Genomic DNA, 72,089 nt, shown 5'->3' on the forward strand with positions numbered 1-72,089 from the left:
CTGCCAGCACCCTATGACAAAAAATGGAACACACCAGCAGTGTGAGGAGACCTGAAAGTGGCACATGGCATGAGACACTGTGGACCTGGCAACAGCATGAGGAGGCGGTACAGGGGCCCATGGCAGATTAGGGGCCTGGCAGCAGCTATGGGAGGCCCGTAATCTGCCAGCACCCTATGACAAAAAATGGAACACACCAGCAGTGTGAGGAGACCTGAAAGTGGCACATGGCAGAGTGTGGCGATGGAGACGGCAGCAATGGGAGGCCGTACAGGGACCCATGAGAGACTCTGGACCTGGCAGCAGCATGAGGAGGCGGTATAGGGGCCCATGGCAGATTAGGGGCCTGGCAGCAGCTATAGGAGGCCCGTAATCTGCCAGCACCCTATGACAAAAAATGGAACACACCAGCAGTGTGAGGAGACCTGAAAGTGGCACATGGCATGAGACACTGTGGACCTGGCAGCAGCATGAGGAGGCGGTACAGGGGCCCATGGCAGATTAGGGGCCTGGCAGCAGCTATGGGAGGCCCGTAATCTGCCAGCACCCTATGACAAAAAATGGAACACACCAGCAGTGTGAGGAGACCTGAAAGTGGCACATGGCAGAGTGTGGCGATGGAGACAGCAGCAATGGGAGGCCGTACAGGGACCCATGAGAGACTCTGGACCTGGCAGCAGCATGAGGAGGCGGTATAGGGGCCCATGGCAGATTAGGGGCCTGGCAGCAGCTATAGGAGGCCCGTAATCTGCCAGCACCCTATGACAAAAAATGGAACACACCAGCAGTGTGAGGAGACCTGAAAATGGCACATGGCATGAGACACTGTGGACCTGGCAGCAGCATGAGGAGGCGGTACAGGGGCCCATGGCAGATTAGGGGCCTGGCAGCAGCTATGGGAGGCCCGTAATCTGCCAGCACCCTATGACAAAAAATGGAACACACCAGCAGTGTGAGGAGACCTGAAAGTAGCACATGGCAGAGTGTGGCGATGGAGACAGCAGCAATGGGAGGCCGTACAGGGACCCATGAGAGACTCTGGACCTGGCAGCAGCATGAGGAGGCGGTATAGGGGCCCATGGCAGATTAGGGGCCTGGCATCAGCTATAGGAGGCCCGTAATCTGCCAGCACCCTATGACAAAAAATGGAACACACCAGCAGTGTGAGGAGACCTGAAAGTGGCACATGGCATGAGACACTGTGGACCTGGCAACAGCATGAGGAGGCGGTACAGGGGCCCATGGCAGATTAGGGGCCTGGCAGCAGCTATGGGAGGCCCGTAATCTGCCAGCACCCTATGACAAAAAATGGAACACACCAGCAGTGTGAGGAGACCTGAAAGTGGCACATGGCAGAGTGTGGCGATGGAGACGGCAGCAATGGGAGGCCGTACAGGGACCCATGAGAGACTCTGGACCTGGCAGCAGCATGAGGAGGCGGTATAGGGGCCCATGGCAGATTAGGGGCCTGGCAGCAGCTATAGGAGGCCCGTAATCTGCCAGCACCCTATGACAAAAAATGGAACACACCAGCAGTGTGAGGAGACCTGAAAGTGGCACATGGCATGAGACACTGTGGACCTGGCAGCAGCATGAGGAGGCGGTACAGGGGCCCATGGCAGATTAGGGGCCTGGCAGCAGCTATGGGAGGCCCGTAATCTGCCAGCACCCTATGACAAAAAATGGAACACACCAGCAGTGTGAGGAGACCTGAAAGTGGCACATGGCAGAGTGTGGCGATGGAGACAGCAGCAATGGGAGGCCGTACAGGGACCCATGAGAGACTCTGGACCTGGCAGCAGCATGAGGAGGCGGTATAGGGGCCCATGGCAGATTAGGGGCCTGGCAGCAGCTATAGGAGGCCCGTAATCTGCCAGCACCCTATGACAAAAAATGGAACACACCAGCAGTGTGAGGAGACCTGAAAATGGCACATGGCATGAGACACTGTGGACCTGGCAGCAGCATGAGGAGGCGGTACAGGGGCCCATGGCAGATTAGGGGCCTGGCAGCAGCTATGGGAGGCCCGTAATCTGCCAGCACCCTATGACAAAAAATGGAACACACCAGCAGTGTGAGGAGACCTGAAAGTGGCACATGGCATGAGACACTGTGGACCTGGCAGCAGCATGAGGAGGCGGTACAGGGGCCCATGGCAGATTAGGGGCCTGGCAGCAGCTATGGGAGGCCCGTAATCTGCCAGCACCCTATGTCAAAAAATCCTCACACACCAGCAGTGTGTGAGGAGACCTGAAAGTGGCACATGGCAGAGTGTGGCGATGGAGACAGCAGCAATGGAAGGCCGTACAGGGACCCATGAGACACTCTGGACCTGGCAGCAGCATGAGGAGGCGGTATAGGGGCCCATGGCAGATTAGGGGCCTGGCAGCAGCTATGGGAGGCCCGTAATCTGCCAGCACCCTATGTCAAAAAATTGAACACACCAGCAGTGTGTGAGGAGACCTGAAAGTGGCACATGGCAGAGTATGGCGATGGAGACAGCAGCAATGGGAGGCCGTACAGGGACCCATGAGAGACTCTGGACTTGGCAGCAGCATGAGGAGGCGGTATAGGGGCCCATGGCAGATTAGGGGCCTGGCAGCAGCTATGGGAGGCCCGTAATCTGCCAGCACCCTATGTCAAAAAATTGAACACACCAGCAGTGTGTGAGGAGACCTGAAAGTGGCACATGGCAGAGTGTGGCGATGGAGACAGCAGCAATGGGAGGCCGTACAGGGACCCATGAGAGACTCTGGACTTGGCAGCAGCATGAGGAGGCGGTATAGGGGCCCATGGCAGATTAGGGGCCTGGCAGCAGCTATGGGAGGCCCGTAATCTGCCAGCACCCTATGACAAAAAATGGAACACACCAGCAGTGTGAGGAGACCTGAAAGTGGCACATGGCATGAGACACTGTGGACCTGGCAGCAGCATGAGGAGGCGGTACAGGGGCCCATGGCAGATTAGGGGCCTGGCAGCAGCTATGGGAGGCCCGTAATCTGCCAGCACCCTATGACAAAAAATGGAACACACCAGCAGTGTGTGAGGAGACCTGAAAGTGGCACATGGCAGAGTGTGGCGATGGAGACAACCCACCGACTGTTTTGCTCGCTGCCAAGCTGCCACCCTCTTCTCCTGATGATGCGGAAGCAATAGCCTGATGACGACGAGGCTGCCAAGTGCGATCAGCCTCATCATCATCAATTAGGGTCTCCGCCTCACTACTAGCCCCCTCGGCTGCGTGTGGGTCAGGAGACAGACCTGTCTCTAGACCGGCTACCGAGCCACTCCCCTCGCCACTACTTCTTTGCCTGGCTGCTGAAGAGGCGGATGTCTCCCCCCGTTCCTGACCGCCCTCTGTTAGCTCTTCCTCACTGTACTGGATGACACTGGGAGCACTGGCCCCTGGCTGCGAATAGTGCTGCCTCGTCCCCTTCCTCTGCTGCCACGTCTGCTCGCTCCTAAAACATTGCCTCCTCTGCCACTCCTCTGCATGTTGTCTGACATACTCTTTAATTAAACGATTCTGTGTCCCTGAGTAACAATTCTGTGTCTGTCCCTGAGTAACAATTCTGTGTCCCTGAGTAACGTTTCTGTGGCCCTAAGTAACAGTTCTGTGGCCCTCAGTAACAATTCTGTGTCCCTCAGTAACAATTCTGTGTCCCTCAGTAACAATTCTGTCTGTCCCTGAGTAACAATTCTGTGTCCCTGAGTAACAATTCTGTGTCCCTCAGTAACAATTCTGTGTCCCTGAGTAACAATTCTGTGTCTGTCCCTGATTAACAATTCTGTGTCCCTGAGTAACGTTTCTGTGGCCCTAAGTAACAGTTCTGTGGCCCTCAGTAACAATTCTGTGTCCCTCAGTAACAATTCTGTGTCCCTCAGTAACAATTCTGTGTCCCTCAGTAACAATTCTGTGTCCCTCAGTAACAATTCTGTGTCCCTCAGTAACAATTCTGTGTCCCTCAGTAACAATTCTGTGTCTGTCCCTGAGTAACAATTCTGTGTCCCTGAGTAACGTTTCTGTGGCCCTAAGTAACAGTTCTGTGGCCCTCAGTAACAATTCTGTGTCCCTCAGTAACAATTCTGTGTCTGTCCCTGAGTAACAATTCTGTGTCTGTCCCTGAGTAACAATTCTGTGTCCCTCAGTAACAATTCTGTGTCCCTGAGTAACAATTCTGTGTCCCTCAGTAACAATTCTGTGTCCCTGAGTAACAATTCTGTGTCTGTCCCTGAGTAAGAATTCTATGTCTGTCCCTGAGTAACAATTCTGTGTCCCTAAGTAACGTTTCTGTGGCCCTAAGTAACGTTTCTGTGGCCCTAAGTAACGATTCTGTGGCCCTAAGTAACGATTCTGTGGCCCTAAGTAACGTTTCTGTGGCCCTAAGTAACGTTTCTGTGGCCCTAAGTAACGGTTCTGTGTCCCTCAGTAACAATTCTGTATCCCTCAGTAACAATTCTGTGTCTGTCCCTGAGTAACAATTCTGTGGCCCTAAGTAACGTTTCTGTGGCCCTAAATAACGATTCTGTGGCCCTCAGTAACAATTCTGTGTCCCTCAGTAACAATTCTGTGTCTGTCCCTAAGTAACAATTCTGTGGCCCTAAGTAAAGTTTCTGTGGCCCTAAGTAACGTTTCTGTGTCCCTAAGTAACGTTTCTGTGGCCCTAAGTAACGATTCTGTGGCCCTAAGTAACGTTTCTGTAGCCCTAAGTAACGTTTCTGTGGCCCTAAGTAACGTTTCTGTGGCCCTAAGTAACGGTTTTGTGGCCCTCAGTAACAATTCTGTGTCTGTCCCTAAGTAACAATTCTGTGGCCCTAAGTAACGTTTCTGTGGCCCTAAGTAACGTTTCTGTGGCCCTAAGTAACGATTCTGTGGCCCTAAGTAACGTTTCTGTGGCCCTAAGTAACAATTCTGTGTCTGTCCCTCAGTAACAATTCTGTGTCTGTCCCTAAGTAACAATTCTGTGGCCCTAAGTAACGTTTCTGTGGCCCTAAGTAACGGTTCTGTGGCCCTCAGTAACAATTCTGTGTCCCTCAATAACAATTCTGTGTCTTTCCCTAAGTAACAATTCTGTGGCCCTAAGTAACGTTTCTGTGGCCCTAAGTAACGTTTCTGTGGCCCTAAGTAACGATTCTGTGGCCCTAAGTAACGTTTCTGTGGCCCTAAGTAACGTTTCTGTGGCCCTAAGTAACGTTTCTGTGGCCATAAGTAACGGTTCTGTGGCCCTCAGTAACAATTCTGTGTCTGTCCCTAAGTAACAATTCTGTGGCTCTAAGTAACATTTCTGTGGCCCTAAGTAACGTTTCTCTGGCCCTCAGTAACAAATCTGTGTCCCTCAGTAACAATTCTGTGTCTGTCCCTAAGTAACAATTCTGTGGCCCTAAGTAACGTTTCTGTGGCCCTAAGTAACGGTTCTGTGGCCCTCAGTAACAATTCTGTGTCCCTCAATAACAATTCTGTGTCTGTCCCTAAGTAACAATTCTGTGGCCTTAAGTAACGTTTCTGTGGCCCTAAGTAACGATTTTGTGGCCCTAAGTAACGATTCTGTGGCCCTCAGTAACAATTCTGTATCCCTCAGTAACAATTCTGTGTCTGTCCCTGAGTAACGTTTCTGTGGCCCTAAGTAACGTTTCTGTGGCCCTAAGTAACGGTTCTGTGGCCCTCAGTAACAATTCTGTGTCCCTCAATAACAATTCTGTCTGTCCCTAAGTAACAATTCTGTGGCCCTAAGTAACGTTTCTGTGGCCCTATGTAACGATTCTGTGGCCCTCAGTAACAAATCTGTGTCCCTCAGTAACAATTCTGTGTCTGTCCCTAAGTAACAATTCTGTGGCCCTAAGTAACAATTCTGTGGCCCTCAGTAACAAATCTGTGTCCCTCAGTAACAATTCTGTGTCTGTCCCTAAGTAACAATTCTGTGGCCCTAAGTAATGTTTCTGTGGCCCTAAGTAACGTTTCTGTGGCCCTAAGTAACGATTCTGTGGCCCTCAGTAACAAATCTGTGTCCCTCAGTAACAAATCTGTGTCCCTCAGTAACAATTCTGTGTCTGTCCCTAAGTAACAATTCTGTGGCCCTAAGTAACGATTCTGTGGCCCTCAGTAACGATTCTGTGGCCCTCAGTAACAATTCTGTATCCCTCAGTAACAATTCTGTCTGTCCCTGAGTAACAATTCTGTGTCCGTAAGTAACGTTTCTGTGGCCCTAACTAACGTTTCTGTGGCCCTAAGTAACGTTTCTGTGGCCCTAAGTAACGATTCTGTGTCCCTAACTAACGTTTCTGTGTCCCTAAGTAACGTTTCTCTGTCCCTAACTCTCTCCCTGAATACAGCCAGGTCTGCCTCTGTTGAATGACTGGAGGCAAATGGAGAATTCTAAAATGGCCGCCATTTATAGCTCGACCATTACACTGTGCTGGCTGGCTGGCTGCTGATTGGCTAATGCGATCACATGTCATGAATGAATGCATTATGGGTCAGCGCGCCTTGTCTGCGTGCCTTCCCAGACATCCCCGCTCCGTTGCCGCACATGTCGCCGCCATTTTAGGAAAAATTTCGATTCGCGCATCCGAAGTCTGCTTATTTTCGGATTCGACGCGAATCGAAATTTTCCTAATATTCGAAACGAATTCCACTTCGCCTACTTCGATTCGCTCATCTCTATATATAATCAATAAAGTGTTTCTATGGATCGCCAACATTTAACACATAACTCAAACTGTGCAACCTAATAATACATTTATAAATGTAGCGCTCCTTAAAAAATATTAATTCATACTTGTGATTTGTGATAAATACATAACATAATTAAACCATACTTTTATAAATGAAACCAATTATAGTGACATGATTTCAATAAACGTCCAAATATAAAAAAACGTGATTATTGCTTTGCTCTAAAAAATATATAGTCCCATCACTCAATAAGTGATCCAAAAATCATGACGTGGTGACTTATTAATCAAGAAATAGTTACTTTCCGTGATCCTCCAACCAGTAATATTGTGCGCTCACCTCCTTCTATGCCTAAAAAATAGGCTACACACGCTTGTGGTTCACATAACCTGGAACCTGCTGGAACAGCTGTAGCATATCATGGATATATGATCTTGCCTATGGATACCTCTTAAGCCCCTTATTAGCTGGATATCTCTGCAGGGATTAATCCCTCCTTGATCTGCCAGAAATCACCTGCTTTTCTCCTCCTGATTATCTCCTCCTCATTCGTTCCATAGGTTGGTTTGGTTGCTCCCCAGTCTGTCTTACACAGCCAATTGGTTCCAGGATGGGCTCCAGGTCATTTCCTGTACTATGCAGTCCATTGGTTCAGAATATTTTTTTTTTCTTGTTTTCCTCTAAAATCTAGGTGCGTCTTATGGAGCGCGAAATACGGTAGTTTATATTTAGTGTGACAGCCATTAAAAGCTATGGGTTGTTTCCAGAATACATAGATTTTTTCCTTTGTGTGCTGTCTCTTTGGCTCACTGAGGGGTTAATGAGCTCAGCTGAAGTGGGTTGAGCATTCTCAGCTGCAAAAAACTTTTAAAACTCCTGGTTGCTTAGGTAGGATGCTCCATCCTGGAACCAGATTTCTGTGCAGGACCGGTTGCAGCCAATTACTTGTATGATGAGATTAATGCAGGCCATAGACGGGGAGTAAAACGGCCGATTTTTCTTTTAAAAAACGAAAAATCGGTTGTTCAAGTGGCCGACGTTACCAGCAATGGTATAAAAAATCGGCTGATTTTCATCCCGTCTACAGCCGGCAAAAAGTGTCCCTGCAGAGAGCTCCGCTATTTCTTTGACAGTTCTTTGACATTTATAGCGGTTGCAACAATGTATCTATTTGTATCCATTTAGCATACAGATGTTTTTATTCGGAAACAAATAGATACATTGTTGCAACCGCTATAAATGTCAAGGAACTGTCAAAGAAATAGCGGAGCTCTCTGCAGGGACACTTTTTGCCGTACTGGAATTCCTCTTCCTCTTCTTCTTCCTCCTCATAAAAAAATCGGCCGATTTGCCCATCATTGCTGCGAAAATCGGCCGATTTTTTTTCCAACTTTACCGATAAAAAAAATCTGCCAAAATAACGAAAAACGGCCGAACAAATAGCCCACTAACGATCCGAAAATCGGCCGATTTTTATTTTCGGCCGAAAAATCGGCCGATTTTCAACCCATCTATGGCCTGCATTAGTCTGTGTGGCTGTGGACTCTGACATGTTCTGGGTGAAAGCCAAGTGTCTGGGCAACAGACTTTGTAAATAAACCTCAATTGTTTCACCAAGACCCTGCTGTGCCTTTTACATTGTACTGTAATTCATCCGGGGAGTCGAGCACAACCTGCTACTAAACTAATTCCTCACTATATCTATCTATATATATATATATATATATATATATATATATATATACAGACACAGACAATTTATGCTAAACCTAAAAGGTAAAACTGTATTGAGTAATAAAGCTTTGTGTGTAAATTAGGTGTTGGGAATCATTCACATAGGTGCTGTAGCCTGTACAGTGTAAATCAGTGTTTTTTTTTAATGTGGTTGAATCTGTGTGCAGGCAGGCTGTGTAACACTATGGGTATGCAACGGCTGTAAAAACGCAGCCACAGGTCCTAATTTGCAGGTTTGTGGGTGCAGGTGTACAGCCCCAAATAAAGAGAGTGTGCATTTGGAGCTCCTCTCACACACCTGCACTCGTGTCAAACTAGGACCTGCGACTGTGTTCATACAGCCACTGTGTCCTTATAGATTACCAGGCGGCTCCAGTCGCACAAAGAAACCAATCATTCATACTGTATGGGTAGAGAACCCATGTGAATGAGCCTAATTCTTTACTTTTTTTTTCCATATTTGCAAAATAGTTTTTTTTTAAATGATTTTTTTTACAAGACTGTTGGGGATGGGGGCTTTGGTGAAATATCAGGGGTCTAAATAGACCCATGATGTCTCACTTTTGAGACAGAGTAAGGGACTGAGAATATTAATTCCTCAGTCCCTTTCTCTGAAGCCTCAGCTGCACTGGACAGTGAATGAATGGAAGAGTCTGTAAACAGGGCTCTTGCTCATTCACAAACTGAAGCATAGTAAATACAGTTTACTATGCTTCAGTTAAGAATGAGCACAGTGAGTGATTGGTACTAATCACTCACTGTCCTCATTCACAAAAGGAAGGGGCTTGTGGAGAAACCAGGCAGCAGGGGGATTGAATCTTGGCCAGGGAGGGTGATTGATACAGTGTGAAGGGGGGGGGGGGGGGATTATAAGAACTGATCCTATTGTGTTGTGGTGATGCAGGGAGAGACACACGGCGGGATCGGTTCTTATAATTCCACCCAACACACCCTCTCCTGCTCACATCGAATTCCCATGCTGCCCTAGCCCCCTTGAGCAGCCAGTGACACAGGGGGTGATTAGGGTGTGCCCAAGCACATCTAGCACACCTTGTGCCCATGCCTATGATATTGATTGTATACATTTCTGAGTAGCCTTCTTCTAGTCTGCATTTCTAGCTTCTTCACCAACAATGACCATCAATGCAATAAGCAAGCCAGCCTCCTGCATGCTTTGCATACTTGTAAAAAAATATATATAATTGAGGCTTATAAGGACATGTATGCCAACCTAAACATACCGGAAAGCTAAGGAACTCCGCTTGCTGTGATGCCAGTCATTTTATGTTGGAGGGCCAGGTAAAAAGTTGTACAAAAAATGCTAGAAGATGCCTTACCCTTCCATACCCATGCCAGCACATTGTATTCTGTCAGTGGCACCTGCAGCTGTCACAATATGCTGATCTATGGCTGAAGCGAATATCAGAGTGAGAGCCATAATCCTAGATCCTTCATTCATGAATATTTCTAAACTGATGATCTGTATATGCTTTTAAAGTGTCACTTGTGCTAGTTCACACTAGATGCAGTATAGTGCATTTTGTTTCTGGATTAAAAATGCATGCACAGTGTTTTCTATGTATTTCAATGGCCCTAGTTCACACCAGTGCACTCGGTTCCAGTCAGTTTCTGGTGCAGAAAAAAAAATTAGAGCATGCTGCATTTTTTTCTGAACAGAACCATACTGGAACATGGCAAACTGCATCAAAACTGCACCGGAACTGCATGTGGTGGGAACTGTAAGCAAAAATGCAGCCAGAGTGCGTTTCTGTAGTGTGAACTGACCCTTAGAGACAATTTAGGGTACCATAATTTTTTGTGATTTCACAGGCACATGCACATTTACAGACTTGACATGTTTGGTATCTATTTACTTGATGCAAACTCCTCTTTTATATTTCGCCAAACAATTGAACAATATTGTGGGTTTTTTTAATTTCATTTTAGTGTATTTTACCTTAAAGTGATTCTAAAGGCTTCAATAAAAAAAAGAAAAAAACCCAAACATGTCTATATTTACCTGCTCTCTGCAGTGGTTTTACACAGAGCAGCCTGGATCCTCCTATTCTCAGGTCCCCACAGTCCGGGCTGTTGTAATAGCATCTTGGGCCCCTGGGCAAAGTATTGCACTGGGGCCCCTACCAGCCTGCTCCAATTTACGCAGCTACTCTCAAGAATTAAAAGTATACATAGTTGATAGAATTAAACATATATTTATTAGTACTTTCAATAAAATTGATATTAAACAATAAGAAAACATGCCATAAATCAAAGACTAATCAACACAAAGGGCACGGTATGACGGGAAGGGGACGGGGTTGTAGGCAGAAGGGCACAGTACAGGAGTCAGGAAGGTACAATACTGGGGTCAGGAGGGCACATCTGCCCACGCCATCCTAGGACAGTTTAGTAGGAAATGTGACTGTCCCGGCAAATGCGGGACCTTTGGCAGGTATGATATCATGCAAGATTATCATAGGGCCCTTATGCACTTGGGGCCCTCGATCAGTGCCCAGGCTTGCTATGGGGGCACCTGAGTATAGGCACTCCCCAGCCGCTGCTCCATGTGTCCATTCACACACAGCTGAGGCTTGGCCCCGCCCCTCTCTTCTCATTGGCTCACTGGCTGTGATTGACAGCAGCGGGAGCCAATGGCTCCCGCTGCTGTCTCACCCAATGAGGAAAGGGAGTACTGGGACAGCCGAGACTGCAGTGCACATCGCTGGATGGAAAGAGGGCTTAGGTATTAGGGGGGGCTGGGGAGATGCTGCACACAAGGTTTTTTACCTTCAGGCATAGAATACATGAAGGTAAAACACCTCGAGCCTTTACAACCACTTTAAAATATACATTGGATAAATAACTGCACAAACAATAAAATGTAATTGCTGCCCCATTGATTTACCACGATCACAGCGTTCTGAAAATATAACATTGTTTGGGATTTTACCGGCAAAAATACTGCTACAGGGCGGCACGGGTGCGCAAAAGCACGTATATATGTGTGATTTTGCATTTCCGGGTAGGGGGCGTGCACCGTACCCACGCCGCCATTTGCGGCTGCAGCTGTCAATCGCCAGGTCCCAGCCCGTGATTACTCGCTGATGCCTGGTGATTGCCAAGGATCTCCGACGGGGAGAACTGTTTGTAAACAATACAGTTCTTCACCCTGTCAGCTCATGCACAGCACAGCCATACAAAGCAGTGTGCTTACAGTGAAGCACAAACACACCCAGCACACAATTAACCCTTTGATTGCCCCAGATGTTAACCCCTTCCTGCCCAGTGCCATTAGTACAGTATCAGTGTTTTTTTTTTTTTTAGCACTGATCACTGTATTGGTGTCACTGGGGAAGTCAGTTCCCCCCAGTGTCAGAATGCCCACCGCAGTCCCGCTATAAGTCGCTGATTACCGCCATTACTAGTAAAAAGATTAAAAAATCCCACTATCTATACCGCCATTTGTAAATGCTGTAACTTTCACGTAAACCAATTAATTTACACGTATTGGGATTTTTTTTTTAGCAAAGACGTAGCAGAATACATTTTGGCCTAAATTTGATGAAATTAGATTTTTTATATTTTTTTACTGGACATGTTTAATAGCAAAAAGTCTAAATATTTTTTTTCTCAAAATTGTCGCTTTCTTTTAATAGTGCAACAAATAAAAACGTACAGGTGACCAAATACCACCGAAAGCTCTATTTGTGGGGAAAAAAGGACGTACATTACAGTTGGATGCAGTGTTGCATGACCGTGCAATTGTCAGTGTCGCAGGGCCATAACACAAAAAATGGCCTGGTCAGGAAGGGGGGTAAATCCTCAGGAGGCTAAGGGGGGGTGAAAGTAATTACTATTATAAATAGGCTGATGACAAGATTGCAGCAGTAGACAGAGGCTAATGGAAGGTCATCTCTGAGCTGGAGGACACCTTGCTAAGGAGCTAACTCATGTGACCGGTTTTCTCCGCCCCACTGAAGCCACGCCCCCACTGAAGTCCTCTGTCATTAAGAGAATGTATCCTCTTGTGCCGAGCTCCGCCCCTGAAAGCAATCTTTTTTTCCGTCCAGATTCTCCGCCCCCCGTGAAGCCCCGCCCTCAGTTTCGTTCTGTGTCAAGCAATATCTGTACTGTCTTGTGCCAAGTTCCTCCGCCCCCCGTGAAGCCCCGCCTCCGGAGTACTCTTCTGTCCAGCCCCGATCCTGCGGCCCCATTGAAGCCCCGCCCTAGGAGCAGCCCACTTCCATACAGTGTATGTATTTCCCTTGGCAAAGTTCCTCCCCCCCTATGGCTCCGCCCGCGGTTCTACTCCCCTAGGAAGTCCCGCCCCAAAAACAGTCTTCTGTCATGCAGTGCATGTGCCGCTTTCTGCTCCGGTCGTCCGGTGGTCTCCATCGGTTCGGGCGATCCATTTCCGGCTCCGGTCTCCCCCGGTGTCGGCGCTCCATGTCGGGTTCGGTACAGTTGAGGGTGTTCCCGGAGCGCTGCCTGTTCGATGATCCTCTCCGGCTGGAGGTGAGCGGCTTGATCCCCGGACAGGAGGTGACTCTCCGCACCGAGCTGACCGATGAAGGCGGGGAGCCGTTCACTTCCCTGGGTCGGTACAGAGCCGGGAGCGGAGGGGAGCTGGAGCTGAGCCGGAGCCCGGCGCTGGAGGGCGGCACCTTCACCGGAGTAGAAGCGGAGGGGCCCCTGTGGGCTCTGGAGCCCCGGAATGGTGTGAGGAGGATGGTGAAGAAGGACGTGCGGAGCCCCCTGATTGTCCGCTTCTCCCTCCACCAGGAGCCGGCCGGAGCTGTGCTGAGCACTGCGGTCCAGGAGAGGAGCTTCCTGGGGGAAGGAGTCCGGAGGATCGGGGTGAGGGAGGGCGCAGTGCGGGCCACTCTCTTCATACCGCCCGGTGAGTGTCCCCAGGACGGGAGCGGGGCCACTGGGGGGGACATGGGGGATCGGGGTCACTGGGGAGGACATGGGGGAATCGGGGTCACTGGGGAGGACATGGGGGAATCGGGGTCACTGGGGAGGACATGGGGGGATCGGGGTCACTGGGGAGGACATACGGGGATCGGGGTCACTGGGGAGGACATACGGGGATCGGGGTCACTGGGGAGGACATGGGGGGATCGGGGTCACTGGGGAGGACATGGGGGGATCGGGGTCACTGGGGGGACATGGGGGGGATCGGGGTCACTGGAGGATTGGGGTCACTGGGGGGGACATTGGGGGATGGGGATCACTGGAGGATTGGGGTCACTGGGGGGACATTGGGGGATCAGGGTCACTGGAGGATTGGGGTCACTGGGGGGGACATTGGGGGATCAGGGTCACTGGAGGATTGGGGTCACTGGGGGGGACATTGGGGGATCGGGGTCACTGCAGATGAATAAGGAAAATTGGGGTCACTGGAGGTGACATAGAGGACCAGGGACACCAGGGGTAACATATGGGATCTGGGCGCAGTTCGGGCCACTCTGTTCATACCGCCCAGTGAGTGTCCCCAGGACGAGGGATCGGCCACTGGGGGGGACATTGGGGGATCGGGGCCACTGGGGGGGGACATGGGGGATCAGGGTGAGGGAGGGCGCAGTGCGGGCCATTCTCTAAATACCGCCCGGTGAGTGTCCCCAGGACGGGGGAGCGGGGCCACTAGGGGGGGGGGGGTGACATGGGGGATCAGGGTGAGGGAGGGTGTAGTGCAGGCCACTAAACTCATACTGCCTGGTGAGTGTCCCCTGGACAGGGGAGCGGGGTCACAGGAGGGTCCATGGGTGATCGGGGTCACTGGGGGTAAGGGAGGATGCATCACGGGGGGTGACGTGGAATCGGGGTCACTGGGGGTGTCGTGGAGGATTGGGATCAGGGGGGGTGACGTGGAATCGGGGTCACTGGTGGTGTCGTGGAGGATTGGGATCAGGGGGGGTGACGTGGAATCGGGGTCACTGGTGGTGTCGTGGAGGATTGGGATCACTGGGGGTGACGTGGAATCGGGGTCACTGGGTGTGTCGTGGAGGATTGGGATCACTGGGGGTGACGTGGAATCGGGGTCACTGGGGGTGTCGTGGAGAATCGGGGTCACTGGGGGTGACGTGGAATCGGGGTCACTGGGGGTGTCGTGGAGGATTGGGATCACTGGGGGTGATGTGGAATCGGGGTCACTGGGGGTGTCATGGAGGATTGGGATCACTGGGGGTGACGTGGAATCGGGGTCACAGGATGGCATGGAGGATTGGCGTGAGGGAAGGAGCAGTGTGGGCCATGCTTTTCTTACTGGCTAAGAGGCCCCAGGAAAAGGATAGCGGGGTTACATAGGAATATTGGGGTCACTGGGGTTGACATAGGAATATTGGGGTCACCAGGTATGGTATGGAGGGATATTAAGGTCACCGGATGAGACATAGGAACATTGGGGGCACCAGGTATGATATGGAGGGACATTGGGGTCACTGGGTGTGACACAAAGAAATGATCGGGGACAGTGGAGGCTGTGTGTTATCTGAAGCTACACAGGACCGGGGCTGCCAGCCTCCTGGTTACTTTTTTTAACTGATAAAACATGGAAAGTATATTGACAGCATTTTTTTACTGACAACCAGAAACATGACAGATCTCATATTAGAAGCGAAGACAATCCATATTTGAACAGTCTGAACACAATATAAACATTGGCAACACCCAGAACAAGTCATCTGCCAGGTTTACATCTATAAAGTCATTACAGCGGTGTGATAAAGGACCCCCCCCCCCCCTCTTCCCCGGATTATAGATGAGAAAGACACTGGTTATGCCCATTCTCCTTGGCATGCACAGCAGAACTTCTATCAGTGGGAGGGGCTTAAAAGACGCACGTAAACAGAACGGCCACCTGACCGCCTACCTGTAAATGAACATAGCAGCTGCTGGGTGACTACACATTGCTGTGACCTGAATCCCTAGCTTCACAGAGCAGCAATGTAACTTTCCATACCAACTTCCACAGGCGCCCCCCCCGTCATTCTTGCCTATTGATGTCAGTGGGGCAGCACTATAGCCACAAGGCAATCATTTAGCTTGCATTAGGATGCAGAAGTTCAATGCAAAATTCCTATTTAGCTGGGGAAAAACACATTCAGGTGACAGCAGTATCACCTTCTGAATGCCTGCAAATCAATCCACTATACATCACTTTATAAAGAGTGGAGGGAATGGCAACCTGTGAAGGAGGTCCACTTTATGCCACATTGGGCTTATTCTGACTCATGCACTCCATTGTGGACATTGAGCTTGACTTGAGACTGCATCCCAGTGTCAACTGATGACATTTTGGGGACATCCATTTTATCCCGACACACCAAAGATTTGTGCTTATTATTTAGTGTTAGACACGCTGCAGGCGGCGGTCAGAGACTGCGGACACGCTACAGGCGGCGGTCAGAGACTGCGGACACGCTGCAGGCGGCGGTCAGAGACTGCGGACACGCTACAGGCGGCGGTCAGAGACTGCGGACACGCTACAGGCGGCGGTCAGAGACTGCGGACACGCTACAGGCGGCGGTCAGAGACTGCGGACACGCTACAGGCGGCGGTCAGAGACTGCGGACACGCTACAGGCGGCGGTCAGAGACTGCGGACACGCTGTAGGGAATTATTTATTTAACACAGCCGCTGGTGTGAACCGGCCCTAAAATATTATGTCTATGAACTTTTCAAACCCTTTTGAATCCCGGCATTCCCGATGTGATATCACTTACAAGCCTTGAAGAAGGGGGGTGGGTAAACCCTCAAAATATGTGGCTTTCTTATACTGTTAATTTTTCACTAATAAACAAAAACAACTTTGGACCATGTCACCATTGCTGTGGCATCCTTTCTGCTATCTGCTGGATTTCCCTCAGGATCTCCTTTTTTGGTTGCTGGTGGTTCATTTTATGGAAGCAGACTCACTGCAGCAATTCAGCTTGGCTCATAAAACATTCCTAATACTGGACATTAATAATAGGAGATCTTGGCACATATTATGTGAGTATAGAGACATCCAATGACCAATAACAGTCTATGCAGGAAAGTAAGCATAAAAATTCCACACCTTCATTCCAAAGTAAGATCTCTCTCTCTGTCTGGGTTTGGCGGTTCCCAGGAGAACGTTACTTACCGGACCGCACTGTGCCAAGTGTAAAGTGTGGTGGAGGGAGGATTATGGTGTGGGGTTGTTTTCCAGGGGTTGGGCTTGGCCCCCTAGTTCTAGTGAAGGGAACTCTTAAGGCGTCAGCATACCAAGACATTTGTGGGAACAGTTTGGGGGTGGCCCCTTCTTGTTTCAACATGACTGCGCACCAATGCACAAAGCAAGGTCCATAAAGACATGGATGAGCGAGTTTGGGGTGGAGGAACTTGACTGGCCTGCACAGAGTCCTGACCTCAACCTGATAGAACACCTTTGGGATGAATTAGAGCGGAGAATATGATCCAGGCCTTCTCATCTGACATCAGTGCCTGACCTCACAAATGTGCTTCTGGAAGAATGTCAAACATTCCCATAGACACCCTCCTAAACCTTGTGGACAGCCTTCCCAGAAGAGTTGAAGCTGTTATAGCTGCAAAGGGTGGGCCAACTCAATATTGAACCGTATGGACTAAGACTGGGATGCCGTTAAAGTTCATGTGAGTGTAAAGGCAGGCGTCCCAATACTTTTGGCAATATAGTGTTTGTATGTATGTATATACAGTAGGGATGCGCCGAACGTTTGGTGGCCGAAACATTTAGGCCAAAATTAAAAAAAAGCACTGATACAGGTGCCGAAAAAAAAAGGGCCCCTTGTGACCGCCCACCCTCCGTCGCTGCCGCCTGCTCACTGCTGCTGCCACCGGCCACCGCTTGGTGGTTCTCAGCCTTACCTGAGAAACCATTGAGCGATCCCGGCGCTGGGCATAGAGACGAGTGAAGGAAAGATGGCCTCCACTCCTCTCTATGCCCTTGGAGGACTGGAGCGATGTCACCTCCGGTTCTGGCCATTTTTTTTTTTTTTGATCCAATCCTTTACATTGCAGAGGAGAGATGTGGGGTCTTATTGACTCCATATCTCTCCATAAAGAGGACCTGTCACTAATTATTTCTATCACAAGGGATGCATGCACTTCTTGTGATAAGAATAAAAGTGATTAAAACATTTTTTAAAGGGACATCCACCAGCTCCGTGATGTCGTCATGGACGAGTGGAAGCTGACTCCAGTGGCAACCTGTGAAGCTCTGGAGAACTCCATGCCCAAGAGGGTTAAGGCAGTGCTGGAAAATAATGGTGTCCACAGAAAATATTGACACTTTGGGCCCAATTTGGACATTTTCACTTTTGTTGCCAGCGTTTTAGAGATTAATGGCTGTATGTTGAGTTATTTTGTGGGACAGCAAATGTCCACTGTTATACAAGATGTGTAATTTATTCAGTGTTGTCACATGGAAAGATATAATAATATATTTACAAAAATGTGAGGGGTGGACTCACTTCTGTGAGATACTGTGTGTGTATGTGTATGTGTGTGTGTATGTGTGTGTGTATATATATATATATATATATATATATATATATATATATATATATATATATATATAATAAAATTTTACTCGGAATATGTAGCAAAATATGACGACATAGCGGGCATAGACAACTCTAGGAAAAGGCCAGCAGAGTTCACAGCATTTCAAAGATCATATATCCATATGTCCTATCAATTCTGTCAAACACGACTGCTATTTCATACAACGCAATGCTTTACAATTAGAATTGATTTACAGCTACTTCTGGCTTGTGCAGTGAATGAGATCCCATTACAGGTGTAGTAATGGTTGTGAATTCTGCCTACAGGACCCGGACCATTTCCCGGAGTGATTGAAATTCCAGGGACAGGCGGAGGACTGCTAGAATATAAAGCTAGCCTATTAGCCAGTAGAGGGTTTGCCACAATGGCACTGGCGTACTACAACTATGAAGATCTCCCAAAGGAAATGAAAGCTTTTTGCTTGGAGTACTTTGAAGAGGCGTTGAATTACATGCTGCAGCATCCAGAGGTGAGCGCCATTCTAGGAGGCTTGGATATCTTGTGAAATGCTTTCCACAGGGCTTCATAAGTCCTGCCTTGGATTAACCACTTTTCTGTCGCCCTATAGCAGATATATTGCTACAGGGTGTTACAGGTGCACATAATCACGTGTATATGTTACAGGTCACCTACAGCGACTAGCTAACCGAGGTGCGCACGTGCGGTCGTGACTGGGGGTAGGAGGGAATAAAGGGGACTTAACTTTGAATATATAAAACCGTATATATAAGACCAGCCGTCTTCCACAGCCCGCACTACCTTTTTCCAACACCGGAGGGAGACTCAACTCCAATCCAGATGGCCGACCACACACTGGCAGATACAAATCTTATATACAATCTGGTGCACTGATTAGAGTTGAGGAGCAGCTTCGCAATCACACACCCTTCTAGGATCCTTCCAGCTATCCTACAGCTAGAACCCCGCTGTTAATCACTCTTCCATTGTCCACACACCCTCACACCAGACACACCACAAACGGTAGCTTGCCACCACCCAACAGTTTTATGCGCAGAACAGTCTGCTGGGACACCCCACACACACAGATCTCCGTCTGGCCGATCTGTTAGCTTTACAATCTGCACGTAATCTGCCCACACGCAGTGCAATTGCATACAGATTGGCAATGAGCTTGACCGAGCGTTTAAAGGCACTAAAATGCAATACAATCTAATCTCTGAAGATATGAGCACATGCATAAAACGTACAAAATATAAAAAGCTACAGAAATACAAAAAATACAAGAAGACACACATGACTATTCACTATAAAATAAAAGGGAATAAAACAGAATAAAACTTTTACCAAGATTTACCCTGTGACTGGAGCAAGTCAGAGAGTCCATAATCAGTTAGTCGATCGACCAGCTCCATATGAATCCCAATGTCCCTATGTCCGGGTACTCAATTTATGGGGATATGGACGTAGGCGGAACATTAGTCCTCGGCCAAATGACCGTGGGGGGTGTTCCTGTATCTGCCCACAGGATTTTCTGGGTGCCCAGGGTCAATCGGACCAAGACCGGCTTGAATCACCAAGTCGAGGATTGGATTTTCGACACCAGCGCATCAGTCCGATTGCGACAGTACCAATCACTGTTCGACTGTTGCAATCCAGCTCCACCTAACCATTTCCTGCATTCTGCCTAATCCACAAATACGGTTTTTATATGTCGATGTGACCCACAGAGTGCCGTATCAGAAGGAAGTATTTTCGTCTCTGCAACTAATATTTTCGCTTTTATGAGGGATGAAACATACCCTTTGATGTCTGTATATTCTTTTAGAGCTCCCGCTGTCAGGGAGACAACCTGTCTCCAGCCATTTCCTTCCAACAGGTTTCCTCAGAAGGTGACAAAATCTTATTAGCACCCAGGTGCCACTTCCACAGGAAGCTAGGCTTTTCAGATGCTAATTGATGACCATTTGTGTCTGAGTACCTCTGACTGAATATTTCTTTACTGACAAGGCATGCAACTACATTTACGATTACATATTGCTGCAGGTCACATCTTATCTACTCAAATCTGTACATTCATGTCACATTTATATCACAGTATATATGTGATTTTGCATTTCTGTGTACCGGCCACGTTGCCAGTACCATGTGACCTGCTGTGACCAATCACAGCAGGTCACATGACAGTTGTATACAATGGATGGCTTCCTTTCATGCCATCCATTGTATACAAGTGTCTAGCTGTGAATGGTCAAAGTGATCACATGCGCAGGCTGGGCCAATCACAGCCCATCTGTGTCATGTGATTAGCCGTGGCCAATCACAGCTAGTCACAACAAAAAACCTGAATGAATCGATTTCATTCAGTTAAATGCTTGCTTATAGCAAATAAATTCTTTGCTGTAATCAATCAAATTGTGTAAAAAAAAAAACAAAAAAAAAAACTGATCACTTCCCCAAAGTAGTTTAATGTTGCTATGGTAACATTATACTACTTTGGTCATAGTGCAATATGAAAAAAAAATCTTAAAGAGAAAAACAATTTAGTAAACTGAAAAAAAATCTTTTTTTTTTTTTCGTACTGTCGCCAGTCAGTGTCCCTGATCACTGCCACACCAGTTATATGCTGATACTGAACTGCACTGGTGACAGTGTTAAAAAAAAAAAAAAATTGTGAATTTTTTTTTTTTTTCATTTTCCAAAAAATTATGACCAAAAAATTATTACAACTTCAAAAAACTCGACATGCCTCTTATGAAATACGTCAGACTGCCTACTTTGAAAAAAAGGGTAATTTGGGGGATATCTGTACTGTTCTGACATTTTTGGGCCTCAAGAAATTAGATTGGCTGTCAGTACTTCAGGATTGATCAATGTTCAGATCTATACCATAGTTTGTGAACTCTATAACTTTCCTACAAACTAAATAATAAATACTGATTTGGGTTATTTTCACCAAAGAAATGTAGCAGAATACATCTTGGCGTAAATTTATGAAGAGCAATTATTTATTTGCAAACTTTTAAAACAAACTAAAAAACGTTTTTTTTAAAAAAAAAATAAAAAAAATTTCAGTCTTTTTGTTAATTTAGCAAAAAATAAAAACCCCAGTGTTGATTAAATACCACCAAAAGAAAGCTCTAGTTGTGTGAACAAAATGATAAAATTTTAGTTTGAGTACAATGTTGTATGACTGCTGCCTCAGTAATATGTTACACCCTACATACAGGTGTAACATATAACATGTTTTAGAAGGTGAACGTTTCCTTCACGCTGCCCTTAGAAAATTGAAGAGGCAGAGCAGATTCTTCCATCCACACTAATGATCGCCTTCAATGGGCAGAAACTCATTGATCGAAATTCTGCTGTTCCCTGCTGAACCAGCCAAATTTCAATCCATCTAAGGCCACCTCTACAGGTAGTTTAATTACGTTGTAATAAATGTTCCTAGGGATTTATGTTGTGATTATTAAAAACAGGTAGATGAATTTACTTTTTTCCAGCTTTATCAACCATGTCAGGTGGCCCCAATTGTTGAATTTATGTTGGTCATCAGACCTTGGAGCAAGCTGGATGATTAGCCAGTCCCGATCTTGCCCCTAGTCTATCCACATGGATGATGAGCCTGTCCTGATCTTGCCCCTATCCTATCCACATGGATGATGAGCTTGTCCCGATCTTGCCCCTATCCTATCCACATGGATGATGAGCTTGTCCCGATCTTGCCCCTAGCCTATCCACATGGATGATGAGCTTGTCCCGATCTTGCCCCTATCCTATCCACATGGATGATGAGCTCGTCCCGATCTTGCCCCTAGCCTATCCACATGGATGATGAGCCCGTCCCGATCTTGCCCCTAGCCTATCCACATGGATGATGAGCCCGTCTCGATCTTGCCCCTATCCTATCCACATGGATGATGAGCCCGTCCCGATCTTGCCCCTATCCTATCCACATGGATGATGAGCCCGTCCCGATCTTGCCCCTATCCTATCCACATGGATGATGAGCCCGTCCCGATCTTGCCCCTATCCTATCCACATGGATGATGAGCTCGTCCCGATCTTGCCCCTAGCCTATCCACATGGATGATGAGCCCGTCCCGATCTTGCCCCTAGCCTATCCACATGGATGATGAGCCCGTCCCGATCTTGCCCCTAGCCTATCCACATGGATGATGAGCCTGTCCCGATCTTGCCCCTAGCCTATCCACATGGATGATGAGCCCGTCCCGATCTTGCCCCTAGCCTATCCACATGGATGATGAGCCCGTCCCGATCTTGCCCCTAGCCTATCCACATGGATGATGAGCCCGTCCCGATCTTGCCCCTAGCCTATCCACATGGATGATGAGCCCGTCCCGATCTTGCCCCTAGCCTATCCACATGGATGATGAGCCCGTCCCGTTCTTGCCCCTATTCTATCCACATGGATGATTGGCCAGTCCTGATGTTGCCTAGTCTACCTGCATAAGCACTTGCAATGAAGTCATGATAGAGCAGATTGTGGTACAGAGGATCTGAAATGATCTATGGTCCTTTCTGACAGGATGACATCCTAGCTTTTGGTCAACTAATGATTTCTACCTTTCTGTGCATACTTTCCAGATTACAGCCCAACTGGATTTTTGGGAGAGTCATCTGATTTGGACCCACCTCTTCCCTTTAAAGTACACCGTCACCTGAACATGCAAGTTCCCCTCATAATCTCCTCCCCAGCCAATTAAGAAATCTTTTTTTTTTGTTTTGGTGGTACCTGCTACCACTTCTTTCCTTCACTAGGCAAAGATGTCACCTCAGACTGTAGATGCAATATTTGTAGCTGCTGACCTTTGAATATCACAAGCTTGGGTACAGTTCCGTGTGGGGTGACTAGCTTATCTTTCAGGTTTTTGAAGAGCGTTTCAAATGCCTCCTCATTGCAGAGCATCCTCTGTGATCAAAGGTGCTCAGTGGGAATAGGATGAATCTCACTCCACCTCCCTTCCATCCACTGTGGGTGTCCAGAGAACGCCGCCATGGAGAGGAAAGCTGGAGAAACAGTGTTGGATTCATGAAGCCAGGTTTCGGTGACAGCAAGTAGTTATTGGTTTTGAACAGAGGTAAGTTTGTTGCAGACAGAGCAGGCATTCCATGGGGTACAGGAGAAGGGTAGGATGGTTTTGGGAAGAAGAGGAATGGATTTAAATTGTGTGGATTGTGGCTGCTGGGTGATGGGTGCGTTTGGTTACAGTTGACAATTGGAAGAGAGCACATGTTGCAGAGAGGAAGGAGAGCTGAATGGGGAAACGAGGTCACCTGCAGTGTGATGTTTTGCAAAGTCGTTTGCTGTAGATTTTCGCTTTGTGCAATTGCTGAAGTGCAAGAGCAGAAGTGCCACTTAATTAACAAACCCCACTTTATTAGAAGAACCCCAACATGCACCACCCTAATATGTGCACCCTGCCATGTGCCTTCCCCATAATGGTGATTTAGATTTATACTGTGGTGGGTGGGTGTGGTATTTGCCAATGGATCAATCAGAAGTTAATATAAGGCACACAGCAGAGCAACTTCTTCACACCACAATCAAACTGCTAGAGGACCAAGAGGGCAGGGTTGTAAAGATTAGACTCAGTTCATAATTTAGGTAAGAAACGTAAAGACAAACACAATAATGTGAACAGGGCTACAGATGGATGGGAAGCAGCAGTAACATAAATGCAAGTTTACCTGTAAAGGGAGAGAAAAGATGTTCAGATGAGCAAGAGGGGAAAGTCCAGTTAATTCCTGACTATACTTAACCACTTCAATACCAGACACTTTTACCCCCTCCTGCCCAGGCCAATTTTCAGCTTTCAGCATTGTCGCATTTTGAATGACAATTGCGTGGTCATGCAACACTGTACCCATAAAAAAAGTTAGCATTTTTTTCTCACACAAATAGAGCTTTCTTCTGGTAGTATTTAATCACCACTGAGCCCACAAGCTATGGTGTGTATGTATGTATGTATATGTGTGTGTGTGTGTGTGTGTGTGTATGTATATGTATATATATATATATATATATATATATATATATCTCTGCCAGTCAATCAATCCTGATGTACTGAGAGCCAATCTCATTTCTTGAGGCCCGAAAACTCCAGGATAGTCCAAGTACCCCCCAAATTACTCATTTTTGGAAAATACAGTCCAAGGTATTTAGTAAGAGGCATGGTGAGTTTTTTGAAGTTGTAATTTTTTGCCACATTTTTTTGAAAATGAGCAAATTTAAAAAAAAAAAAAAAAAAAAAAAATCACAATTTTTTTTTTCTTTTTACATATTGTCACCAGCACAGTACAGCGTTCTGTAACTTGTGAGGAGGTGATCAGAGACACTGACTGATGACAGTATGTAAAAAAAAAAATTTAATAATAATTACATTTTTTTTTTTCAACTTGTTCTATCATTTTTTTTTTTTTTCTTTTTAATTAAATTTTTTTACTATTTTTTTCAACACTCTGTGACCAGAGCAATACAACCTTAACACAGTAACATTGTACTACTCTGGGCATGTGATCAGTATTTTTGTTACACATTATGATTGCTAATACCAATGTATTTCATTGATATTAACAACCAATTTTACTGAATGAAACTGATTCATTCAGTCTTTTGTTGTGATTGGGCAAAGCTCATCACATGGTACATATGGGCTGTGATTGGCCCTGTCTGTGCCTTGTGACCAATCACAATTGTATACAAGGATGGTATGAAAGGAAGCCATCCGTTCTATACAAGTGTTATGTGATCCACTGTGATTGGTCACAGCGGTCATATGACACTGGCAGTGGGCCGGTGTAGTGATCTCTCATCGGCTGTGTCCCATGTACACAGCTGGTGACAGGTTGCACTGCCGTGCGGCCACTTGGGCAGCACCTTTTGACAGGACATCATATGATGCCCACTCAGAAGGAGGAGTGTCCCACCCAGCCCTCAATCTGCTATAGGCCGGGTGGGAAGGTGTTAGAACAGGCTTAGAATGGGGTAGAAGCATGTTTAACTACCCTGTAAATGAAAGAAATCTACACTTGCCTATTCTGAGGGCGCTCCAGTCTAATCACATGATCTCTCCTGCTGCCATCTTCAGTGAAGAGGAGAGATCTCTGACAATGGCTGCAGAGCCTGGGTGATGACATCACCCATAGGCTTACTATGGGGCGTTCATTGTCTGCTGTCCCTCCACTACACTGGATTCGGCGTTGGGGGCCAGTCATGTGACTGAACTAGAGCGCTTTCAGCATAGGTAAGTGTAGATCTCTTTCCTTTCACAGAGCAGTTAGATTAGGCTCAGAATGGTGGTAGGAGCAGGTTTAAGTATAGTGAGGAGTTGACTATTTGACGATTTATTAAGGTAATAATTATTATTGTGCAACATCCACAGATTGTCAGTCATATCCTGCATGTTCTGCTCCCAGGGAGCGCGCACAAGCAGGGTGCGGGGAGGCCACCCGACCTTGCACTACCACCGTCCGGCTGTTTTATATAGTAGCCTTTTTTTTTTTTAGTGGATTCAAATGTTTTGTTTTTTTTTTTAATGCTATGCGGTATGCTACCACATACTTGGATGCGGTAAGATACCACTTAGTGAATTGTGCCTCGGATATGGACCAGCCAAAAAACGCGTCCAAACACATATAAACGTGGTTAGCCGCGTTTAGAAGCGTTTGATGTTTGAAACGCTGGTAAAATCTACTCCTGAACGTGATTTTGTTTCCTTCAAGAAAACGACTGTAAACTCTGCTGCTAAAAAAAAAAAAAAAAAAAAAGAAAAACGCTCAACAGCTCCTGAAGGTCAGTTTAGCAGCTGCAGTGTACATGAGCCCTTACTCCTATGTCCACCTCAGTCAAATACCTCCCCACTCACTTTCAAAGTTTTGTAATGCTAAGAAGAAAACTATTGTGGCCACCACATCTGTAAATTGGTAAGTTGCAATAAAGTTCACCCGTTGTAAAGACCTTTTTTTAAAAAAAAGTTCAGGGTTTCTTTAAATATACATTATATTAAAAGCAAAGTTTGCTGACTTAGACATTCCATCTACAGTTTCTTGGATTTTGAAGTGGATGTGTGATTAAATGTGTAGCTGTTTGTTTTGGATGGATCTTCCTTATAAAGCTTGCTGGCCATCTCTCATGATAATAAGCTGATAGAGCTATCTGTTTTCTTCTTCTTCAGGTTAAAGGTCCAGGAGTAGGTCTTCTTGGCCATTCTAAAGGTGGAGATTTGGTGCTTTCTATGACGTCCTTCCTGAAAGGTATAACCGCTGCAGCTGTAGTAAATGGATCTGTGGCCAATATTGCAGCAGACCTTCACTACAAAGACATCACACTGCCTGCTATTGGCTATGACCCCAAAAAAGCGAAATTCCCACAGCCAGGATTTGTCGATATCAGGGACATTTTTAACAATCCATTAGAAGAACCGAATCGTCAGAGCCTTATTCCTGTTGGAAGAGCAGATTGCAAGTTTCTCTTTATCGTGGGAGAAGATGACAGGAACTGGAAAAGCGACTTTTATGCTCGGACTGCCTGCAAACTTTTGGAAGAGCAAGGGAAAGAAAAACCAGAGGTTGTGTACTATGCCAAAGCAGGACATTACATTGAGCCGCCTTACTTCCCCCTGTGTAAAGCTTCCATGCATAAGCTTGTTGGTCTGCCATGTGTTTGGGGCGGGGAACTTAAAGAGCACAATTTTGCACAAGTAGATTCCTGGCAGAGAATTCAGGCTTTCTTCCGCAAGCACTTAAATCAGGAAAGTCCCTCAAGCAAACTATGAATATGATACTATAGGAAAGATATCATAAAAAGATAAATACAAAGATATTCTATTCTGATAACCATACGTGCTAAATACATGCGTATTCCACATACCTGATTTTATTTATTTATTTTTTATTTCATATGCCAATTTTATATATTTACCTACATTTACATCTTGATTAGGGTGTCCAGCAAATGTATGTCATGGACTGGGATAAATTAGACTATTACCAGAGGCGCATGAGCAGTTGCAGCATCAGTCTGAGGAATTCATAAAGAGTGCTGTAGACACTCTTTACAATTCCATTGCTTCTCTGCATGATCCCTGATGTCATTACCTGAATATGGCTGGCCATATTTTGACAATGTCAGCCAGGGGGTGGCTCTGTTTGCATTCAGCGGTTGGCAGGGGAATCTCCTGGATGGTAGCTGAATGGGACTGGGGATGAATCACTGGTTGGATGTATTCACAACACATATGCCCAGCTCTGAGTATTGGTCTCTCTCTGTGCATGCAAACTCAGAGCTAGTTCTAATTATCGCCAGTGTGCTTATCTGTGAACTGGCAATTATCCCCAGCCACAGTGACTGATTTTAGTGGCGCTAGTAAAAACTACCTGAAATTGGTACTTGTTTTTACTGGTACCAAAGCTGGTGCAGAGGTTTTTTTTTTTTTTTTTTTAAATTAGGTACAGATTATGTTAAAGGGACCATACCACCATCAAAGTAGTGTTGTTGCTTTATTGAATTCCCCCCATTGTCTTTATTAAAAAGTTAATAAAAGATGGCTGCTTATAGCTCACCTGGAACTGGTATAGGTTTCCCAACTCCTGGAACTATCACTACAGCTGGTCAGTGTAGTCTGGATATAAATGTGGAGAAAATGACAAAGACATATGAAATAAAGACGTTAGTGAAAGTATATTATGTTCAACAGGTGTCCTGTTGATCTTGACAAAGAGCAGAGATGCTTGAAACTGTTCTAGAGTATGTTCTTTGCAGATGAATACTGTATCTTCCTTTTTAGAGTTTACCTCTTGTAATTGCATCATAAACTGTGCAGCTTTCCAAACGTACCTGGTAAGTATTGACTGCAGTCGATGATTACGCTTAAGAAAATACAGTTTTTGCTATGATAGTGGTCCAATAATGTGGAAGATAAACCAAACTACAATAATTCATAAAAATGTTCTCTCCCCCTACCAAGCCGGCCTAAAATCTGTTTAAAAAAAAAAAAAAAGGTGTGCGCCAATTTATTTTTATTCTGCACTGGTCTGGCCTGGTCTCGTGGCCCCGCAGCTCCGGTTCCCCTTTGTCAGTGAGTGGCTGCTGCAGGGGAGAAGAGGGAAAGCTGGTAATGGCTGGGCAGTGGGAGACTATGGGTGATGTTATGACTCCCAGAATTCATAGACCCTACACAGAGCTACAGAATCATATGACCATACTACAGTGTATTGAAAAAGATAAGTACACAGACCTTCTCCTTCCTTTTTTTTTGTTAGTATAGGAAGGACTATGGGGGAGTAAACATTTTTAGGAATGGTAATAGCTAGAGTTTTTTCTTTCACTTTAAGAAAGACCTTCACTAGTTCTGGCTGATGTGGACAGCCTTAGCAAATGATTACTAAGGGTATGTTCACACCAGTTGCTGTGTTGCAATGCAGCGGCTGGTGTGCGGTGCTATCCAGCCTCATGCGCCAATCTTGGCACATTGCACTGTTCCTTTTTTTTTTTTTTTAACTTTAAAACGTCACACAGACATCTCATAAAGTTCAGTTGCTGGCCACACAGTGTGTGGTGGTGGATTGTGCTAGAAAAAATACCGCGTGCAGTACTTGTCAGTGCACACCACCACAACGCAGTGGTGTGAATTGGGGAGATAAGGAGACATGGCATTTTGCCTTGTTATGTGGTGGGACTGTGGTGGAATAGCCACCCAATGCAGCCCACTGCATCTGGTGTGAATGGGCCCTTTATACTTTTGCTATATTAAGGTAAAGTTCCGGCATGTAACCTTCCGTTATTGATCTCATCCCTCTCTGTACTGCCAGGCAGCCCACCTTTGATCCCAGTAGAAGTGATTGAGTGGCTGTATAGCCTCTTGGATCACTTCCACGTGAAATCCCATGCTGGCTGTAAATTTTGATACCGGGATGATGCCTGCAGGTGAAGGCATCATCCCGTTATAACCACTTTAATTCAAGGACTTAAGGGTATGTCCTAAGGGGTTGAAGTGGTTAATGTAGGGAATGCATTAAGGTGACAAATGTCTAGCCTTTAGAACCACTTTGTTAATACTTTCAGTGAGCTGTTTATGTAAATAGCTTATAAAATGGGAAAAAAATGCTTTTGGGGTCAATTTTATAAAGGATACAGACACCACATTGTTCACTGTAGTCTGCTCACCATTTTATGAATTAAAAAAAATGCATAGTGTGAAGTCGGGTATTCTTGTAGAATACTATAAAGAGTACTCTGCTGCTTGCTTCAAAGTCCAGAAACAAAGCAGAGGGGCATTTGTAAAGCTCAGAACTGGACTTAATAGGGGCAGGGGGTGGGGAGGAGTATATTGCTGTATAAATCAGCCACAAGTTTGTTTGGGTTTTTTTTTTTCACTTGGATTTCTGTAGCTTAGTAGTACTTAGCGGTACTTAATGCAGGCAGGCAATAAAAATAAACCTACCTGCCTGGCACCTAGAAGAAGCCAGGAATAAGATGGCCGGGAAGAACCTCAGCGGCATCAGATCATTGGAGCCACAGTAAGTATTTTGGCCTCTTTAAGGCCCTCAGTACAAATTTTTCCATTGTAAGTATTTTAATTGGTAACCTGTGTAAGAGAAAAACAAAAACTAATTACATGTGCAGAACTGGTAAGCATGCTCAGGCTTTGAGCCCAAGTACTAAAGATTAATGTGTACAAAGAACACAGGGAACAGGATGAATAAGTAACTAAATACAGTCTTGTGGTGTTTAAACTTAGTGAGTTCTCAAACATTTGCTTTTGGCTTTAGCTTATTTGAAGTGTCTTTTTGAATTTTAAGATTAATAAACATGTATTCTAAGTTAAAATGATAAATGCACTTAAAACGTACCTTCACCCAAGAGCATGACTTCCTCTGCTAACTCCTGCCTCTGTCTTACATAATCGGAAAAAGGACACAGACGTGTCAGGGGCCTATAGGATCTGGCTGGCAGATACCTGCGGTTTGTCTGCACGTGCGCAAAATCCTGCGAAAACCGCCGGGTATGTGAACCAAGCACCAGGCCTCTGCCAGTCTATAGGACTTGGCAGAGACATGCCTCTTGTCTCTGCCAAGTCCCATAGACTGGCAGAGGCCTGGTGCTTTGTTCACATACCCGGCTAACTCCTGCCTCTACCTTACACAATCGGAAAAAGGATATAGACGTGTCGGAGGCCTATAGGATCTGGCAGATACCTGCGGTTTGTCTGCACGTGCACAAAATCCCTTTTGAAAAAACCACCGAGTATGTGAACAAAGCACCAGGCCTCTGCCAGTCTATGGGACTTGGCAGAGACAAGAGGCATGTCCATGCATCCACAGGATAATAGTAAAATATGGCGGTCTGGGAGCAGAGTGATTAATAAGAACTTTGGCTGGAAGCAGGACAACATTGGGCTCAATGGACAAATAAGTATGTTTTTACACACAGGAACAATTACCATGGACTAGTAAAAAGTAGCTAGATAAGGTTAATGTCCTCGTTAACATTTTTTGTTTTGCACTAACATTTGCACTAATTATAGATGGAACAGTAGAGGATAGAATTTATATGCATGGAAATGTTCTGGTATGACCATGCAGTCAGTGGGGTAGATTGAGTTTCCTCCATCAAAAATACTCAGTTTTTTTTGTACACAGACTAAAGTGTACCTGCATTGTACTTTTTACATTGTAAACTTTCAGGTGGATCTTAATATATGCATTCAGAGCTGCCTTCAGATACCTGCTGCTATATTGCACAACATCTTTGGAGCCCTGAAAAAATAAAGGTACTCTATTCTGAAAGCACTAATTTGCCTAGTTAAAGGGAAGTATGGCTAAAGCTCTTTTGGCTGTACTTCTATAGATCACAAGAGTGAAGTTCGTTCTGCAATCCTGTGAACTGTTTTCAGCTGACATTGGGCTAAAGCCTGCTGTTGGCTGACATCACGCAGCCAGTCCAGGCGTTGGATCGATTCTGACTTTACAGTCGGGGTCCACCCTGCAGCCTGGAGTGGCAGCTGGCTCAGCCTCTCGGTGCTGGGAGACTGAGCTAGCCCCTCTGCCTTTTTGTTGGGGGGGAAAACCATACTTCTCTTTTAACTCATCAGCTGGCCCTCACTTTCAATACTGATCCCCCAGTGTGGTAGTAGACTTTACTGACCATTTGTGAAACTTGAAGCTTGTATACCTTCTCCATATATGTTACCATAACCCAAAACCACACAGTTTCTGCCTAAAATTACCATAGAGGGAGTGTGTGTGCTTGTATATGGTTGAATTATTAGATTGTAAGCTCCCGTAAGACAGTGACATGACTCACATGGTGTAAACGTCTACATAAGGCACTTACTGTATATTAAACCCAAGACATATTGGGGATGACGGTAAGTGGACAAAGAGGCTGGTCGAGTTCCTTATGTATGAATCATCTTACAGTGTACATATCTTAGTTATTAAAATACAACAGACTGAAGGTTTTAGATTTTGTCTGTTTGTATGGAGCAAAATGAATTGGCATTACTTTTTATATGCTTTTCAGAACAATACTTATATCTTCTATCCTGTCTACATGTCATGTTAATGTAGCTCATAGACATTTGCCAAAATGGCTTGCTGCATTCAGGGCTTTTCAAAGTAGTCTGACCTTCATTTATGATGAAAATGTTTCATATTTTATATGGTCAAGTTTACTTTTCATTGCTTTTAACAAATTTTATACCAAAATAAAGATATTTAAAAATGACAATTTTGGGAACAGAAGTGTGTTATTTTTAGTGCTGAATGTCCAGCACAGGAAACTACTGCTCCTGGCAGGAAAAAAGTACTGATTTTGGAGGCCAGGATACCAGCACATTTGAAAGGGATTTATCATATTTCTAACAGTACAAGCTTCCGTTAGCCTAGGTTCACACTATTGTGTTCACATGCACGTCACAGGTACAGAAGCTCATTCATTTGAATGGGCCTCTATACCAGTGAGAAATGCAGGTAATGAAGTCCCGGATCAGTTTTTAAAAATGCTCCGAATGGTGCACTGCGTTTTCCCATGCATAGGGGTGACATTCTTATTGTATAAAGATGATCCTCCTGCGCTACCTTCCTACCCCAAAAAGTACCAAAGTGGCCGCAGACACCTAACTATATTCTAAATTGTGACAAATAATAAAAGGTAACGGTGCTGCACTACTAAGTGATTGATAAGTGGAAAAATTAATTACATAAACTAGATAAAAATATATCACTCAACCAGGTGTAAACATAACTTTGTAAGGTGGTGCAAAAAATGCCAAGTGACAGTGCCAGCCACAGGAAATTGGCTAGGAAGTGCTAGTGACACAGGTGAATAAAGCACTAACCAATATATACAAAAGAGTGACTCAATCAAAATAGACAATCAAAAATACTTCATAAGTGATAATGCCAGCCGCAAACTAACCGGCTATGAAGTGCTACTCAAGTGAATAAATCAATGGCTGATATATACAAAAAGTGACTCGGTCCCAAAATAATCAAAACTAATGGATAAGTGACTCACTCCAAAAACATCAAAAAGTGACTCCGTCCCAAAAAAATAAATGAAAAAAAGGGGCAAAATTCTTGCAGTAAAAACACTTCAGGAAAGGTGTAGGGGTTTTGGGAGTACCAAGATGGCAGCTGCCTTCCATACCGGATATGATGTCACCATGCTTTCATCCTACGTGTTACTTCACAGGTCACGTGACAATTATGCAAGTGTTCCCAACTTGCACATACATAGGTTTAATGTTGGATGCCCACTGCAGAAATTTCTGCTAGCTGCTTCTCTACAGAGAGCAAGGGGCTGACAGCTGATTTTAAGAGTTCAATTGGGCTTTAAATCTAATCCTGATTAATGGATGTTCATAACAAAGGTATTCAGAGGGGAAGCTGCTCTCACAGAGCACCAGCAGGACCCTGAACATAGTCTCTATCATGGTAGTAGCGCCGACTACTACAGTAGTTATCAGCTTCCCGAGTGGCTCCATAGGTAAGGGATATGCATGCATGCATACATACATACTCCCAAACTGGACCATCATACCTGGAGTTCACTCTAACCAAGTTAAAGTAACACCTATGGACAAAATAACAGCCAGACAATTTTCCAGCATGTTTTTAGCTATATTTTAGCTTGTTTCTAAGGTCCCATTCACACTTTAGCAATTTGTAACTTCAAAACGCTTGGTGAGAAAAAAATTTATTATTCTCAATGGTTCACATCTCCACTCCAAGTCACCTGAAGCTGAAACAAGTTCAGGAGCTTTTTTCCGCTCAAATCAGGCAGATTCGCATGTTTTTTTTTTACTTTTTTAAATTCCATAGAAATAAATGGAAACACACAATTCACAAGTTTTTAAGCATTTTCATGTGTCTTTTCGCACGTTTTTTGAGTGTTTTTCTGCTCAAACGGAAAAAATTTGAAAAAATATATAAATAATTAAAATAAATACACCAATGAATAAAAATAATCATAAATAGATAATAGTATGTAATATGTATATTAAATGTAATATGTATATATTACATAGTGTAATAGTAAGTAATCTAATAAATAAAAATTAACCCCTAAACCTTAACCCCCTAACTCAGGGGTGTCCAAACTTTTTTCAAAGAGGGCCAGATTGGATGAAGTGAACATGGTGGAGGGCCGAACATTTTTCCGAACATTCTTTGAACCATTACAATTAAATGCAAATAAATTATTTTATGCCAAGTTAATTGCAAACGACATACTTTTCATTTCATAACATTAAGATCAACTGACAGCTGAGTTTTCACAATGTATTGAAAATAAATTTAAAAAAAACTTACCTGCACTAATGTGAAGGGTGAAAAAGGTAGCTGGAGCTGAAGTCTCTGCTCGGCAGCCGGGAGGGGAAGAGAAACACACTTCACGCTGGAAGCCCGGCCCTGGCGTCACCACCCTCTGTCACGCATGCGCACTGCTCTCAAGCAGAAGACTGTCTACCACAGAAGGGAGGGCCGTGCGACAGCCGCATTTACACAGACCAGGGAGAACGTGCCGCAGTCAGGCATGTGCACTGCCCTCTGCTCTCAAGCAAAAGACTGTCTGCCATAGAAGGGAGGGCCGTGGGAGGGACACATTACACAGAGCAGGGAGGGCTGTTGGAGGGCCGTATTAAACCGACCCCCGGGCCGTAAATGGCCCGCGGGCCGGACTTTAGACATGCCTGCCCTAACTCTAAAAAAAATAAATAAAAATCATTATTATTAATAATAGTCCTGAAAAAAGTAATAAACACCTTAACCCTAAACATAATAATAAACACCCTAACAAAAATTAAATAAGAAGACAAGATTGCTGAATCTTGGCTTCATTCTTCACATGACTGAGCCATTAATAGGAAAATTAGGTAAATAGGAAGGGTGGTGGTATCTGTATGTGAGAAGTTATCTCAGAGTGAGTGTAAAAGAGGACCTAGTTGATGGAGAGTGTGATGAGGCTGAAGTATTATGGGTGGAACTGCACATGGGGGTGCGTACTACAAAGGTAATCTTTGGTGTTTGTTATAGGCCTCCCAGTGTTTATGAGGAGGTGGAGACTCCGCTCCTTGCACAGATTGCAAGGGCTGGGACAGTGATAATAATGGGGAATTTTAACTACCCAGAAATTCACTGGAGTAATGGTACTTCAGGAACAGTAAAAGGGGAAAACATTTTTAAACCTACTACAGGACAATTTTATGGTACAGTTCATAGAGGCCCCTACTAGGAATGATGCTCTGCTGGACCTGGTAATCTCCAACCATGCAGAGATTATTACCAGCGAGCAAATACAGGAAAAAAAAAAGCTCAATTTTAAGAGAGCTAATTTTCCAAGGCTGAGAGCTGCTCTCCAAGACTTAGATTGGGAGGGAATAGTGTCATCAATGAACACAACACAGAAATGGGAGTTCGTCAAAAAGACTGCACGTGAACACACTGCAAAATATATTCACATGGGCAACAAGTTTAAAAGGCTAAAAATCAAACCTATGTGGCTTATGGCCAAAGTTAAAAAAGCTATAGATAATAAGAAAAAAGCTTTTATTAAATATAAAAATGGAGTAACGCTATCATCGTTTAAACATTACAAAGAATATAACAGAATATGCAAAAAGGAAATAAAGGCCGCAAAAATGTAAAACGAATGACAAATTTCAAAAGATAGCAGGACCAACCCCAAAAAATTCTTCAAATATATTAGTAAAAAGGTGTATACAAAGGAGTATGGGGGAGCTCTTGTCCATAATGGGCATGGTATTGACACCGCTCCAGATGATCCACATTGGCTCATATAATGATGATCCACATTGGCACTATAATGTACAGCGCTGAGCAAACCTTTTGGTACTATATAAATACTGTAGAATAATAATAATAATAATGGGCTCACAATTGATATGATACAAAATATTTAGACAGAATAAAGGTGAATAAAGCACCTGGACTGGATGGTATACACCCACGGGTCCTTAACTACATGCCACCCAGACACTGTAGATATACGTTGGCAGGGCGGCACTCGCAGGCAAAACCACGTTTTAAAACGTGTGTTTTGTAAACAAATAGGGGGAGCGCGCGAGGCGCGCCGCCACCCTATTTGTCCCGTGGATCACCGCCGCAGATGTCAGTCGCCGGGTCACAGCCGCTCCTTAGCGGCTATGTCCCGGCGATCGGCGGCAAACAGTGACAGACAGCACAGCTGAAGTAGCTGTGCTGTCTGTCACTTCCCTGTCAGCTCAAGGATGAGCTGATCGAGAAAGAACAGTTTCTCTTTCTCGATCAGCCTTGTCCCGCCCAGTACACACCCCCGCCTCCTAGTAAAACACTCCCCTCACTCCTATAACCTTTCCCTGCAAAATAAAGTTAACCCCTTCCTCCCCAGTGCCATTAGTACAGTGTCAGTTTTTTTTTTTGCACTGTTCACTGTATTAGTGGTTTTGGGGATTTCAGTGACCCCAAGTCAGTACCCCCCTATGTCAGAACGTCCGCTGCAGTCCCACAGTCCCGCCATAAGTCGCTGGTCGCTGCCATAAGTCCCTGATCGCCGCCATAATTCGCTGATCGCTGCCATTATTAGTATAAAAAAAAACCTAAAAATCCCAGTATCTTTCCCGCCATTTGTAAACGCTATAACTTTCACGTAAACCAATTAATTTACATGTATTGGGGTTTTTTTTTAGCAAAGACATGTCGCAGAATGAATTTTGGCAGAAATGTATGACTAAATTTATAGCAAAAAGTCCAAAATATTGTTTTTTTTTCCTCAAAATTGTCAGCCTTTTTTTTTATAGCGCAAAAAATAAAAACCGTACAGGCGATCAAATACCACTGAAAGAAAGCTCAATTTGTGGGGAAAAAAAGGATGTAAATTTCATTCATGTACAGTATTGCATGACCGCGCAATTGTCCGTTAAACTAGCGCAGCGCTGTATAGCAGAAAAATGGCGTAAATTGCAGTATCTATACCATAGTTTGTAGACGCTATAACTTTCACACAAAGCAATCAATATACACTTATTGGGATTTTTATTACCAAAAACATGGAGCAGAATACATTTTGGCCTAAATTTATAACCAACTTTGAGTTTACTATATATTTTTTATAGCTGAAAATAAAAAATATTGTTTTTCTTCAAAATTTTGGGCCTTTTTTTGTTTATAGCGTGAAAAATAAAAAGCGCACAGGTGATCAAATTACACCGAAAGAAAGCTCTATTTGTGTGAAAAAAAAGGATGTAAATTTTGTTTGGGTGCAGCATTGCATGACCGCGCAATTATCAGTTGAATTAGTGCAGCGCCGAGTAGCAAAAAGAGGCCTGGTCATTAAGGGGGGTAAATCCTCTGGAGCTCGTGGTTAAAGAATTGAACTCTGTCATTTCAAAGCCATTGTTTCTAATTTTTAGGGACTCTTTAATGACTGGCATAGTACCACTGGATTGGCGTAAGGCCAATGTGGTGCCAATATTTAAAAAGGGGTCAAAATCTTTACCAAGTAATTATAGTTTAACTTCTATAGTAAGGAAGATACTGGAGAGTTTAATAAAAGACCACATACAGTGAGGAACAGAAGTATTTGAACACCCTGCGATTTTGCAAGTTCTCCCATTTAGAAATCATGGAGGGGTCTGAAATTCACATTGTAGGTGCATTCCCACTCTGAGAGACACAATTAAAAAAAAATTCAGGAAATCACATTGTATGATTTTTAAAGAATTTATTTGTCTTGCACTGCTGAACATAAGTATTTGAACACCTAAGAAACAGCAAGAATTCTGGCTCTCAAAGATCTGTCACTGTGCCTTTAAAAAGTCCACCTCTACTCCACTCATTAATCTAACTTAGTAGCACCTGTCTGAGCTCTTTAAAGACACCTGTCCACCCCACAGTCAGACGCGAACTACTACCATGGGCAAGACCAAAGAGCTGTCAAAAGACACCAGAGACAAAATTGTGGACCTCCACAAGGCTGGAAAGGGCTATGGGGCAATTGCCAAGCAGCTTGGTGAAAATAGATCAACTGTTGGAGCAATTGTTAGAAAATGGAAGAGGCTAAAGATGACTGTCAGTCTCCCTCAGACTGGGGCTCCATGCAAGATCTCACCTCGTGGGGTATTACTGATGATAAGAAAGGTGAGGAATCAGCCCAGAACTACAAGGGAGGAGATGGTCAATGACATGAAGAGAGCTGGGACCACAGTTTCAAAGGTCACTGTCGGTAGAACACTAGGCCATCATGGTTTCAAATCATGCATTGCACGGAAGGTTCCCCTGCTCAAGTCATCACATGTCCAGACCCATCTGAAGTTTGCCAATGACCATCTGGATGATCCAGAGGAGGCATGGGAGAAAGTCATGTGGTCAGATGAGACCAAAGTAGAACTTTTTGTCTAAACTTCACTCGTCGTGTTTGGAGGAAAAAGAAGGATGAGTTGCATTCCAAGAACACCATCCCTACTGTGAAGCATGGGGGTGGTAACATCATGCTTTGGGAATGCTTTTCTGCGAAGGGGACAGGACAACTGCACTGTATTAAGGAGAGGATGAATGGGGCCATTTATTGTGAGATTTTGAGCAACAACCTCCTTCCCTCAGTCAGAGCATTGAAGATGGGTCGTGGCTGGGTCTTCCAACATGACAACGACCCGAAGCAGACAGCCAGGATAACCAAGGAGTGGCTCCGTAAGAAGCATATCAAGGTTCTGGAGTGGCCTAGCCAGTCTCCAGACTTAAATCCAATAGAACATCCGTGTTGCTCAGCAACAGCCCCGAAACCTGACAGATCTAGAGGAGATCTGTGTGGAGGAGTGGGCCAAAATCCCTGTTGCAGTGTGTGCAAACCTGGTCAAGAACTACAGGAAACGTCTGACCTCTGTAATTGCAAACAAAGGCTTCTGTACCAAATATTAACACTGATTTTCTCAGGTGTTCAAATACTTATGTTCATCAGTGCAAGACTAATAAATTCTTTAAAAATCATACAATGTGATTTCCTGAATTTTTTTTTCAATTCTGTCTCTCAGAGTGGGAATGCACCTACAATGTGAATTTCAGACCCCTCCATGATTTCTAACTGGGAGAACTTGCAAAATCGCAGGGTGTTCAAATACTTCTGTTCCTCACTGTATGTGGTCTTTTATTAAACTCTGTTCCTCACTGTAGATGAGTTCTTGCTGGAAAAAAATATTGTAAGCAACAGACAACATGGATTCATGAAAGACAGAAGTTGTCAAACAAATCTGATTTATTTTTATGAGGGGGTGAGCAAAACCTTGGACAGAGGGGTGGCGGTGGACGTGGTATACTTGGATTTTGCAAAAGCGTTTGACACAGTTCTCCACACACAGCTAATGTGTAAGGTAAAGTCTATGGGCTTGGAAAAATCCATATGTAAATGGATATAAAACTGGCTAAAAGATCGTATTCAAAGAGTAGTGGTTAATGATTCATACTCTGAATGGTCTAGGGTTGTCAGTGGTGTACCCCAAGGTTCAGTGTTGGGACCCTTACTTTTTAATATATTTATAAACAATATAGGGTCTGGGATTAAAAATCCCATTTCAGTCTTTGCAGATGACACCAAGCTGTGCAGTGGAATAACGTCCTTACAGGAGGTCTCCAATTTACAAGCCGACCTCAATGCTCTGTTTAATTGGGCAACTATGTGGCAAATGCAGTTGAATGTTGATAAATGTAAGGTTATGCACTTGGGGGCTAAGAATATGCATGCATCATACATACTAGGGGGGGTACAACTGGGGGAATCAATGGTGGAGAAGGATCTGGGGGTTCTGGTAGATCACAAGCTTAATAATGGCATGCAATGCCAAGCTGTGGTTTCTAAATCCTCTCTTGTATTAAAAGAGGTATAGACTCCAGAGAGAGAGATATCATATTACCCCGGTACAAATCATTAGTAATGCCTTATCTAGAATATGCAGTTCAGTTTTGGGCACCAATTCACAAAAAGAACATTGGGGAACTGGAGAAGGTACAGAGAAGGGCAACCAAACTGATAAGAGGCATGGAGGAGCTCCGCTATCAGGAAAGATTAGAGGAACTGAATGTTTTCTCTCTTGAGAAGAGGAGATTAAGGGGGGATATGATCAACATGTATAAATATATCAGTGGTTCATATAGTGAACTCGGTGTAGAGCTATTTACCCTGAGGTCATCACAGAAGACAAGGGGGCACTCTTTACATCTGGAGGAAAATAAATTTAATCTCCAAACATGGAAAGGTTTCTTCACAGTGAGAGCTGTGAAAATGTGGAATAGACTCCCTCAAGAGTTGGTTCTGGCCAGCTCAGTGGATTGCTTTAACCGTTTCAATACCGTGCAATTTTACACCTTCCTGCCCAGGCCAGTTTTCAGGTTTCAGCGCTCTCACACTTTGAATGACAATTGCGCGGTCATACAACATTGTACCCAAACTAAAATTTGATCATTTTCTTCACACAACTAGAGCTTTCTTTTGGTGGTATTTAATCACCGCTGGGGTTTTTATTTTTTGCTAAATTAACAAAAAAAGACCAAAAATTTTGAAAAAAAACACATTTTTCTTTGTTTCTGTTATAAAAGTTTACAAATAAATAATTGTTCTTCATAAATTTAGACCGAGATGTATTCTGCTACATGTCTTTGGTGAAAATAACCCAAATTAGGATGTATTTTTTAGTTTGTAGGAAAGTTATAGAGTTCACAAACTATGGTATAGATCTGAATATTGATCAATCCTGAAGTACTGACAGCCAATCTAATATCTTGAGGTCCAAGAATGTCAGAATAGTACAGATATCCCCCAAATGACCCCTTTTTGCAGAGTAGACAGTCCGACGTACTTCATAAGAGGCATGGCAAGTTTTTTGAAGTTGTATTTTTTTGTCATAATTTTTCGGAAAATGAAAAAATTAAAAAAATTATTTTCACAATTTTTTTTTTTTACATACTGTCACCAGTGCAGTACAGCGTCATCATATAACTGGCATGGCGGTGAACAGCGACCCTGACTGGTGACAGTATGAAAAAAAAATATATATTTTTTTTTTAATTTTTTTTTTTTTTATTATATTTAATTTTTTATTACATTTTTTTTTTATTTTTTTAAAGATTTTTTTTTCATATTTTACTATGACCAAAATAGTACAATGTTACCATAGTAACACTGTACTACTTTGGGGAAGTGATCAGTATTTTTTTTTTTTTTTTTACACAATTTGCTTATAGCAAAGAATTACTTTGCTATAAGCAAGCATTTACCTGAATGAAATCGATTCATTCAGCTTTTTTTTTTTTTTTTTTTTTTTTTTTGTGCTTAGCTGTGATTTGGTCACAGCTAATCACATGACATGTGCATGTGATTAGCTGTGACCATTCACAGCTAGGCACTAGTATACAATGGATGGCATCATGAATGAAGCCATCCATTGTATACAACTGTCATGTGACCTGCTGTGATTGGTCACAGCAGGTCACATGGTACCGGCAATGGGAGCCGGTACTCGGATCTGTCATCGGCCATGTCCGAGGTGCACGGGCGGTGACAGATCACACTGCTGCGTCGCTCTGCAACCGCGCAAACCGCGCATGTGCGGGAGCACGCCAAATGGCGTGCACCCGGAAAGCTGCAGCGCTTTTCAAGCCGCCAAACGGCCATTGGCCGGGCGGCTAATGGTTAAAAAAGGCCTGGATTATTTCTTAGATACACAGAATATAACTGGATACTAACATTTATAGGTAAAGTTAATCCGATTGCCTCTTGGGGGATCAGGAAGAAATTTTTTTCCCTGCAGGAGAAAATCGTGTCATGCTTTGCTGGTTTTTTTTTAACCTTCCTCTGGATCAGCTGTGGGTGTAGGATTATAAAAAAAATTTTTTTTCTATGGTTGAACTGGATGGACTTTTGTCTTTTTTCAGCCAGACTATGTTACTATGTATAGAAATAAAATATTTACCCCAAACCCTAACTCCAACCCCTAACTTCAAACACCTAACTCTAAATTTAGGCTCTAACCCCAATCCTAACCCTCAAACACCTAAGCACTAACACAAACCCTAACCCCAACCCCTAATTTTAACCTTAACTCTAACTCTTACCCTAACAAAAAAAATAATACATGAATAATAGTAGAAAAAAATAAAAACTGATGGAAAAGCTAAAAAAACTGAAAAACAAATTATGAAACAAATGACATTTTTCTCTATTAGCTATTAAAAAGCTCAGAAACACTTTAAAAATACTGTACAAATGAGTGACAAAACACCTGAAAAAAAAAAAAAAAGCTGAAAAACGCAATGCTCAGTTGTGAATGCAGCCCTAGGGTATTATGATGCAAATGCTGGCAAATTTGTCTTTTTCAGAAATATCAAAGCTGCAATATTTAGGAGATGTCCGCACCTCCATGTCTGTGATCTTTGTACAGCCCTAAAATGCACGCCCAAGGTGTGTGAGCAACAAGATGTGTTTGGAAATGAGCTCAGGTGTGTTCAGATGCTCTTCCAAACCCACGTGGTTGAGCCTACCAGAAAGCTTTTCCTGTATGAGACCAGTCATCTGCAGGGAGCATTTCCTGCACTACAGCTTTACCCAATACCTCATACCCCTTGAAATTTTCCACATTTTGTCATGTTACAACAAAAAACATAAATGCATTTTATTGGGATTTTGTGAGATAGACCAACACAAAGTGGCACCTAATTGTGAAGTGGAAGGAAATTTATAAATGGTTTTCAAAATTGTTTAAAAACATTTTTTTTGAAAAGTGTGTTGTGCATTTATATCTATATAATCCTCCTGCACTCAGAATGTCACTCTCTAAATACAGCCGCTAACACCCTACTACATACCACAATGGACAGTATTGAAATATAGTAATTATGGTGCTGCGCTAATAGTAAATCCTTAAAATAAAATAAACAGAAAATTTCACAGAAAAAGCATATAAATAGCAAAATCAATATAGAATAGAATGCACATGAAAATCACATATAACCGTGGAACCCCAAAGTACGAAATCTTGGGTGTAACTTAAATGCACCTTAAATAGGTGACTAATGAATAACAGGATATATAGAATAGAATACACATGAAAATAAAAAATCATAAATGACAGTGAAACCCCCCAAATATATCTAAGGTGTGACCTAAGTACACCCTAAATCGGTGATATATAAGTAACAATCCTTAAATAATAGCAAATAAGTGATAAAATAGAATCCCACCACTACTGTGCTAAATTGTACAAAATGACTAGTGATGTGAAAATATACCTTCAGGTATATTACGTGCCAAACTAGTAATTGCCAAGAAAAACTACCAGAAAAAACACTTATAGTGCTCATAAGTGAAAAAAGGAAAATAATTGGAAAAAGTGGTTATTCGTAAAAAACCACAAAGCTAGTTTATCACAACATAATTGTAAATACAACATCCAAATTCAACAAATAAATAACTAATAAAAAGAAGAAAGTGGACCGTATAGCAGTGACCCCTAATTGGGGATAAAGTGAAAAATTATTGGCTGAGTGACACTAAGGCCCTGATTTACTAAGACTTGAGTCTACCAGCAGACTCTGAACATTCAGGCAGACTCAGTTAAATCAATCAAGACCTGTCAGTCTTCTGAGAGGCGTCTAGCAATCTCATTGATGAACATCTACTTTGCTATTAGTAAATGTGGAATCACGTCTGGCACATTTTTAGGTGTAATACCGGATATGTTCGCTAGATGGCGCACAAGCGCGGGCTTTATACCATTGGCGTTTTCCTGTTTGCATAAGAGAATGTAACATAAAAAGTACACCTATATTATTATTTTTTGTTTTTTTGCTGTTTCTCCAAAATGATCAGACAACGAATGCATTTACTAATTAATGTCATACATTCTATTTTAAAATGTTAAACATTTTCACACTTATATCTCAAATAATTTGGAATGTCTAGTTCTAAGTTCCCAACATAATGATATAGCTTCCTTCTCTTTAATCATGTAACTATTCTATGTTAAGGTATTAATGTGCATGGGTTATACACATCACACATCTGGGGGTGCAGCGGTATGCTGGCAGCTATGGGTTAGTCATCCAGCTCCATCCATCCATCCGGGTGGGTGCCAAAATGGTAAGGGGAGGAATTAGCTCAGCCACAGGAGCCAGAAAGGTGCTTAATAGTGTAATACACACGTCCCAAGGGTGGTTTACCTTTCACGAGTTCATGCACTACTGTTCGTCACGGATGAACCACACGTGCCATTCATAGGCACTCTCTGAGTTGGTACTCTGACACGAAGGACATTCCATTATTCAGGAATGATTATATGAACTTTTTTTTAGCACCATTTACCAGTTTACATCATCATTAATGGGCAGCACAGTGGCTTAATGGTTAGCACATCTGCTTTGCAGTAAATGGGTCATGGGTTCAATTCCTGACCATGGCACCTCCTGCATGGAGTTTGCATGTTCTCCCTGTGCTAGCATGGGTTTCCTCCAAGTACTCCAGTTTACTTCCACACTGCAAAGACATGCTGGTAGGTGTATTGATTCCTGTCCAAATTGGCCCTAGTGTATGAATGTGAGTTAGGGACCTTAGATTGTACGCTCCTTGAGGGTTAGGGACTGATGTGAATGTACAATATATGTGTAAAGCACTGCATAAATTGACAGCGCTATAAAAGTACCTGAAATAAATAAATTATTGCACTTTTTGGATTTTACATGCGTTGATGATTGATAACATGCATTTATAGCACTGCACTATTACTGTAACATATTTCTATTCTGGGACTGTTGCCAATACCCTGAGTGCTAGCTGCTACCTTCATATCTATACCTACATTTATATTTATCTTGTGTAATACCATTTTAGTAGTCTATACAATTTGACCAGCGCTCGCTTTATCATTATTTTTAAACAATATAACTATTCTACATTGCAGCCCAAACTCTGTCTCCTACAGTGGCTTAGTGGTTAGAACTCAGAATTTACAGCACATGGGTCATGAGTTCAAATCCCAGTCTTGGCTGCATCTCTGTTTGCATGCTTTCTCTGCATGGGTGTGTTTCTGCCAACACTCCAAAGACATGCTGTTAGGTTAATTGGGCCTAGTATATGTAAAAAAACAGCCATTTTTAAAATAAAAAAAAAAAATCGGTCGTTCAATAGGCCGACATTACCACCAACAGCAAAAAAATCATCTGCTTTTCGTCCCGTCTACAGCCGGCATTTTTACTTCTGTCCCTTGCAGAGAGCTCTGCTATTATATTTTACATGAAAAGTATTGCGGTTGTAACATTGTATCCATTTCAGATACAGATGTTTTATTCGGATACAAATAGATACATTGTTGCAACCGCAAGATTTTCATGTAAAATATAATAGCAGACTGGAATTCTTCTTCTTCCCAACATTACCAATAGAAAAAAAAATGTGTCAAAACCCAGATTAAACAGCCGACCAATTAACCCACTAACGGTGCAAAAATTGGCCAATTTTTTTTTTGGCCGATTTTCGACCCATCTATGGCCTGCATTAGATTGTAAGCTCCTTGACATTTGTGAATGCCCAAAATATGGAGACCAATTTCCAGGGTTCTGTCAGTGTCAGGAATATAGATCAATTAATTAAGATTTTGGCTACTGACTAGAAAGTGGAAAGGGAGTGAATCTTACCTGCGTCCTTTTCTTCTGACAAGTTTGAAATTTTCAATTTTCCTTCTGTTTATATTTCATTACAACTTTATTTTCTCTAAGGCTGCGTTCACACTAGCTTTGTCATCAGGCATCAGACAGGCATTTGGGAAGCGTTTTTTACGCTTCTCAAATGCCTATGAAAATTCTGCACATGGCAGCACACAGTGCTGTTCACACTAAAGCGTTAGCATTGCATCACGGCAAAACTGGCGCCACCTGTCGAGTCAGGAGGAGTTGAAGCCTCCCATTCAAGTCTATGGTGCCGCTCCTCAAATGCCTGGCAGACGTTTGCGGTGTGGTTGCGAGGCATTTTCGGAGCGTTAATACCATTTAACTTCATTACAGGCATTTGTGGTGCAGTTTTAACTCTTGGTAAATGCTTATCACATGTCTCAAAACCGCACATAGGGCGTCTCGGGAGCATTTGAGGAGCGTAAAAAACGCTTCCCAAACACCTGTCAAACGCTATAGGTGCGTTTGGCAAGAGTTAGAAATAAAGTCAAGTGTGAACGAGCGCTTAAACCTCTCTCCTTATACAACTTGACCCCCTCCCCCACCCCCCCCTTCATCACCTGTTCCATCTGCAAATCTATGTATCCCCACCCCACTCTTTTTATTTAACTATTTATTTATTGATCTTGTTAATGTGTCTCATTTCCTATCACCTACAGCTCAGATCTCACATTATTATACGATTCCTGATTGTATCTCACCACTAATCTGATTGAATTCACAATTCCTTGTCAGTCCCGTTCCCTGACCTATAATAACCTTTAGGGCCAGTTCACACTACATGTGTTTCAGTTGCTTTTTTTGCATCCAAAACGCACAGAAAGAAGGTTATATGGTTGTCAATGTCATAGTTCACATCAGCGCTTGCAGTCCCAGTGCGTTGCAGGTGCTGCCAAAAAAGTCAAACAGGCTGCATTGTTTATGCATAGAACTGTACTGGAACGCGGTAAAACGCCCTGGAACGCACTAAAATGCACATGTCCCTAATTACATTTTAGAAAAAGAGAGGGGAAAAAAATTAACTGGAATGCATAAAAAAATGCACTGGAACACGGCAAAAACACATCCAAACTGCACTGGAACACACCAAAAATACATCCAAAATGCACTGGAACACACAAAAAACGCATCCAAAATGCAGTGGAACACATCAAAAATGCATCCAAAATGCTCTGGAACACGCTAAACATGCATCAAAAAAGTGCATGCAAGAACACATCTACAGTTGCAAGAAAAAGTATGTGAACCCCTTGGGATTACGTGGAGTTTTGCATGAATTGGGCATAAAATGTGCTCTGAACGTCATCTAAGTCACAACAATAGAAGAACACAGTCTGCTGAACATAATACTACACAAACATTAGATGTTGCCATGGTTTAATTGCACATAACATGTAAATATTCACAGTGCAGGGAGGAAAAAGTATGTGAGGCCCTAGCTTAATGACTTCTCCCAGAGCTAATTGGAGCCAGGAGTGAGCCAACCTTGACTCCAATCAGTGTGATGATATTGGATGTGTTGCTGACAGCTGTCCTGCCCTTAGAAAACACACACCTGTTTTGGGTTTACTGGTTTCAAGAAGCACTGTCTGATGTGAACCATGCCTCGCAGAAAAGAGCTCTCAGAAGACCTACGATCAAGAATTGTTGACTTGCATGAAGCTGGAAAGGGTTACAAAAGTATCTCCAAAAACCTCGATGTTCATGTGTCCACGGTAAGACAGACTGTCTACAAATGGAGAAAGTTTAGCACTGTTGCTACTCTCCCTAGGCGTGGTCGTCCTATAAAAATGACTGCAAGAGCACAGCGCAGAATGCTGCATGAGGTAAAGAAGAATCCCAGAGTGTCAGCTAAAGACCTACAGAAATCTCTGGCACATGCTAACATTTTTGTTGACACATCTACAATAAGGAAAACATTAACCACTCGACCTCCAGAGGATTTACCCCCTTAATGACCAGGCCTCTCGGCGCTGCACTAATTCAACTGATAATTGCGCGGTCATGCAATGCTGCACCTAAACAAAATTTACGTCCTTTTTTTCACACAAATAGAGCTTTCTTTCGGTGGTATTTGATCACCTGTGCGCTTTTTATTTTTCACACTATAAACAAAAAAAAGCCAAAAATTTAAAAAAAAACTATATTTTTTACTTTCAGCTATAAAAAATATATAGTAAACTCAAAGTTGGTTATAAATTTAGGCCAGAATGTATTCTGCTACATGTTTTTGGTTAAAAAAATCCCAATAAGTGTATATTGATTGCTTTGTGTGAAAGTTATAGCATCTACAAACTATGGTATAGATACTGCAATTTACGCCATTTTTTTGCTATACAGCGCTGCGCAGTTTAACGGACAATTGCGCGGTCATGCAATACGGTACATAAATGAAATTTACATCCTTTTTTTCCCACAAATTGAGCTTTTTTTCGGTGGTATTTGATCGCCTGTGCGGTTTTTATTTTTTGCGCTATAAAAAAAGGCTGACAATTTTGAGGAAAAAAACAATATTTTGGACTTTTTGCTATAAAACATGTCCAGTAAAAAAAAAATTTAAAAATCAAATTTAGTCATAAATTTCTGCCAAAATGCATTCTGCGACATGTCTTTGCTAAAAAAAAAACCCCAATACGTGTAAATTAATTGGTTTACGTGAAAGTTATAGTGTTTACAAATGGCGGGAAAGATACTGGGATTTTTAGTTTTTTTTTATACTAATAATGGCGGCGATCAGCGACTTATGGCGGCGATCAGTGACTTATGGCGGCGATCAGCGACTTATGGCGGGACTGCGGACTGCGGCGGACATTCTGACATTGGGGGGTACTGACTTTGGGTCACTGACATCCCCAGTGACACCAATACAGTGATTAGTGCAAAAAAAAAAAACACTGACACTGTACTAATGGCACTGGGGAGGAAGGGGTTAAGTTTATTTTTCAGGGAAGGGTTATCTGTGTGAGGGGGAGTGTTTTACTAGGGGACGGGGGTGTGTGCTGGATGGGGACAGGCTGATTGGGAGAGAGAAACTCTTCTGTCCCGATCAGCTTGTCCTCAAGCTGTCAGGGAAGTGACAGAAAGCACAGCTACTGCAGCTGTGCTCTCTGTCACTGATGGCCGCCGATCGCTGGGAGATAGCCGGTAAGGACCGACTGTGACCCGGCTACTGACATCCGCGGCTGTGATCGGTGGGACAGGTAGGGCGGTGGCGCGCCTCGCGCGCGCCCCCTACCCGTTTACAAAACACACGTTTTAAAATGTGGTTTTACCTGCCCGTGCCGCCCTGCCAACGTATTTATACAGTGGCTGGGCGGCATGTGGTTAAACAAGAATGGAGTACATGGGAGGACACCACGGAGGAAGCCATTGCTGTCCAAAAAGAATATTGCAGCACGTTTGAAGTTTGCAAAAGAGCACCTGGATGTTCCACAGCACTACTGGCAAAATATACTGTGGACAGATGAAACCAAGATTGAGTTGTTTGGGAAGAACACACAACACTATGTGTGGAGAAAAAAAGGCACAGCACACCAACATCAAAACCTCATCCCCACTGTAAAACATGGCGGAGGGAGCATCATGGTTTGGGGCTGCTTTGCTGCCTCAGGGCCTGGATGGATTGTTGTCATTGATGGGAAAATGAATTCCAGAGTTTATCAAGACATTTTGCAGGAAAACGTACGACCATCTGTCCGCCAACTGAAGCTCCGCAGAGGATGGGTGATGCAACAGGACAATGACCCAAAGCATACAAGTAATTTAACAAAACAATGGCTGCAACAGCACAGAATACGCCTTCTGGAGTGACCCAGTCAGAGTCCTGACCTCAACCCGATTGAAATGCTGTGGCATGACCTTAAGAGAGCGATTCACACCAGACATCCCAAGAATATTGCTACACTGAAACAGTTTTGTGAAGAGGAGTGGTCCAAAATTACTCCAGATCGTTGTGCAGGTCTGATCTGCAACTATAGGAAACGTTTCGTTGAGGTTATTGCTGCCAAAGGAGGGTCAACCAGTTATTAAGTCCAAAGGTTCACATACTTTTTCCTCCCTGCACTGTGAATGTTTAGATGTTATGTGCAATTAAACCATGGCAACATCTAATGTTTGTGTAGTATTATGTTCAGCAGACTATGTTCTTCTATTGTTGTGACTTAGATGACGTTCAGAGCACATTTTATGCCCAATTCATGCAAAACTCCACGTAATCCCAAGGGGTTCACATACGTTTTCTTGCAACTGTAGACTGTTTCTATAGTGTGAACTGGCCCTTAGGACTTGTTCACACCATTTGTGGTGCAGAAAAGCATGCAAGAGCACACATTGTCCAGCACAGCAAAGAAATGCAATGCCCTCTGCAGATGTGCGCAGGTACCATGATGAAAACTTAATTGCACCTCCACATGTCTAGTAAACACAGATGCATTCACAGCCACCAAAACGCATGGTACCATGTTACTACTGTGCGGTTAGGTGCAACACACTTTTACAATAACATGCCTGCAGTATTTTTGCATGTTCCCACACATTAGGCAGCCCATTGAAATTAATGAGCTGAGGAAAAAAAAGTAAAAAATGCCCATTCACATAGGTCCTCTGGCCTGTACAGCATGAATGAGTGGGTTGTTCATGTGGCTAGAGCCACCTGTTACACTATGGGGACACAGCAGCTGTATGAACACAGGTTGTCATCTGACAGGTGTGAAGGCGTGGGGAAGTGGCCCTGAATGCTCACTGTCTGTGTTCAGGGCTGTACACCTGCACCCATATGCTTGTCAAATTATAACCTGCAGCATTTCCATTGTGTAACATAGGTTGCCTGCAAACGGCGATAGCCACAAAAACAAACCACTGATTTCCACGCTACAGGCAACAGCACCCATGTGAATGAGCCTCAAGACCTCAGTTACACACACAGCTTTATTTTATGAACTCAGTACAGTTTTACCATTTAGATTTCACAGGAATATGGTTGGGATTATGTCAATTAATAATGTTTTTAGTGTATTTTTACCATAAATATAATTTTGATATTTTCTCTGGCAGTGGGGGGCTGTTAGGTATGCTGTACGTGGCCCCGTGATATCTAACAGTGGTCCTGGGTGTATGCTTGTGTCTGTGCCACCTGTATAGTTAGGAAGAACCTTGAACCTCTGCTATGTACCTCAATGGATCTAGGAATTGGACATGTTTTCAATTGAAAATACAACAATTATTAGTAATGTTTCCCCGGCAAATGAGTATCAGCTCCTTGGTGGAGAACAGCGATCTCGCCATGTCCAGATGTGGTCTGGAATTCCACAAAAGAACAATTCACAAAACTAAAAAATAGTCTTGCAAATTACCACTAAACTCTCCTAACTACACTCCCATCCACTAACACTCTCCACTACCACTTCCGGGTGTGTGCAAACATCCTTCCGCCAACATCATGACGTATTTCCGGTATGACAGCTGCTCTAGCGCCTCCAACAGCCGTCTTGGCGTTTATTTGTGCACCATAGCAATTTTACAAGTGGCTCCATTGTGTATATGACATTGCAGTTCTATTGTGGATTTGGCATTGGTGAATGTATGCTTGCAGCTCTACTGTGTATATGACATTGGCAAATATATATTTGCCGGTAAAGGCCCAAAGTCAACATAAATTGGGGGCCCAATTTATTACTGTTAAGAGGATTGTAGAAAAAGAATAGCTAGCTGGACATTGAACACAACCTATTCATTGGTACATAACATGGTCTTGGTGCAATAGGGGGCTTTTGGTTTGTTAGTTTGGACATACTTGCACATGGAAGATTTGGGCATATTATATAGCTAGCAAAAATAAGTGTTAGGGGTGCTAGTACATTTATTTACTTCAGATACTTATATAGCACTGTCAATTTACGCAGCGCTTTACATATATATGTGGTAAATTCACATCAGTCCCTAACCCTCAAGGGGTGTACTATCTAAGGTCCCTAACTTTACATTCATACATATACTAGGGCCAATTTTGACAGGATCCAATTAACCTACCAGCATGTCTTTAGGTTTTGGGAGGAAACCAGAGTACCTGGAGGAAACACAGGCACAGGGAGAACATGCAAACTCCAGGCAGGAGGTGCCATGGTTGGGATTTGAACCAACAACCCCAGTACTGCCAGGTGGAAGTGCTAACCATTTAGCCACTGTGCTACTTTCAACTAGAACATGAAATAATCCCCCCACAAAATACATAGTCCAAATGTTTATTGATCAAATACACATTCCACATTTATTTGGACAGCAACAAGTAGGTACATTCAATATCTTGGTGAAAAAAAAAAAACACAGGATTGATGTTGTTAAAATAGAACAGTCCTGCTCATAAAAGCTTATAATCTAAAAGACTATACTTTTAATGAACTGTGCTTTCACAGGTTACAGCAGGAAACAAACAGTTAATATGAATCACTTAGGCTTATCCACAAAACAAGCTGCAGATCAAAATATCAATATAAAAATACATACGTGCCAAAATAACACCTCCCACCTCCCCAAATCCCCCACACATAACACCTCCCACCTCCCCAAATCCCCCACACATTCTCATCAGGTTTGTCTGAAAACTGCATTTCAGTCTAAATAAAGCAAACTTGGAAGAGCAGAGCAATTGACATGTGTTAGGCTACATTCACACTAGCCTTGTTTTCAAGCTGCAGAAAGGTGTTTGGGAAGCGTTTTTACCACTTCCCAAACGCCTCAGACAATTCTGCCCATTGCAGCACATGGTGCTGTTCTAACAGGAGCGGTAGCGTCGCATCGCAGTGCGGCAAAACGGACGCCTCTGGTCGAGTCAGGAGGCGTTGAAGCCTCCTATTCTTGTCTATGGTGCCGCTCCACAAACGCCCGGCCGGCGTTTGCGGCACGGTTGCGACGCGGTTGCAGAGTGGTAACACCATTTAAACTTCATTATAGTCGTTTGTGGGGAGTTTTTAACGCTCTGCAAATGCCTAGCAACCACCGCTAAACCGTGCATGCGGCGTTTGTGGAGTGTTTGCCGAGCATTAAAAACGCCGGACCAACGCTTGCCAAATGCTATAGGGGCGTTTGGCAAGCGTTGATAAAACAGTCAAGAGTGAACGAGCCCTTAGGATTACAATGCAAAGATAATAAACACACAATCATTGTACAAGAACACACAAACACACCTTAGAAGGAAGAACATGCAAAACATTTACAGCCCACATCAAAACACAGCGTGAGTGTGGCCTGGGGCAATTCACCACAATCTCTTCCTCTCCCAAACCAACACAGCCAAGGACTTGCAGAAAATAATGTGGCCAGTACAAGGGAAAAGATCAGCCACTACTGCATCTCTTTATATAAGGTAGGCCACACCCACCACTGTCATTCATTTGGTCAGAGAAAGTGTTTGCACCTGATTAATTCTCTTCCCACCTGCGTTAACCCTTGGTATACAGGCCCCACAAATCAGAGTCAGAAAGAAAGCCACAGTGAAGTGTACCTGTGCAGCATACAACAGAACATTGAACAGGGATGTGAAAGGGAACCCTATTGGAAATATTTCTTGGCCCTATGGGCACAATTCACTCCAGATTATCGCATGAGTTAAGGCAGTCACATGACCACATCTCGCATGCAATACTGAAAATGTCAATTCACTTTTGCTAGTATGCGGCATTTCCCATAAATCGGAAAACACTCAGGAAATCAAACATAAAAAGACCTTACACCCCGGTCACATCAAAGCCGATTTAGAAATTGTGCGACATACAGTGAAGATGCTGATTTCCTTGCGATTTGCAAGACATCTGACACAGATCTCTATGCAAATTGCCACAAAAGTAGTACATATACTGCTTTAGAAATCAGTGTCGGAATCGCACTCATGTGACTGCTCTAATAGCAGACAATAGGGTGCGACTTGGCATACGATTTGCAAGTCGTATGCCATGCAAATCGCATGCCAAGTCGCATCCAGGGTGCATGAATTCAGGTGCGATTTGGTAATTTAAATTATACCTGATATCGGATCTAATGAATGTGGATGTGAGTGTCTTAACGTAAGCGATTCGCTGCAGCACAATTTCAGAAGTAGTTCTTGTCTAACTTTTTCAGCATTTTGTAGCGATTGCACATATAGACTACAATAGAAACTGCAATGCAAAACACAATTGAAAATGCAATAACTCATTGGTAAATCTACAGAAAATACAGTGAAATTGCCAACAAAAAGCACAATTTTAAATCGCATCTAAATCTAGTGTGAACCAAGCAGGCAATTCAACAAAGGAAATAAATCTTTGAAGGCATGCAGTATCTGCATGCTCAGATAAGGGTCTGTTATGGATTTGGGGGGGGGGGGACTCCTTGCCATTATCTTATTTTTTTTTTAATCCTGTTCTCTCTCTCGCTCACTCTTCTCATGGTTTGACAAACTTTCCCAAAAGGAGGTGGAGTGCAATCCAGCATTATCCAATCAATCATTAGTCCAGGCCCTTATCTCATCCCATGGTTTGACATTCACATAAGGTGCAACTTTAAAGGTGTTTGAACGGACAAGGCCTCATTCTAATTCACATTCTAGGGATCATTTAGACAGAAAGCAAAGATGCTACCACCAGCACATGTATGTTAGGGTAATCACATGTAGAATCATGCAAATTTATTGCCGTGGTTGGGATTCAAACCAACATCCCTAGCATTGTGAGGCAGCAGTGCTAACCACTAATTCATCTGTTGAACACTAATCCCATCTGTATTTCTGTGGTGTGAATCAACCCTAAGTCCCTGGGCAAGGTCAGTGTAACTAGCCAGATATCTCCAATGTGACGCAAATGTTGTGCTATGTTGCCAATTCTGATGTATGTTGGTTTTATGTATCCCAATACAAAGGATTGCAATACTAATACAGGCGTACCTCGGTTTACCAACGCCTCGGTTAACGTAATTTTCTGTTTACGAATGAAAATCCATTGAAAATAATGCCTCGGTTTACACAATTGCTAATAATTTTTTTTTGCAATACAAAGTGTATGTCGGCGCTGATTTTGAAATGCAAATGCCAGCCTTTTTTTTTTTCTTCACTATAGTTCACAAGCTTAGAAGTCACTTTCCCCGAAGTTACAGAAAACGTTGTATCTTTTAATAAACTCAAAGTAAACATTGTTTCCTTTAGGGATATAAATTCCAAGAAAACTTTCTCTTTTAGCTGGGGGAAGTGACAGGTGAATTTCTGAGCTATAGTGAAGAAAAAAAAAAGGGAGAATTACATTTAAAAACCAGCACCATAATAAATAAAAAACGGCGTGGAGTCCCCCCTTTCATCCACACCAAGCCCTTCGGGTCTGGTATGTATCTTAAGGGGTAACTCCACACCAAAATGTAAAAAAAAAAATGGCGTGGGGTCCCCCCTCCCATCCATACCAAGCCCTTCGGGTCTGGAATGGATATTAAGGGGTAACTCCATGCCAAAATAAAAAAAAACTGCATGGGGTCCCCCCAAAATCCATACCAGATCCTTATCCGAGCATGCAGCCTGGCAGGTCAGGAAAGGGGGGGGGGACGAGCAAGCGCCCCCCCTCCTGAACCATACCAGGCCACATGCCCTCAACATGGGTGGGTGCTTTGGGGCAGGGGGGCTCCCCCCCAAAGCACCTTGTCCCCATGTTGATGGGGACAAGGGCCTCTTTTGTTAGTGGGATAATTAGTCGGCCGTTTTTCGGGATTTTGGCACATTTTGTTTATCGGTAAATTTGGAAAAAAATCGGCCGATTTTGTCGATCGGCCAATTTTCACGGCAATGATCGGCAAAATCGGCCAAATGTTTTGTTTGGCAAAAAATTTGGCTGATTTTAGATTCATCTATGGCCTTCTTTAGATGGGTCTAAAATCGGCCATAAAAAAATCAGCCGATTTTCGGGCCGTTAGTGGGTTAATTGGTTGGCCATTTTTTGGGTTTTTTGCACATTTTGTTTATCGGTAAATTTGGATAAAAATTTTCGCGGCAATGATCGGCAAATTGGCCGATCTTTTTACCGATAAAAAATCTGCGCATGAGCCAAGAGCTGCCAGAAAAAGAATAAAAAGAAGAAGAAAAAAAAATGCAGGCCATAGACGGGGCAAAAACCGGCCATTTTTTTAAAAAAAGAAAAAACGGAAAATCGGTTGTTCAATCGGCCAACCTTACCACCAACGTTAAAAAAAATCGGCCGATTTTCGTCCGTCTATGGCTGGCAAATATAATAGCAAAGTAATTACTTCTGTCCCTGCAGAGAGCTGTGCTATTATATTTGACATTAAAAAGTATAGAGGTTGCAACATTGTATCTATTTGTATCTGAATAAAAACATCTATGTCCGAAATGGATACAAATAGATACAATGTTGCAACCTCTATACTTTTTAATGTCAAATATAATAGCGCAGCTCTCTGCAGGGACAGAAGTAATGTTTCAGCTGTCAGCGGGGTTTCCCACTGACAGCTGAATTTTAATAATTTCCGTGAATTAAATAGATAATAAAAAAAACTGTGTGGGTTCCCCCTCCCATCCATACCAAGCCCTTCGGGTCTGGTATGGATATTAAGGGGAACTCCATGCCAAAATTTAATAAAACAATGGCGTGGAGTTCCCCCTAAAATCCATAGCAGACCCTTATCCGAGCATGCAGCCCGGCAGGTCAGGAAAGGGGGGAGATGAGAGAGCGCCCCCCCCCTCCTGAACCATACCAGGCCACATGCCCTCAACATGGTGGGGTGCTTTGGGGCAGGGGGGCTCCCCCCCAAAGTACATTGCCCCCATGTTAATGGGGACAAGGGCCTCTTCCCCACAACCCTGGCTAGTGGTTGTGGGGGTCTGCGGGCGGGGGGCTTATCAGAATCTGGAAGCCCCCTTTAACAAGAGGGCCCCCAGATCCCAGTCCCCCCCCCTACGTGAATGAGTCTGCGGTACATGGTACCGCTACTAATTCACAAAAAAAGCAAAAGTGTAGTGTGAAAAAAAACAGTACAGGGTCTTTGACAAGTCCTTTAATAAAACAATGTCCCCCAAGTAGATCCAACTTCAATCACGATGTCACGGCGGTGACCCGAAAAAAGAAAAAAAAAGTTCCGCACCCGACCGAGGCTAGCTGCCTTATGCAGGAGACAGGCTGACAGTTATTATTATTATTATTACTACGAGTTTATATAGCGCCAAAGGGTTTGCTCAGCGCTGTACAATAGGGGGGACAATACATGGCACAGTACAACAACAACAAACAATGTACGAGGGGTAAGAGGGCCCTACTCTTACGAGCTTACAATCTAGGAGGGAGGGGGTAAAGGTACAGTAGGAAGTGGCTGAGGGGGATGAAGTGGTGGGAGGAATGAGGGAGGATGGCCGTTAGGTGAGGGTGGGGTAGGCTTCCCTGAAGAGATGGGTTTTGAGGGAGCGCCTGAATGTGAATAGGGAAGGCGACAGTCTGATGGATTGGGGCAGTGAGTTCCAGAGGATGGGGGAGGACCTGGAGAAGTCCTGCAGTCGTGCATGGGAGGAGGAGACCAGGGAGCAGGATAGAAGGAGGTCCTGTGAGGAGCGAAGGGTACGGGTAGGGTGGTACTTGGTGATCAGGTTGGTGAGGTAGTCAGGGGCAGTGTTGTGAACGGCTTTGTAGGTCAGGGTTAGGAGTTTAAATTTGATGCGTTGGGCAATCGGGAGCCAGTGGAGGGAGAGGCAGAGGGGGGTGGCAGAGGTGGAGCGGGTGGTGAGGTGGATGAGTCTGGCAGCTGAGTTCAGGATGGTTTGGAGCGGGGAGAGCCTGCACTTGGGTAGGCCAGTGAGGAGGGAGTTGCAGTAGTCATGGCGTGAGATGATGAGGGAGTGTACTAGAAGTTTGGTGGTGTCTGGGGTGAGGAAGGAGCGTATCTTGGCAATGTTGCGAAGATGGAGCCTGCATGTGTTTGTGAGTGATTTGACATGCGGTTGGAGGGAGAGGTTCGCGTCAAGAATGACGCCAAGGACTTTGGCTTGCGGGGCGGGAATGATAGTGGAGTTGTTGGTGATGATGGATAGGATGGGGGTGTTGGCAGGGGGAAAGATGAGGAGCTCGGTTTTGGAGAGGTTGAGCTTGAGACAGTTCTTATATAGATAAGGGGCGGGGCCAGCTAGGGACATCAAGCATGTGACATGGGGCGGGGTCACTCGGATGACATTCCTGGCTGGCCCCGCCCCTTACCTATATAAGAACTGTCACCCTGTCTCCTGCGTAAGGCTGGTTAGTCTCTGTGGAGAAACTCTCCGCCCCATGAGGACGTCGGATGACGAAACTAGTAGGGCAGGGCTTCTTTTGGATGTGACGTCTGGACGCTCCTCGTAGACTGTCGGCTGTGATATCGCGGTGAGCGAGGCTCGTCCCTGTTTTCTTGAGGCTGTCATTGCTGGTGTCGGCTAGACACCCTGTTTGTGAGTGCATTTCTCACGTTTTAATAAAACATGATCTATGGTATGGAGACGTGATGACTACCTGCTGTTAAGGCTATTCCGTATTGTGCTGATTGGCTGCTTGCAGTATATTGCTCCCAGTTTGGATTACTTCTGCTGATCATCGCTCCCAAAGCAAACACTATCTTTGACTTATAATCTGGTCAGCATGGAGCTCTGGTGAGTGTACTCATTTCATTCGGTGGTGGATTTTATTTGCACGGTGTTTGATTTATACAAGATTTCAGAACTGTTTAATTACTTTGTTATGGTGGATGGACTTTTATATAAAATTTTTTCTATCACAGACATCATTATTTTAAACTAATAATTTTTGTATTTACTTATATTTAGCGCACTCTTTGATTTATTTACATTTTTTTACCTGCAAAAAAATGTGCATTTATTATTTTTTTTTTTTTAAGAAAGGTGATCTTATCCTTTAATTTTTCTCTCCCTTTTTAAGATCAGCTTAGTGTGTGCGAAAAAACAGTCAGTGCAATAATGTCTCCTACTCCCTGAGACCATTATTATTGCCCTCCAGCACAGAAGCAGTCCAATATTTGAATGCAATGTTTTAAATGGAGCACTGCTCACTGTCAGTGGTTAGAGCTCATTTGAGTAATATGAGAAAGGCCAAATATCACCAAGAGTATGATTCCCAAGATGATCTCTTCATGGAAAGAGACTCTGTCACCAACTTAAAAAAAATGCAGACAAAGGCATTTAAAAATTGAGTTTTTTTAAATGCTTAAAGAGTTTTTCCTTTTCATAAATTATTTTTTATTTAGTAGCAAAGTAGTTCTCAATTTGCTAGACAATTTGACTATTTCAGGAGAGTCCATTCCCTATTTAGACCTCTTTCCTGGCACATCAAAGATTAGGGTTTCTCAGCCTTTTTTCAGTCACTTGCACCCTTTAAAAGTATGCAAAATCTTGAGACACCCCAGTCTAAAGTGTAAAAATTGTAAATGTTACTTATCAAAGGGAAACTGGGACAATGCACACAACTGTCTTGATGAAATTCACATCAGAGGTCTTCCCATCACATCAGAGGTCTCAACCTTCACATCATAAGTCTTCCCATCACGCAAGATCTAACCCTTCACATCAGAGGTCTTCCCATCATGCGAGGTCTCACCCTTCACATCAGAGGTCTTCCCATCACATAAGAGGTCTCACCCTTCACATCAGTGGTCTTCCCATCACATAAGAGGTCTCACCCTTCACATCAGAGGTCTTTCCATCACATCAGAGGTCTTCCCATCACATCAGAGGTCTCACCCTTCACATCAGAGGTCTTTCCATCACATCAGAGGTCTTCCCATCACATCAGAGGTCTTCCCATCACATCAGAGGTCTCACCCTTCACATCAGAGGTCTTTCCATCACATCAGAGGTCTTCCCATCACATCAGAGGTCTCACCCTCCATATTAGAGGTCTCACCCTCCACATCAGAGCTCTTCCCATCACATGAGAGGTCTCACCGTTCACATCATAGGCCTTCCCATCATGAGACGTTTCACTCTTTCCATGAGACGTCATCCCATCACATGAGAGGTCTCACCCTTCATATCAAAGGCCTCTCTCCATGTCAGTGAAGTGTCCTCACATCATAGTCTCCCCAAAACAAAGAACTCCCCACACAGTCCCCTACCTTTTGGCTGCAGCAGCGATGTATAAAAGGTGGGAGGTGGAGAAGGTCTGGAAGAGGCGGGCTTTTGTCCTGAATGCTGGCCGTGTCCCTGCATGCTGCCTGCTCTGAATTAGCATTATGAGTTGGAATAGTGCTGTGCAACCAGTCCTAGAGCTTCAATGGCTGATATGGTGCCTGCGGCTAGCATGTCTACACCTTAGTAACTCATGATGCTGATCCAGGACAAACTAAGTTCTGTGACAGCAACACCCCAAGGGAACCCAAACATCATCCTTGTTGAGAAACACCATTATTGCCCTCTCCTCCTTCTTGAGTGTCTAACTGATAACTCTGCTGGCCCAACTCCTTCTCTTTATCTTCCTATATAACCTCTTATGTATCCGCTGTGGAGGAGTGAATGTGAATACTAGAGTGTCATTTTAGTGACTCTGCTGGGGCTGAGGATATCACATCCAAGAAGGAGCACCTTAGGACATTGGAATTTCTACACAAACGAGGTCTTTACAGGTAAATAAAATGCCTAAAATATGTTAAATTACATATAATCTTCTAGGAAGACTTGTTGAATAGTGAGTCAGATGGTAAGAGTCTCTCTGTGCTATAAACTATGTAGAAAATGTGATAGTATTTAAAAGGTTCCACAAACCTACAGGATATCCTGTACTATAATGGGTACTTCTTAAAATATACACTATCCTTTTAAAACCTGTGGTCTTAGCCCACTGAAAAGGCAAATAATAAACCTTTATCACAGACTTCCTCCTCACAGTGGATATGGATTAGCACCAGGATACATACTCTTGCACAAATACACTCACGAGCCACTTTATTATTAGTTACACTCTTTAATATAATCTCAAAGTGCTAATACCAATCTAAATTAAACTCTTAAAACAAAAGTGTATACAAATCAACATTACATAGCTATCTCAAGAAATAATAAATTATCTCCAGAAAAAAGTGTCCTTAACCACTTCCTGTCCGGACACTTTTACCCCCTTCCTGTCCAGGCCAATTTTCAGCTTTCGGCGCTCTCACATTGTGAATGACAATTACTCAGGCATACAACACTGTATCTAAATGAAATTATTATCATTTTTTTCAAACAAATAGAGCTTTAATTTGGTGGTATTTAATCATCACTGGGGTTTTTATTTTTTGCTAGAAAAATGAAAAAAGGCTGAAAATTTTGAAAAAAAACATGTTTTTCTTAGTATTTGATACTAAATTTTGCAAATAAATATACTTTCTTCATAAATTTAGGCCAAAATCCATTGTGCTACATTTTGTTGGTAGACATAACCCAAATCAGTGTGTATTATTTAGTCTTTGTGAAAGTTATAGAGTCCACAGACCACGGTATATATATTTGATATATTTGAAAATGTATCAATCCTGATGCACGGACTACCTATATAATTTCTTGGGGCCCTAAAATGCCAGGACAGTACAAATACCCCCCAATGACCCCTTTTTGGAAAGTAGACAGTCTGAGGTATTTAATGAGAGGCATGGGGAGTTTTTTGAAGTTGTCATTTTTTGCCAATTTTTTAAGGAAATGATGAAAGTAAAAAAAATTCTTTTTTTTTTTCCCACAAAGTTGTCATTTAACAAGTTCTTTCTCTCACACGGCATAGGCATACTTGCAATTACACCCCAAAACACATTCTGCTACTCATCCTGAGTATGGCGATACCACATGTGTAAAACTTTTTCACAGCCTAACCACATAGAAGGGCCCCACATCCAATAAGCACCCTTAGGCGTTCTAGGGGCAAAAATTACACATCTAATTTCTTGACTGTCTATCACAGTTTTGGAGGTCCTGGAGCACCAGGACAATTGAATTACCCACAAAATGACCCCATTTTCAAAAGAAAACACCTCAAGGTATGTTTTAAGAGGCATGGGGAGTCCTCTGAAGACTTCATTTTTTGCCACATGTTTTTGGAAAATGTGAAAAGAAAATGAAAATGTATTTTTTTTTACGCAAAGGTGTCAATATATGAGATATTTCTATTACACAGCATAGGCATACTTAAAATGATACCTCAAAACGCATTCTTTAACTCCTGCTGAATATGGCGATACCAAATGTGTGAGACTTTTTCACAGTCTGGCCACATAGAGGGGTTCCACATCCAATAAGCACCTGTTAGTGTTCTAAGGGCAAAAATTACACATCTAATTTCTTGACTACCTATTGCCGTTTTGGAGGTCCTGGAGCATCAGGGCAATGGAATTATCCACAAAATGACCCCATTTTGGAAAGCAAACACCCCAAGGTATGTTTTAGGAGGCATGGGGAGTCTTCTGAAGACTTCATTTTTTGCCAAAAGTTTTTGGAATATGTTAAAAGAAAATGAAAATGTATTTTTTTCTATGCAAAGTTGTCAATATAGAAGATATTTCTAATACACTGCATAGGTATACTTAAAATTACACCCCAAAACACATTCTCTAACTCTTCCTGAGTATAACAATACCACACGTGCAAGACTTTTTCACAGCCTAACCAAATGGAGGGGCCCCACATGCAATAAGCACCGTTAGGCATACTAAGGGCAAAAATTACACATCTAATTTATTGACTACGTATCACAATTTTGGAGGTCCTGGAGCAGCAAAGTCTTCTGAAGACTTAATTTTTTACACAGATTTTTAGAAAATGTGAAAAAAAGTAGTTATTTTTTCTTTAATGCAATGTTACCAATAATAACATATTTCTAACACACTGCATAGGTATTCTTAGAATAACACTTTAAAACACATTCTGCTACTTTTCATGAGTATGGGGATACCACATGTGTAAGACATTTTCAGTGTTTGGACTGATTACTGGTCATTGCAACCTGTTTATCACAAAAATTAGCAAACATTATATATCAATAAAGCATAGTGTAGCTTCACCTACAGCCTGTTCCTAAAAGCTTAACCTACTAGTACGTGGCTGTCCACATAGCACTATGTTCATTCACCAAGAAGTTGAACAAAAGATAAACCAAAGAGTACCTGTTGTTTCAGTGCAGAGGGTGGGTGGTACCAGTGTCTTGCAGGAAGGTAGCCAGTGGGATGTGCAGATGGGTCAGTACCGGTGTCATGCATAGACGTGGTGAGCAAACAGGCAAAGTAGTGGTCCAGGAAGAAGACAGGAACATGGTCCATAAAAAGGCCACAGTCAATACAGACAGCAAGCAAAGACGTGGTAAAAGGATTGGTCCAGGCAGAAACATTAAGCTTAGGGCCTTGGTTAGGTAAGACTGGACAAAGGGGTAGAGGCTTCATCCCACCCAAATCTCTTCGAAGCCTCTGGTCTCCAGACCCTGATCCGGGAATTAAAAAACCCAAAGAAAACAAAAAAGTTTTCTCTGCTCGGAAACACTACTCTGGATCCCCTCACATACGTGAGACCCCTGTGTTGTCTTGAATCCCACTACTAAAGTGGGAGGGCAAAAGATCAGTCCAGGAGGCAGGCAGAGGCATGGTCGATTAACAGGCCGAGGTCAGTTCAGGCAGCAGGCAGAGGCATGGTCGATTAACAGGCCGAGGTCAGTTCAGGCAGCAGGCAGAGGCATGGTCGATTAACAGGCCGAGGTCAGTTCAGGCAGCAAGCAGAGGCATGGTCGAGTAACAGGCCGAGGTCAGTTCAGGCAGCAGGCAGAGGCATGGTCCATTAACACGCCGAGGTCAGTTCAGGCAGCAAGCAGAGGCATGGTCAATAAACAGGCCGAGGTCAGTTCAGATGGAAGGCAGGAAAATGAATTCAGGCAACAGGCAGAAACGTGGCAGGGAAATAGCAAACAGAGGACAAAGAAATATATCTTCACCGTACTTCACTAATAATGTAGTGCGGTATGGTAGATACGGAAGCACTCTTCTATACAGAGACCAGGCTTTGAGGGACACTGGGGACAGTAGTATCGGGTGTCAGATCGAATTCTATGTTTGGAGCATACCCGACATCTCTTTTGAGGATTGCGGTCTGTTTCGGTAGGGGGGACGATATTGGGGAAATGTCTTTCATGCAATCGGCTCACTGCATCAGACCGAATTTGTTCAGGTACGGGTCTTACTTGATAGATGAGGGATGTGATAATCTCTTCCTGATATTGTAAGAAGGTGACAGGTCTTTGTGTGGACTTCTGGAAAACGATGTAGGAATTGTACAGGGCCATATGGAAAAGGTAGAAGGATACTTTTTTATACCAGTAGATTGATCTTCTGTTGGGTATGTAGGGCTGTAACATTTGATCATTTAAATCCACTCCCCCCATGAACAGGTTGTATTCGTGTATGCATTGAGGTTTTCGGATGGGACCGCGACTTCCTTGAATTTCCAATGAGCTGCTGTTATGGATAGATGAAAGGACATACACATCCCGTTTGTCTCGCCACTTAAGGGCCAGGATCTCTTCATTTCTCAAGCTAGCTGACTCCCCCCTGTTTAGCTTGGTGGCAACCAATTGTTGTGGAAATCCCTTCCGATTGGGTCGAACTGTGCCACAGGCTACAGTGTCCTTGAGATAAAGGTGGCGGAAAAGGGGCAGGCTTGTGTAGAAATTGTCCACGTAAAGATGGTACCCCTGATTGAAGAGGGGGTATACCAGGTCCCAGACAATTTTTCCACTAATCCCCATATAGGCTGGGCATTCAGGGGGCTCTAGCTGACTGTCCTTTCCCTCGTAGATACGGAACTTGTGCACGTATCCTGTGGACCTTACACAGAGTTTGTTCATCTTCACCCCGTATCTGGCCCGTTTACTTGGAATGTACTGTTTTATGATCAGCCTCCCAGTGAAATGGATTAGGGATTCATCGACACAGATGTTTTTTTCAGGACAATATATTTCTGAAAATTTTTGGTTGAAATAATTGATTAGTGGACGAATTTTATAAAGTTTGTCGTACTCGGGGTGATCTCTGGGGGGGAACAGGGAATTATCGTTGAAATGTAGAAAGTGCAGAATTGTTTTATAGCGGGTCCTGGACATAGTGGCAGAAAAGAGCGGCATGTGTTGAATGGGATTTGTCGACCAATAAGCATGCAGTTCATTTTTTTTTGTTAGTCCCATATTAAATGTAAGGCCAAGAAAAACTTTAAATTCTTCAACTGTGAGGCATTTCCACTCAAATGTTCGAGCATAACAGGAGTTGGGATTTTGAGTGATTAATTGCTGGGCGAAAATATTGCATTGGTGCACAACTGAATTCAAAAACTCTTCAGTGAAAAATAAATGGAAATAATCAATGGCTGTAAAATTTTGGGTTTCTGCCTGAATGCCTGACTGGGCTATGAATGGGGGAATTATAGGTGCTCCTGATCCTGAAGGTAGCCACACAGGGTTTAAAAGAGCATCTGGGACAGCAGTATGGGCCCTAATCCTTGGTGGCGGATGTGACACCTGAATACTAGAACTTGCACTTACAGTGCTGGTAGTAGCCATATCAGAAGAACGTATTGAGCTGCTGGTGGTTGCTTGCTGCTCCTTGGAGTTCCTCATTCTTTTTGTTGGAACACCTTCTTCTGATTCAGAGAGTGAACCGCTGCTGTGTTCTGGTTCATATACAGAATCAGAGTTTGACAGTGAGAGTTCTCCGTCACTCTCATCTGTCAGAATTTGAAATGCCTCCTCGCTTGTATATGATCTTTTGGCCATATTTTTGACACTGATCAGGACCCACTGGTATGGCAGTGATCAGGATGGTGTTGCAGTGAGGGACAGATATCTGGCTGCAGTTGGTTCACACTAGTCACTGTTGGGCAAAAATCAGAGATACAGTGAGGTGGCTGGCAATGTTTTGTGAGTGTGTGTAAACTCTGTGCAAAGGCTGAAAATTACTCACAGTTAGCTGTACTGGATCTCTCTCCTCACAGACGATGGCAGTGAACAGGATCCACTGGTGTGGCAGAGATCAGGGACACTTTATGAACAGGTACACTGTAAGGTGATCAGGGACACTGATTGGGCCACTGTATGGTGATCAGGGACACTGCTGGGCCACTGCGGTGATCAGGGACACTGCTGGGCCACTTGTGTGGCAATCAGGGACACTGTGGCAATCAGGGACACTGTGGCGATCAGGGACACTGCTGGACCACTTGTGCGGCGACCATGGACACTGCTGGGCCACTGCGATGAGCAGGACACTGCTGGGCCACTTGTGTGGCGATCAGAAACACTGCTGGGCAACTGCGGTGATCAGGGACACTGCGGTGATCAGGGGCACTGCTGGACCACTTGTCCGGCGATCAGGGATACTGCTGGCCACTTGTGTGGTGATCAGGGACACTGCTGGGCCACTTGTGTGGTGATCTGGGCCACTGCGGCAATCAGGGACACTGCGGTGATCAGGGACACTGCTGGACCACTTGTGCAGCAATCGGGGACACTGCGGTGATCAGGGACACTGCTGGGACACTGCGGCGATCAGGGACACTGCTGGACCACTTCTGCGGCGATCAGGGCCACTGCTGGGCCACTGCGATGATCAGGACACTGCTGGGCCACTTGTGTGGCAATCAGAAACACTGCTGGACTACTGCGGTGATCAGGGACACTTCGGTGATCAGGGGCACTGCTGGACCACTTGTCCGGCGATCAGGGACACTGCTGGGCCACTTGTGTGGTGATCAGGAACACTGCTGGGCCAATGTGGGGATCAGGGACACTGCTGGGCCAATTGTGTGGTGATCAGGAACACTGCTGGGCCAATGCGGTGATCAGGGACACTGCTGGGCCACTTGTGTGGTGATCAGGAACACTACTGGGCCAATGCGGTGATCAGGGACACTGCTGGGCCACTTGTGTGGTGGTCAGGGACACTGCTGGGCCACTGCGGCAATCAGGGCCACTGCGGCGATCAGGGACACTGCTGGACCACTTGTGCGGCAATCAGGGACACTGCGGTGATCAGGGACACTGCTGGGCCACTGCGGTGATCAGGGACACTGCTGGACCACTTGTGCAGCAATCAGGGACAATGCTGGGTTACTTGTGCGGCAATCAGGGACACTGCTGGGCCACTTGTGTGGCGATCAGGGACACTGCTGGGCCACTGCGGCAATCAGGGACACTGCGGCAATCAGGGACACTGCTGGACCACTTGTGCGGCAATCAGGGACACTGTGGCGATCAGGAACACTGCTGGACCACTTGTGCGGCAATCAGGGACACTGCGGTGATCAGGGACACTGCTGGGCCACTGCGGCAATCAGGGACACTGCTGGACTACTTGTGTGGAAATCAGGGACACTGTGGTGATCAGGGACACTGCTGGGCCACTGCGGCAATCAGGGACACTTCTGGGCCACTTGTGTGGCAATCAGGGACACTGCTTGGCCACTGCGGCGATACTGCTGGGCCACTTGTGTGACAATCAGGGACACTGCTTGGCCACTGCGGCGATCAGGGACACTGCTTGGCCACTTGTGTGGCGATCAGGAACACTGTGACGATCAGGGACACTGTGGAGATCAGGAACACTGCTGGGCCACTATGTGGCGATCAGGGACACTGACATCAGGGACACTGCTGGGCCACTTGTTGGGCGATCAGGGCCACTTGTGGGCGATCAGGGCCACTTGTGGGCAATCAGGGCCACTTGGGGCAATCAGGGCCACTTGGGGCAATCAGGGCCACTTGGGGCAATCAGGGACACTTGTGGGGGCAATCAGGGACACTTGTGGGGGCAATCAGGGCCACTTATGGGCAAAGCCACTTGTTGGGGCAATCAGGGCCACTTGTGGGGGCAATCAGGGACACTTGTGGGGGCAATCAGGGCCACTTATGGGCAAAGCCACTTGTTAGGGCAATCAGGGCCACTTATTGGGGTGATCAGGGCCACTTTAGGGGCGATCAGGGACACTTTAGGGGCGATCAGGGACACTTTAGGGGCGATCAGGTGTCTACTACCTCTTCTTGGCTGTTTCTCCTCTCACAGACAACTCCGTGTGAGGAGAAGGAGGCGGAAGCCGCACCATGCGGCTTTTGTTTACACTTATGCTGTGTCCTTATTGGACACAGCTGATCACATGGTATGGGACCGATTTCATTGGTCCCATACCATGTCACGTAATCTACCGAGTCCGTCGGACTCGGCGATCATCGGGCTCGCGGGTGCGCGCTCTAGGAGCCGCGCACGAGCCTCAGACACAAGGTGCCGTTTAGAGACGGCAACCCGCTCCTGTAGATGTCCCGTCCTGCCGTTTATAAACAGCGGCCGGACGGGAAGTGGTTAATACAACTTATTCAGTAAGCCAAGAATGTGAAAAAATATATAAAATGTCCAAACACCATAAAAAATATATGAATAAGTGCTTTAGTCTTCAATATTCAAACTTCATGTGAAAAAAACCCACACAAATCACCATGCACAGATCCACCACCAAATAGAATGGGTAAACTCACCAGAGCAATATGCTGGTCAGATTATAAACTAGCACAAACGCTTCTGCTCTGGGAGCAACGATCTGCAGATGGATAACCAGCGTATGTGGGATAATTCAAATGGCACTAAATTCTTCTCAGTGGATACAAATGGAGAAACAGAAAAAGGGCGCACCGACCTAGTGCATTATCGTTTAAAATAATTTATTAAAGAAACAAAAATAGATATCATACTCACAATGGACATAATAACACAGGCATGTCAAACTGAACAAGGTGTATGAACCAAGGTTGGCTCTGAGGAAGAGGTTGTGTCCTCGAAACGCGTTAGTCAGTTGGTCATCCAGGGTTCCATCGTATGGACTCAGATGTTGTTTGGATCATACACCTTGTTCAGTTTGACATGCCTGTGTTATTATGTCCATTGTGAGTATGATACCTATTTTTGTTTCATTAATGAATTATTTTAAACGATAATGCACTAGGTCGGTGCGCCCTTTTTCTGTTTCTCCATTTGTATCCAGTGTATTCGGACCACCCTGGTCTGTTGAGGGCAGCAAGCAGTGCATATTCTAGAAAATTCCAGAACATTCCTATTGGGTCTACTGAGTCCTTTCCTAGCGCAGGAGTAAAGTGTTTGTTGTGTTGAAATTTTTCTCAGTCTCGGAATGAACTCAGGAAGTAAGAGAAGAAAGACTCATAGCGTAACACTGTATCAAAAAAATGTATTCATTAACATTCATCATATATCCCAATGACATTTACTAGTGTCCGAGCTGACACCAGCATAAATAGTGTGCACAGCAAATCAAACAGCCTGCTCCGGTGTACACAGACACCGACAGCTGGCTGAACGCAGTGACGCCACCTCCAGAAGCACTGCCCTATGCTGCGGCGAACTGGGCTGGGAGTTCAGCATCCTCGCAGCCTTCTAGGACACTTCCAAGGCCCCAGAGGACTGCTGCCCATTCACAAAGTGTAGCACGCTTCAAGCATGCGCAGTAGGAAACTAGCTTCACTGCCAGTTTCCCTTAGTCAGGATGGCATCTCAAGCACCCATCAGCCGATTGAAGAATCAGCTTTGGGTGAGGATACCGCTGGATGCATAGACAGGTAAGTGTCCTAATATTGAAAGTCAACAGCTACAGTATTTGTAGGTGCTGACTTTTTTTTTTTGGGAGGTGTCAGGGGCCGGAACGCTGTTTTAATTCTTCGTTGCAGCCAGAGAGAAGGAGAAATGATTGTTTTTACAGCCTTTATGGATGTAAAAGCAATCAGTGTAAAAAAAAAAATCTTCATCGCTCCCCACAAGTAGTACAGTGTCACCATGGTGACACTGTACTGCTAGGGTGACAGTATGTAAAAAAACAAACAAAACATAATAATATAAAAAAAAATAATTAAAAATGTAAAAAAATGTTTTAAAAAAATTATAATTTTTGGTTATAAACTAATTTGGGTTTTTTTTTTTTTTTACTAAAAAGATAACTGAATAAATTTGGCCAAGATTTATGATGAAATATTATTTATTTGCAAAATTTTATAAAAAACACTTTTTTTTCAATATTTTTGGACATTTTCATTTGTATAGCAAAAAAAAATAAAAATCCCAGTAGTGAATAAATACCACCAAAATAAAGTTTTATCTGTCTCAAAAAAATGCTAAAAAATTCATATGGGTACAGTATTGTATGATCGCGCAATTGTCATTCAAAGTGTGATAGCACTGAAAGCTGAAAATTGGCCTGGACAGGAAGGGGGTGAGAGTGTCCGGACTTGAAGTGGTTAAAACCGAACACATTATTTACACAGCTTCTGGGGCTGATTAAGGTGTTCATTAACCTCACGTGGAGCTTTAGTTGCTATAAATTGCCCTCAGAACCTGTGTAATTAATATGTGTTCAGTTTTAAAGGGATGAGGTGGCCATCCTACTTGTATACAAAGTGACACGCAGTTGGATTTGCTCTGAGATCGGCTTGGCTGGTCTGCCTGCAGTCACATGACTGCCCAGTGTAGTCAGAGAGTATTGTTGACACCGTGAGCAGAGGCATGATGCTGCGTGGAGGGAGTCGCCTTGCTGCTGGGCTCCTGAGAGCCTCCTATAGCTATACACAGCTAAGCAGGCCAGTGTGCCTGTCTGCGTCTCCTCAGTCTAGCCTGGCAGATGACAGACTCCATATCACAGTGCAGGGGCTCAGCCCTAGACAGCAGGTGACCCTGAGAGCTATGGTAGTGGATGAGCAGGGATGCCTGTTTGACTCCTGTGCCCACTATGAGGCTGACAACTCTGGCACTGTGGATCTGCAAAGGGACGCCTCCCTCGGAGGGGACTACACAGGGGTGCTGCCTATGGGGCTGCTCTGGAGCCTGTCCCCCTCCGTCATGGAGAAGCCCTTCCAGAGACTGGAGAAGAGAAGTGTCATGAAATCCCCTATGATCATGGAGCTGTTGGTGCACAAAGGCCACACCAATCCCAAAGCTTTACCTGGGCAGGTGGCGGCTAGGACCAAAATCGAGAGACTATTCTATGCCCCGGGAGTGCGACAAATCAGACTGAGAGAAGGGGCAGTTCGGGGCAGCCTGTTTTTACCTCCAGGTAATAATATTTGTGAGGGGGGAGTCACTAAAGCATGATGTATTTGTATTCCTGTGTGTAGTTTGTTAACTTGAACATGTTTCCAATCCATGAAAGGAATTAAACCTGCATGTTATTTTAACAATTTGTGTTCTTACATTTAAATGATTGTAAAGGTTCGTAAAAAAAGAAAAACAAACAAACATGTCCTCCTTAAATTCTCTGTGCAATGCTTTAGCACAGAGTGGCCCCGATCCTCCTCTTCTGGGGTCCCCTGCTAGCGCTCTGGGCTCCTCCGCGTGCCACTTCCTATGGTGGCACACATACGGGCTCGATCCTGAGCCACTCTGTGTGTGTCCATTGACACACACAGTGCTCTTCGACCCTGCCTTCCACTTCATCCTCACTGGATTTGATTGACAGCAGCAGGAGCCAATGGATCGTACTGCTCTCACTGAATCCAATGAGGAGGGAGAGAGAGAACAGCTCTGCTGCCTCAGTCATAGCGCTGGATTGTGATTGGGCTCAGGTAAGTATTTGGGAGGGAGTGCACATAAAAGGTTTTTTTACCCCAATGCTGAGGATGTATTAAAATACAACACACACATCCCACAGTCCTTGTACCCACAAAATATGCTTTGAGTACCGTGCCACAAGTGAATCTAACCTCAGTACGATCTTTTTTAAAAAGTTACATATGCTTTTCTGCACACAGCCTACCTTAACCCATTTACACTTTTATGTGGGATAAATCTGACAAGCTGACTGTCAGACAGAAGTGATCTGGCAGCTCTGCTAGTCCCCCCCCCTCACTGCACACCCCTGTTATGTTTGCTGAGCCCCATGTGCCCATCTGTTGATCAGGGCCCATCATTGGCAGGTGCTGATGGGTACAGGAGAGGTAGATCAGTGAAGGGCCATTTTGTTGATTGCTCTTTCCTGTTACTGACCCAGAGGTGATGTGTAAAACGACACTTCCGGGTCCTGGCCAGGGAATATACACTTCAATAGCTTCACTGGAGGGCAGGTGGGCAGGCAGGTCCCAAACTAACTAGAACCCATCACCAAGAAAATGCATCACATAGGGGGCTATTTGTTTCCTATGTGATTTGTTTCCTATGTGATGAAAAAAAATGTAAAAAAAAAAAAATTTAAATTTGTAAAAAAATTAAAGTAGAACTATAGGCAAAACTTCTTTTTCTTTTGGATAGAGCAAGGGAGGGTTATAATCCTTGTCAGACTTTTTTTTGACCATCTGTGTTCCATTTTGGAGATTTCCCTTCACTTTCTGTCCCATAACCAAAACGGGAAGTGAGAGTTACCGGTAATTCCTGCAAATTTAGGGATTTCCTTGGAGCCCTCCAGGTTACTAGAACTAGTGTTCCCATTGGAAAATTTCTCCTTTATTACTTTTCTGGGGACAACCCAAAATATGGGATTTTCTCTTACTTTTGATGATTATGATAAATAGGACAAATAGGATTAATTTCCCTAAGTTTAGGTTTACACCTATACGTTTTCCACTGTGTTTTGCAGAAATGCACAGCAGTCCATTTAACATGATTTCCTATGGGTCAGATTCACATCTCTGCGTTTTCACCCGGTGCATTGTTTGGAAAGGGTCAGGGATTTTTTAAACGCAAAACGGTGCATTTTTGGTTCTACAGACTTCAATGGAGACGCTGCAGAAAAGCATGTAGTGCATTTTTGATGATGTGCTTTTTTTTACACGTTTTTGATGCGTTTTGATGCGTTTTGCATTTTATTCTGCCCAGCAACAAGTTGGGAAAAACGCAAAATGCACCGCAAAAAGCATTGCAGCATGAAAATAGTGTAAAAAATGCATGT

The 72,089-nt window shown here is 44.1% G+C and overlaps 2 protein-coding genes across 2 annotated transcripts in view; both read left to right on the forward strand.

The window, feature by feature from the left end:
* The first annotated feature begins 12,695 nt into the window (after positions 1 to 12,695).
* Positions 12,696 to 31,688, forward strand: LOC149437082 (acyl-coenzyme A thioesterase 1-like). The gene is made up of 3 exons (XM_089661114.1): positions 12,696 to 13,307; positions 18,244 to 18,446; positions 26,134 to 31,688. Exons 1-3 carry the CDS (start codon positions 12,755 to 12,757, stop codon positions 26,731 to 26,733), a joined length of 1,356 nt encoding a protein of 451 aa, XP_089517240.1. The 5' UTR covers positions 12,696 to 12,754; the 3' UTR covers positions 26,734 to 31,688.
* A 37,991-nt stretch (positions 31,689 to 69,679) lies between these two features.
* The window catches only part of LOC149437083 (acyl-coenzyme A thioesterase 1-like), an 11,283-nt gene continuing 8,873 nt past the window's right edge, over positions 69,680 to 72,089 (forward strand). Inside the window, exon 1 of the mRNA XM_089661115.1 lies at positions 69,680 to 70,262. Coding sequence (XP_089517241.1) covers positions 69,716 to 70,262 — 547 coding nt within the window. The 5' untranslated portion in view covers positions 69,680 to 69,715. The remainder of the gene's footprint in view (positions 70,263 to 72,089) is intronic.

The sequence above is a fragment of the Staurois parvus genome, unplaced genomic scaffold, assembly GCF_062004578.1.
Source record: "Staurois parvus isolate SC_StPar_1 unplaced genomic scaffold, SC_StPar_1.0 ptg001316l, whole genome shotgun sequence".
NCBI lineage: Eukaryota > Metazoa > Chordata > Amphibia > Anura > Ranidae > Staurois > Staurois parvus.

Coding starts and splice junctions, on each gene's coding strand:
- LOC149437082 (XM_089661114.1), top strand. CDS start 12,755: ATGCAGTGCATGTGCCGCTTTCTGCTCCGGTCGTCCGGTGGTCTCCAT. Junction 13,308..18,243: donor CACTCTCTTCATACCGCCCG/GTGAGTGTCCCC, acceptor TTCTGCCTACAG/GACCCGGACCATTTCCCGGA. Junction 18,447..26,133: donor ACATGCTGCAGCATCCAGAG/GTGAGCGCCATT, acceptor CTTCTTCTTCAG/GTTAAAGGTCCAGGAGTAGG.